The sequence below is a fragment of the Lygodium microphyllum genome, chromosome 18 (genome assembly GCF_053477565.2).
Source record: "Lygodium microphyllum isolate KBCC chromosome 18, Lygodium_microphyllum_v1.1.10, whole genome shotgun sequence".
Classification (NCBI taxonomy): domain Eukaryota; kingdom Viridiplantae; phylum Streptophyta; class Polypodiopsida; order Schizaeales; family Lygodiaceae; genus Lygodium; species Lygodium microphyllum.
The window spans coordinates 118,117,010-118,189,098 of NC_141152.1; the positions used below are offsets into that span (position 1 = coordinate 118,117,010).

Below are 72,089 nucleotides of genomic sequence, written 5' to 3' on the forward strand. Positions count from 1 at the left end.
GTAGAAGATTAGGATACATAAGACTTTTTAAAGAAATGAAGAGAGAAATACAACAGCCAAGCAGAGTTTGGAAAAGAGCAAAATCACCATGAGCACAAAGTAATTCTCTTCACTAAGAGAGACATGGTCCTTGTCAGCTCCAAGCATGTGTTCTTACCAAAGAATATGAGCCCCAAGTTCAATCTTTGATACTACGAATCACACCGCATCACCCAAGTTCTGAATGAGATCACCTACAAGTTGGACATACCAGACAGAATCTGTGTACACAGTACCCTTCATGTATGCCTCCTACACAAGTTCTACCTAGATACCCAATGGAGGCAATATGTTCCATTGCTTCATTCCAATGGCCTCTTCAAAGTAGAGGTAATCCTTCGACACCAAAAGCACAAGGGTTACTCTGACTATCTTGCAAAGTGAAAAGGACGCTCTCTCAAAGAAGCCACTTGGATTTCAAAAGCAAATGCTTGTGAAAGCGACAAAGACCCTCGTTACCTAGCTCGAGGAGAATCCCAACAATACTTCTAATGTACCTTGAGTCGTATCCTAGATTATCATAGAACTTTGAAACCTCCACTCCTCAAATGTAAATGAGTTGACAGGACTGGAGCAAAAACCAATAAAAGAGGAGTCTAAACAAACACAAAAGCTTGATAGAACAAGTTATGGTAAGACCTTGAAGTCGTAGTACAATTAACAAACTAGCTTGATAGAAAAGATTGTGTTAAGACCTCCAAGTCGTAGTGTAGTAGACAAACTAGCTTGATAGAAAAGATTGTGTTAAGAACCCACTAATGAGTTGAAGTCCTAAACCGATAAACATCGACAACTTGATAGAATGAGTTGCAAAAGCCCTAGAATAAGTCGATTAAAACCACCCTTAGATTGGACAACAATCCATTGTGCAAGTGTGTAAAAGCTTTGTAGGTATACCAGGGCATTGCTTTTGAATGTACCTACATAAGGATTAGTGATTGTGTCCTACTTGGTTACCACTCTACGTGTGATTTCCTATACCAAGTGAAAAGAACCCTCACTTGTGCAACATCATGAAGGTGTAGTCTTGGAGTGTGCCTATATCGTATCTTTTTTTGATTGAATAATACAAGGGTACACCTTGCGCTAACAAATCATGTTACCTTTTTGCACCATGACAAGCAAGTGATCAAGTGCAAGTGCATTACTGGGCAAGGGGATTTTGTTGTTGGATTTGAAAATATTATTCCAAGAAATTCCAATAATGAAATCAATTGATGCACAATACGAAAGGAACTCTCCAAAATGGCATAGATGAATAAACTAACGAACTTTGTACATAGATTGCTTAATGTATCATCCCACACAATCCCTAACATTATTTGTTCCAATTTGCGAACCAAATGAAATAATACGCCTAGATTCATGTGTATATGAATAAATGAGAGAGAGAGAGAGAGATGCACACACCACACTTGGTAACCGACTCTCAATGAAGGAAATTGAACGGAGTTACAACCTCAAGTATGACTACTCACTTGAAATTTAGAAATTCTCTCAACAATTGATGTAAATCCAACATTGTTAGATACTTTCTTCTCCCTAACAAAAGGTAGGGTACGTACCGAAGCTACACCTAAAACAGGCCAGTTAATCCGATACAATTTTGCAATTGACCAATTTGTCATGGACTCGCACAACCCCCAAATTCATGTAATATGAAGGCACTAGAAAATAATTAGTTCCTGCACAGCATATACCAAACTGTCCAATCTAAATATAGAAGAGGCAAACAATAGGCTTTAAAAAATAAAACCTACACAATACACCAACCATAAGGCATTCTCAAAGAAAAACAGCCTATTCATATGTTAGGTACAAGAAAGGCATCAGGCTGAGTGACCAAAGTACTAGATGCATAATGAATAATAATTTCCATATCACAACCCAAAAGCACAAACCAACGAGGTGCTAGCATTGAGATTCTGGTGATGTGATAGGGAACTCTTTGGATATTGTTTACATTAAGATTACACACCTTTTCAATGTTGAAAGAGATTTTATATCAAGCACATTGTTAGCTTTTATGGCTGCTCCAAAGGCACATAACATGCATACAAACCTGATTCTTTCTATCCATTCCAAGTCAGTATTTACAATTGTGGTAAAACATTTTCCCCACAATGTTGGGCACAGTGGAGAAAGAAATTGAATACATGAAACACAAATGAGCACAAAAAGTTTCAGATGAGCACCAAAACATTGCGCTGTGAGAGGCTCAATAAAATCAACATAATCAACCTGAGGTTGACATTACAAATGACTGCTCAACTACTGCAATCATGTATGCTCACAGCAAGACAACTACATGTTCCTGCAGTAGTACCTCATCCAAAATTATTTTGCTGTTTTAAAACATGTTGGGGAATTTGGCTGCAATACAACTGTTTCTGACAGAAGCGAGCTGTTCTGAGGCTTGTGATAGGACCATCTGATTTACTTGAACAAAAAATAACATTTATAGGAGTGCCTTCAACCTAAATGATTCACTTCCAGCTGCTCAACATGGTTATGCCCTAAACCTGAAGACGACTAGTACCACACTCAGCAAGCTTCAGAAGCATCCAAGTTTATCTTTTTGATACATGAGTTCCAGCTTATACACCAGCTTACAACAGCAAATGCTCTTACCCTTCTGCAGTTTGCTACATTTGAGTAATCAATGAGAGTTCCAAGGAGACTGAATTTGTTTATGCAGCTAACACTTCCAAAAGAAAAAGCTGAAGCTGAACTGCCTTCATGGAAACCAAACCTTATTCTTGTTTATCCGTCTTCCACCCTCCCACAAAGAATCCACCTTGTACTTAAGAAGCAACTGAGATGATCATAAACATACAGAAATACGCTGCAATTAAGCTTAGTGCACCTAGGCAACCTGCTAAATATATGCAAAGCCCAAGAAGAACACACATATGCTGACCATACACCTATTTTTACATGGACATGAAACTGATTATGTGAGGACTTGCTCAGAATATATATACAGAAGAAGATAAGTAATACCCCTTGTGAACTTTCATACAATACAAGCAGCTTGTGGAACCCAATATATAAGGTATTCCAAGAAGGGTGACTGTATTACTCCTTCCAAAAATTCAAACAGAGGCATCAGAGACTCTGATTCTAACATCATAACTTTACACCTGGTACACAGATGTGCATCAGTTTAAAAATGGTCCAAAGTCAAAGTTACCTCCCTCCAGTTGTAAAGAACTGTGACGGTGAACCATATACCAGTGGCCGTGATGGAATTCAAAGACATTAGTAGTCAACAAAGGTTCTGTAGATGAATTAATGTACTCTTTCACAGTCACCCAAGCCATGTGACCAAAAACCCTCACACGTTCTTCTTGGAGATCAAAATCGAACCTTTGATTCCAGCTAAAAATCGTCTGCCAGTTCTCCATAACATTCTCATAGCTGTCAAATATCATCACCTAGTCATCATGAGACGGCTGCTTTGCAAAATGAAGTGAGCAACCTATGTTGTTTTATAGAGTAACTGGTTTCAAGCCAAAGGGAATTTAAGATTCACATATGGAATGTAAAGCTTGATGGCTTACCCATACAACAGCTCTCCGCTTGGATGGATACATTTAACATAGTCAGACTGTAACCAGATACGGCTCATGCCTTTCAAAGACTGAGCATGAAAGCTTTTGTAAAAGTTTCTGTTGGTTTCCAGCACAGCCTTAGTAGCAGCATAGTGAGCCTTCCACCCACACGGCACAATGACACCACTCTGTTCAGCTGCAAAGTCCTGCACCACACACAGTTCAAACCTTATTGCAGTACAGCTTCAAATATTGCATACAAGAGTACAAAATTTAGCTTGAAGACAGTAACAATTGTAAAAGACTAGAGAAACACATGAACAACAATACACTTCTGAATCTCAACAGCACACTGGAATCAGCAGTAACAAAGCAAGTCAATGTGTGGCTTTGAGGAGAGGAATGTTAGAACGTGATCAGGCCTCTCACAAAGTTCGCATTCAACTTCCAGTGAGTTGGTTTTCAAGTTCTGGCCTCAGCTTCTCGCCTGCTCACCAGCACCTCTCATCTGACCTACATTATCCACATGAGCAACAGCACTGGACTGGTGCCTTCAACTTCCTCCTTATACACCCAGTATCACCCTTCGTCCTTTGAGCTAGATAGCCCCACATGGTGATAGTGGCCACTTTATTGGAGTCCAATTTCTTCTCTCCTATGAGGTGCTTTATGAGGCTGATCCTGATTTTAGTCCATTGTTTTATTTAGACTGTGCTTGCAGATGGATCAATGTATTACCATAATCTACTACATCTTGCTGTTGCAAGGAAAAAACAGACCTATAGTTCTTCAAGAGGCCAATTGCGGGCCATAGGCATCACAAGTGAAAATGACACTTGGTTTTAGCTTTCATGACTTGATCCAATACACTGCAGCAAGTGTTCCAGTCTCAAGGTCTCTGGGAATTTATCCTTGAGTTAGAGCCAATGCATGGTTCTGGTCCATCAATGGAGAGCTCAAAATACCACAGCTGATGTTAAGCTGATGCATGGGATTTATTCACAATTACAATTCTTCCCCCTTGCATCACACCATTGAAGTCATCTCATCCACTACTATGTGTCTCAAGATCGTACTCAAACCACCATGAACCCCAACAGTTCTCCATTTCAAAGGGGATTGCATGAAAGTCAAGTTGGCAAACTAACAGCAATTACTTGTTGAGAATGCCACCACTAGCCTTCCAAAGCCAAAAGACAATTGACTTATGCCTTTTTAAGAAGTTTTCACCAGAGTATTTCGACTTTGTGAAGAAAATGATTTCCTTGCGTAGATGCCTACATACTATGACTCTTAGTTGAAAGCTTTTGTGATTCACAAGGCAGCACAACTTAGTTCACAAAAAATCCTCCAATTTAGAGGAAAACCTAGTCTCCACATCTATAAAGGGAAAATCAGAGGATAATCGAAAGTCTAAAAGTGAAAAGGCTAATCCTCGATAAAGCTATGCCCTTGCTCCAAACAATTCAAAGAAGCAAAGTATTCCCAAAAAGAAATAAATTTGTACTCTGTTGCCAAAAAACGTAGCCATATGGACAACGAGTGTTACATCCTTGGACATCCAAATGGACACTAGTAGCATTGGTCAGAATGGTCATGAAGTGACTTAGTGGTGCGAACACACTAAGGATGCTTCAAGGTTAGGGGAGCAGAGTCCTATTTATAGGACTTGAGGCCCTACTGTGCACATTATTCTGCAATCACCACTCTTGGACTCTTGGCTCGTAGGCCGATACCTCTGTACACCAAGATGGTGTGGCCTGATGGTATGGGACACTTTTCCGTGGGATGTGTGTCAAAGGGCAACAAATGCAAAAGTATATGACTGGATTAAAGAAATAAGTGAACATGGAGAAGGGGGCCCACAGGGGGGGGCTGGATTTGACTGCTGAAGACTGCAAAGAATGAATGCTGAATATTCAAGGAAATATGTACAATGGGCTATGAGGAATATCCAGCCACAGATCTCTTTTTGAATCTACACAAAAGCTAAGAGCAGATCTGCCCTAAAAAGGCAGCAAATGAAACCAGCCTTCCTCCTCGGATAGGATGGTAAATAACCTGATTAAGCACTAATTACAGCAAACATAAAATGCACGTAAACTGAAATTGCACACTTTACCACTTTAGTCTTAGATATTGGTTACCTTATTGGCCCCAAAACTTGCACCCCTTGCAGTACTTTTTTATCTTATATTACAAATGGAAAGAGTACAACTGAGATCCTCTAATCTCCTTAGCTAATCCAAGTGCCTCTTGCTATCAAAACTGACCAGCAAGTCTCCAAACCAATTTGCCCCTATGTTTGCTTGGGGATTGGCCTTCACCCTACTCCTTGAAAGACAAATTCAGCCCCAAATCTACTTGCCCTTTTACAAAAGGAGACTTTAATCTCCTTGATATTTAACAAAGTTATTAGCAATTCAAGAGTATTAGTGGCCCATGTGTCTCTTCTCCTATATGGAAGCAGTTGTGTCAATTCCTACAAGATCGGGCAAGCCTGTGTCCAAGTGCCTATCCAAAAAATTATTCACTGCATTTGTCAAGATAGTTGAACGTTTCAAGCTTAATTGGGCAAGGTTTCTTTTGTCTAAAATGGACCAACACTTCTAGCCTCTCACGAAAGGTCAACTTAGCAAAGTGTCATATGGAGCTTTTCTTCGGAAGATTATTACTCTTGCACCTCCTCTAGGTGGAGCATTGGTATCTAATCGTATCCCTCTTTTGAAGCAACTTCCAGCTCTTGTTTCCTCTCCTCCTCCAAAAACCCTAATTTCTACTGTAACTGCTGCCCTGCTCAAACTATCATGGAAGCTATCACCTACAGTTCCAAACCACCAAAAAGACTATTGTCCCCTCCTATATGCTGTCATCTATACCACAAGGACCTTGGGTTGATGTCACCTACTCCTAGAGGGCTCCAAACTACTGTCACATGTTGTAGAACCAATCCCTGGTGGCTGCAAATCACATTAGTAACCTCTCCTTGCTCTCTAACAACCTCCTCTATCACAATGGCTGGAATAGACTTCCAACAACCCCTAAAATCATTTTTTCCACTTACATGTGAAGTAAGCGATGCGCAATGGCAATGCAATGTCCTGTGATGAAAATGTCAGGTAGAGAGCAAAACGTGAGCAAGAGTAGAGACTAAGAGTCAAAGAGAGAGATGCATGATGTTCTTGGGTACAATCTTTTTGTGTGTGTACCTCTCTAGGTTTTAGATAGATATATATGAAAGTATAAATGTGCTAAGGGTGTGTTCACACCCTACACATATAAAAGGCACGATGGCCCTTTATTCCCAACAACCTCCCACTTAAAGGCAATGTGCCTTAAGAGGAGAAAAGAATCGGCTAAGTCTAGGTATGTATAAAGCTGAAATACATATATACCTATCCAACTCCCATCATCTATCGGCAATGAGCAAACCGCTCTGCTGGAAGACCAAGTCGGCCAATCTAAAACTCGCCGCTAAACAAGCTAGTCTACATAAACAACTACAATAAATGCTGCACAAACTACTCGGTGCCATGTGGCACATCTACCCGGACTGTCCATCCTATCTGCACTGAACGAGCTGCCTTGATTGCTGCATACGCCTGGTGACTGCACAAATCTACTGCCCAAACTACTCCTGTACATGGCGACGCTACATAAACTACCCTAACCATGCCTATGCCCGTTTGTGAACAGCCAAGCTATTCCAAGAACCTCCACAGCCAAACAGCCTCATAGTGGTAGAACAAGCCACTCAGTATTCAGCCTCTATACATGAAAGGCCAATTGTGGGCTGCTTCTTGTTGCTCCAAGAAATCGCACCTATACCTAGAAGAATGCAACAGCTTGTAGTTGATCGCGTGTAATCGACATCACCAGCCCCAATTTGAGTTTGTCTAGCCTCATAATGCCAAAGCCGAACCACTTGCACCTATTAGATAGAATAGGCCAAGATTGGAGATCCCCCTTGAGAACCACGATATCCTCAAGGCAACCTAACAATGAACCTTCTTAGGCTCACTCATGAACCCTGCAAGCAAACCAACTGGAAAGCGCAACTCAATCCTAGCATTCGATTGCCAAATCAACGACCCAATCAAATGTCGATAACTACAAGCATATATCATCAACGAATTAACATGAGTGAAAGCCTTCCAATTTAGATCCATGGGAGTAAAAACATACTAGCACTCCATCATCTCAAGAGTAGTCAAGAGTGTTATTGGATATGTCAATTCATGTGTGATTCAATGCATGCCATCTAGGGCTTGACACATTGTAGTCATTTTAGGCATTTTTTCTAGTGGACATTTCATGTCAATTTGGCATTTATCTTGCCAGTCAACCAACCTTCATTTCAGGAATATTTTATGCCTATATATTGGGGCTCCTCCTCCTCAGTCATTGTCATTCACCTCCTACATGTACTAGTGGAGAGAGGGAGCCGGTGTTGGTGCCTTGATAGCCAGTGACTCATGTTGGATTTGTATTGTCTCATATCTTGGTATGTGAATTCCATTTTCCAAGCATCTCTTTGCTTCTAAGTTCTTTGTATTTGTGCAGTGTTCTTTTCTTTTGCAGTGTTTCTCTTTCTTTTCTCTCGTGTTCAGCAATCTATTACAGCAACTTTCTATGCTTCCATCACTACATCCACTTTTGACATGGTATCAAATTTCAGGATCACTGTTCTTGCTGCTGTTTTATGCAGGTGCAGGTCTACATTTTGACTTTTTGTCTACTGCTTGGACCTGTTCTTGTTGTTGTGACTGCTCTATAACCTAGGCAACCATTTTCTCCTAATTTTCGCCATATTTTCATCAACATCTTGTTGTCTGCCATCTGTGTTTATAGTTTCATGGGTTGTTTCAAGGCTGGGGACTTGTTACTCACCCTTCCACATTCGCATTTTGGGGACAATAGGCTGAGGCGACTAGTTTTCCTGCAGGTTGCATGCATTTATTGTAGTTCTTGACTGTGTTTTGTCATTAGCATCTATGTTTTGCTCTTTTCCTTCTATGCAAGGCTAGGCAATAGTATTTCAAGCTGGTTCTAGCTATGTTTGGTCTGTCTTTTCACTTTGTGATACATTGCTCAGCTTTAGAGAGGGTTCATGTGCATCCGAGTGTCGTGTTTTCATCACTGCACTCTGGTTACTATTGATCTTTTCTCTATGTGCTCTCTTTACTCCTTTGAACTTGTGCAATCCTTGTGAGTTTGTATTTTTGGCAGACTTTTATCCCTATAGATCCCTTGTCTTTCTCCATCTTCTTTGTATCTCCCTTATCATGGTTCCTCCTGTTAGAGATCACAGCCAGGCAGGCAGGTAGGTCAAGCAGGACCAGTCGGACAATGTGCAGTCGCACTGCATAGTCGGACTGCCACGTGGCAGTCCGACCTGTGCAGGCAGTCGGCTGCATTTAATGCAGCCAACAGGGTATTTCTGGCACCCTATTTTTTGGCAGATTCTAGCTATAAATGGCCGACATCCCCAGCAGTCTCCCACACTTCTCTGCTCGCAGATTACAGACCGGTGACATGCGCAGATTCCGTCTCTGTTCGCAGATTTCAAACAGGAGACAATGCAGACTGCAGAGGACTTCGAGGTGAACAGCAGGTTGCATCGTCGAGGTGGAGACACGCAGTCCAGCGCACTGCGCCCGTGTATATATCTGCATATCTTTGTATTCAGCACACTTCATACAGCAGATCTTCATCCACCACTGTCTCTTTCTCTCTCTTCTCTCTCTGCGTTCTCTCTCTCTCTGTCCTACGCTTCCGCACCGCTGCACTCTGACATGGTATTAGAGCAGTGTTAGAGGGCTGACTGAGCGCAGAATCAACCTGAAGAGGAGTTTCTATCGCGACACAAATTTGCGTTTTTTGCGTTTAAGGGCAGACAGGAGGGCTGCGCATTGGAACAAGGCTGAAGCAAGTGTGGGCGCGCAGGAAAGGAGTCCAGGTGGTGGATTTGCTGCTGTTTACTGCTGTTTGACGCGGAGGAAGTTTGAGTTTTCAGCCTACAAGTGCAGGTTTTGCTTTTTCATCGCCTCCGGCGGGTGAAGAAGGTTCAGGACGCGGAAGAGCCTTAGCAAGCTGAGTTTTCACAGTCAGAGGGGGCTGCTTTTGTGTTTGTGAAGGCATTACAGGTGAAGATGTCTACAGAGATTGACTTGGAATTCTAGTCAATTATGGACCGGAAGGTGCCTGTCCTACCGGCTCTTCCTGCAGATCAGAAGCTCGACGGCGACAACTATCGCATTTGGCGCGTCATGATGTTGGCCATCGTTGAGTCCTATGATTTGGCGGAGCTGGTACAGGAGGAGATCGACCGGCCCTCGGAAAGAGATGAGTCCAAACTCTCTTCCGATGCTCGTGCGGAGTTGGCCAAGGCTCAGTCTCATTGGGACAAACTGAATGCCGGGATTCGTTCCTTTCTTTTTCTATCATGTACTACAGCCGTGATCGCTGACATCGAGCACTTGACGGTGGCTCGGGAGATATGGCTGGAGCTTGATCAGATGTACAATCGGATGACCCTTATGAAGCGGGTTTCTTTGGAGGTACAGATGCGGACCTTGTCCGTAAACAAGTCTTCTTCGCTGCGGGAGCACATTAACAAGCTAAGGCAGCTTCAGATGCAGATTCAGAATGCGGGTAAGCCGATTTCCTCCGAAGACATGGCGATCACACTTTTGTCCCAGTTGTCGCCACGATTCGGTACATTTTACTCTGCCCTTATTGCTTCGGGGCGAGAGTCTACACTTCGGTGGGAAGAGTTGGTTCCTATGGTCTTGGACCAAGAGGAACAGTTAAAGAGACAGAATGCTTCCAAGTCAGAGGCGCTGACAGGTCAAGCCTCTCAGAAGAAGGGGAAGGACCAAAAGAAGAAGAAGGGGGATAACAAGTCCAAGAAGGACAAGGAGAAGGACAAGGACAAAGACTCCACATGCCATATTTGTGGAAAGACTGGCCATTGGAAGAAGGATTGCCCTGACAAAGACAAGAAGGACACCAACAAGAAGGACACCAAGGATTCTAGAGCGGTGGCTGCACCCTCATCAGCTGCATTTCTTCATCTAGCTGTCATTGAGGACGCTTCACCGAATGCTTCGGATGCTGCGATGACGGCTCCCCAGGCTCGAGAGTGGATCGTTGATAGTGGTGCCTCGCGGCACATGACTCCTTCATCAGATGGTGTTGCCCAGTTGCGACCCTCGCGTGGGCAGATTCTCATTGGAGATAGCTCTTCAGTATCTATTGCAGGTCGGGGTAAGATGCAGCTTATTCCAGATGGACGAGGTGGTACCCATACCTCAGAGGTCTTGCATGTACCAGGCTTAGGGTACCATCTCCTGTCAGTTCATAAGATTTGCTCCCTTGGCCTTTTGGTGGAGTTTGACAGTACTACGGTGCGGGTCCTTGATCGTGGATCGAGGAAGGTTCTATCATCCGGATATGAGGAGAACGGCATTTATAAACTGAAGTCTTCCACCGCCCTCTCTACTCTTCTTCTTACCTCTCAGTCACAGTCAGAGTTATGGCATGCTCGGTTTGGTCACCTGAACTATGATTATCTTCGAAGGGCATCACGTGGACAGCTTGTTCGAGGGTTACCGGATATAGTGGTGAGCCAGCAGCATGTGTCTCCTGCATTCGGGGGAAGCAGCATAGGGATGCTATTCCCCACACAGCTTCGAGGCGGTCTACTTCACCGATGGAGCTTGTATCTACGGATCTATGTGGCCCTATGAGAAATGAGTCCTTGCATGGGAGCTCGTACTTCATGCTGATCGTGGATGACTACAGCAGGATGACATGGGCCTACTTTTTGGCATTAAAGTCAGAAGCTTTCTCACACTTCAAGGATTGGCTTCTCTTTGAGGAGAACCGATCGGGCCGAAAGTTGAAGACCTTGCGATCCGACAAGGGTGGTGAATTTGTTTCTAATGAGTTTGCTCGGTTTTGTGTAGATAAAGGAATTCACCAGGAGTTTGCCAATACCAATACTCCTCAAGAAAATGGCATTCTTGAACGAAAGAACCGCAGTGTGATCGAGATGGCGCGCACTATGATGGAGCACCGACAGACCCCTCAGGTTCTGTGGGCCGAGGCTGTGGCTACTGCAGTCCACATCCTTAATCGATCCCCTACTTCGGCCGTGGAAGGGATGACCCCGTTTGAGGCCTATTTTGGGACGAAGCCAGATGTTTCTTACTTCAGGGTCTTTGGGTGTGATGCCTATCTTCACATTCCCAAGGCTCACCGTGATAAATTTGAAGCAGCTTCCCGAAGACAGGTATTTGTTGGCTACAGCTCCCAGTCCCAAGGCTACCGATTGTATGATCCCGTCAAGCGGGATGTGTACACTAGCCGCGATGTGCGGTTTGTGGAGGTTCCGGCTATCTCAACGGGTGAGGAGCATCCCGTTCTTGGAGATCCAGGGGAGAGTTGGGCTCCTTCTACAATTCCACTGGAGCCCGTGCCTTTTGATTATGATTCTGTTTCTGACACAGAGTCTACTGTTCCACCGGTCACCTCTGAGGAGTTACCACCGGTGGATATTCCAGAGTCTTCTGCTGATGGAGAGAGACGAGGGGAGGTTCGGCCTCCTCCTCACTGGGCCCGTGACACACTCCATGATTCAGGGATCGAGGGGGTTCCTGAGGAGTGGGGACCGCAGGATGGTCCGCGGCGGTCACGGTGGCACCAGACACATTCTACGGAGCTTGTTTGCTCTAACTATTGTTTGATGACCCGTGTTATGCAGGATCGAGAGCCCACCTCCATGAAGGAGGCTTTACAGTCCGCACCATGGAAGAAAGCTATGGAAGCCGAGTTGGAGGCTATTGAGAGGAATGGCACTTGGTCACTCGTGCCCCGCCCCCCAAATAAGAAGGTGATTGGCGTCAAGTGGGGTCTTCAAGACCAAATACCTTAGCGACGATTCTTTGGATAAGCACAAGGCTCGCCTTGTTGCTAAAGGTTTTGCACAGCGCCCAAGGATTGACTGTCATGATACTTTTGCCCCCACAGCTCGTATGGCAACCATTAGAGTTGTTCTTGCCTTGGCTGGCCATAGGAGATGGCCTGTTTACCAGTTGGATGTGAAGTCGGCCTTCCTCAATGGTGATTTGAAGGAGGAGATCTTTGTTGAGCAGCCTCCTGGTTTTGGATCTTCAGATGGGAAAGTCTACAGGTTGAAGAAGGCCTTGTATGGCCTCAAGTAGGCTCCGCGTGCATGGAACGAGAAGATTGATTCGTTCCTCCAGTCTCAGTTGGAATATCGGCGTTCCAAGGCCGATCCGCAGCTTTATGTTCACACTTCCGAGGATGGTTGTGTGCTTTTTGTCTTATATGTTGATGATTTTATTGTCACGGTTGATGATGCACGACAGGTCCAAGAGACGAAGTCAACTTTACATCGGACGTTCGAGATTACGGACTTGGGTCTACTCCATTTCTTTTTGGGCCATGAGATTTATCAATCTCAGAGGGGGATCTTTATCTCTCAACAGAGATATAGACAGGAGCTATTGGTGTCTTTTGAGATGGAGGCTGTCGGGCCCTTTCTACTGCTATGGATCCGAACTGGAAGGCCACTTCCCATTCAGATTCTCCTATGGCGGATGCTTCCCGCTATCGTCAGTTGATTGGGTCCTTGATTTGGCTTCTCAACACTAGGGTTGATCTTTGTTTTGTTGTTGGGCTCTTGGCAGGGTTCATGAGTGAACCTAAGACGGTTGAACCTAAGACGGTGCATTGGCAAGCTGCTCAGAGGATACTTCGGTATTTGAGGGGGACGTCTGATTTAGGGATTCATTACCCCGCAGGGACAGATGGTTCAGATCTTGTACTTGCAGGTTGGAGCGACTCGGATTGGGCCGGTGATGTGGACCACAGGCGGTCTACTACAGGTTATTGTTTTACCTTGGGTGCAGGTGTTATCTCATGGAGTAGCAAGAAGCAGCCCACGGTAGCCCTTTCGTCTACTGAGGCAGAGTAACGGGCCGCGTCTTCCACTACATGTGAGGTTGTGTGGCTTCGGAGATTATTGGAGGAGCTTGGGTTCCCCCAGACTCGTCCTACTGTGCTGCAATGTGACAATGAGAGTTGCATTGCCTTGGCACGGAACCCTGTTTTTCATGCCCGGACGAAGCACATAGAGATCCAGTACCACTTCATCAGAGAGAAGCTTCTGGATGAGACCATCACTGTGGAGTACTGCAAGACGGAGGACAATCTTGCGGATTTGTTTACGAAGGCACTTCCCCAGGCTCTACTTCGGAGACATTCCAGATCCCTCAGGCTTCTGCCTTGCCCAGGCTCTGAGAGGGGGTGTTAGAGATCACAGCCAGGCAGGCAGGCAGGTCAGGCAGGACCAGTCGGACAGTGTGCAGTCGGACTGCCACGTAGCAGTCCGACCTGTGCAGGCAGTCGGCTGCATTTAATGCAACTGACAGGGTATTTCTGGCGCCCTATTTTTTGGCAGAGTCGCAGATTTCAGACAGGAGACAGTGCAGACTGCAGCGGACTTCGAGGTGAACAGCAGGTTGCATCGTCGAGGTGGAGACACGCAGTCCAGCGCACTGCGCCCGTGTATATATCTGTATATCTTTGTATTCAACACACTTTATACAGCAAATCTTCATCTTCCACTGTCTCTTTCTCTCTCTTCTCTCTCTGCGTTCTCTCTCTCTCAGTCCTACGCTTCCGCACCGCTGCACTCTGACACCTCCAGCATCTCCTACTAATGGTCAACATGCAAATATTCTTTACTCATCTATGAGTGTTATGTTGGAGACTTGTTGTGTTCAAATTCAAGATTCTATAAAGATGCTCTCTCTTGTTGCTTCAGATGTTTCAGTTTCAGAGAGGGTGACATATGCCAGAAGAAGGAGAAGTCTCAATGATATTATTGTGGCAAGAAGGGACACCTCTCGAAAGACTGCAGGACATTAGCAGCTTTACGACATGAGCAAGAGTGGACAGTGACAAAGGGTGACGACTCTCTCAACAAGTCTTTCTCATCTCCCAACCCTAATTTAGGCTCCATCTCTATGGCCCCAACAATGGTTGTAGGGGCCTTCCTTCCCAATTGCTACTACAAGTGATGCGGTCATCTCTCATGACTCTCCAATGCCAAAGAGGGAGTGTGAGAAGGTGGTAAGGCGAGGCTGGTGAACCTCATCTATACAGATATACATGTGCACATGTTCCAAAGAGGGACGTCCCTAACACATCAACCGAAGTCCGCAAGTTTAAATCCTAGAGCTAGGATTGATATCCAGGGTCATGATGAGCTGGTTATTTGACAGATAGCGAGATTCACTCCTAGTCTTGTGCACACATGAGGGGACACTTTGGCAATCTAGCCAACGATGGGGAATCCATGGTCACATATGTTCAAAAGCATTTTTTGACAGGGTGGTCTTCTATGCTACTACGAGATATTGTTGATAGATATTAAGAGCTACAATGATTCTTCTCTGTTTTCACGAGCTGGTACAATCAAATTGGCATCATACTCTCCGAGACATCTTGGTGGTAGGCAAGCTACTCCTTACCCGGATATCCATGGTTCTCTTCTGATGGTTATTGTTGTATGGGCTTTGATGGATACTTATCATTATATCATTATTTTGTACCAACTCACCCATGATCTGAGAGAGGGTATTAGCATATATGTCAATTCATGTGCAAGTCTATGCATGCCACCTAGGGTTGGGCACATTGTAGCCATTTTAGGCATTTTTTCTAGTGGACATTTCATATCAATTTGGCATTTATAATGCCAATCGGCCAACATTAATGCTGGCCGACCAGCCTTTATTTGACACATTTTATGTCTATATATTGGGGCTCCTCCTCCTCAATCATTGTCATTCATCTCCTCCAAGTTTTGGGGGGGAGAGGGAGCCGGTGTTGGTGCCTTAACAGCCAGAGACTCATGTTGAATTTATATTGTCTCGTATCTTGATATATGGATTCTATTTCCCCAACATCTCTTTGCCTCTAAGTTCTTTGTGCAATGATCTTTTCTTTTGCATTGTCTCTCTTTCCTTTGCCTCTTGTGTTCAACAATCTTTTATAGCAGTTTTCCACGCTTCCATCACTACATCCACTTCTGACAAAGAGCTCTTACACATACTATTGTCGATAGAGAAAGATCCTCCTCTCAATCTGTCATATCTCATGACCTAGGAAGAAATGAAGAAGCCCCATATCTATCATCTCAACCTTTACATGAAGTGCTTCCTTAGTCTGCTTGACCATCTGTGGTTACCTATCAGAACAAGATCATCCACATAAAGCACAAATACTACTTGCCCTCCAGCTAACATGTGGACATACCAATTGGGTCAAAGGTAGATCTCTGATACCCCAACTTCTCTAGAAGGAATGAGTCTTATCTTCTCATTCCATGCATGCGAAGCCTATTTGAGACCATAAAGGGCCTTCTTTAACCTATATATATTACCATCCAAGGAAGAAAAACCAGGAGGCTACTTGACATAGAACCCCTCCTTTCACTTTCCATTCAGAAAGGTTGACTTGACATCCAACTACCAGTCTTCTATAGCTGCCTAGAGCAAGTACCAGTTGAGTAGTGGCCATACATGTTGTGGGGAAAAAAGATATCATGGAAGTCAAAACTAGCCATGGTGCAAATCCTCTGGCAGCCAACCATGCCTTGTGCTTGTGGAGAGTGTCATCAATAAGATGCTTGGCTTAAAGATCCACTTGACTTTGATAGCTGATACTTCCCTCCACTCTACTTTTGCCAAAGTCTTTGGAACATCCACCAACAGGGAATCCGGTGGAGAAGCAATCCCCTCATCATTCAGTGGCATCTCAAGATGTATGGGCTCCATAAGCACTAGCTTCGATGCTCAACTATCAACCAAATCGAGGGCATATTAGTAGTAGCAAGGGAATGAGAGAATGAGGAGGGCTGGTTGATCACGAATGATCAATCATAGATAATGGGAGTGGGAGGGCAAGCTGCCTATATATAGACAAACTAGGACCACAACTTGTAATAAAGTGGCTCGGCCCAAAATAGAGCACACAGGATAGCCAAAAGAGCCCAAAAAGAAATGCACTAATGTGCCCTCCATCTAAATTGCCTAAAACACGTAAAATGGCAGACAAATACAATGTCAGAGCTCCTAATGTCCTCGTCTGATTCAAACGGAGGCTCATAGGCAAGAGATGACCACACAAGACACACATCGTTCCTTCTCTCTCTTGCACTCTCTCTTTGTCTCCTACTTCTCTTCCTTTCCACTTTCCTCTTTCCATTGCACACACTCACACACTTGTGTAAAGCTTACTAGCATCGACGATGTCTATGTTGAGTTGGAGTGCTCACAGAATGCGAGACTGAATGCAAGACTGAATGAGCAATGATAGAGATAAGAAATGAGATAATTGAGTAAGAGTGTACTAGTGTGTTGCTCGATACACAAAGAATAAAAATGTATTTATATGTTAGGGTACAAGTGAAGGGTGTATTCACACCCGTAAGTTTATACACACGGAATAAATGGGAGTTTACACCCAAAGGGGCTTTACACCCAACAACCTCCCACTTAAAGGCACCAAGTAGTGCCTTTAAACTATCCAACTCCCATTACTCGAATGCAATGCTCATGCTAAGCCTTTGCAAGGCTTTTAGTTAGAACATCTGTAGGGTTATCTTGGGTTTTGACCTTAGTCAGTGTGACAAGTATCTGGCTATCACAACCAAGCACTGGAGTATGTGAAGAAAGATCAAAATCCTTGACCAAACGGCCAAGCCAAATACCAAGCACTGGAGTATGTGAAGAAAGACCAAAATCCTTGACCAAATGGCCAAGCCAAATAGCTTCCTTAGAAGCCTCTGTGGCTGAAATATATTCAGCCTCTATAGTACTCAGTGCTACAATTTTCTACCATCGTGAACACCAAGAAATAGCTCCACCAGCCAAAGTAAAGACATACCCACTGGTAGACTTTCTAGTGTCAAGATTTCTACCATGTCCAAATCACTAAACCCCTGTAGCTCTAGTGTACCCGTTCCATAGTATATACACTTGTCTTGTGTACCTTTTAAGTATCTAAAGATACATTTCACTACTTCCCAATGTGGTTTGCCAAGGTTAGACATAAATCTACTAACAGCTCCCACTGCATGAGCAATGTCTAGACGAGTTGCAACCATAGCATACATCAAAGAACCACAAGTTGATGCATAAGGTATGCCTTTCATCGCCGTAGCAGCTGCATCATCTTTTGGGCAATCAGCTTTGATAAGCTTTGTATATGGTGGTAAAGGAACACCAAGAGGCTTAGCATCAACCATATTAAATCTATCAAGTACTTTGCTGATGTACTTGTCTTGTGAGAGAAACAACAACTGCTTCCCTCTATCTCTTTTAATGTGCATGCCCAAAATGTGTTCGGCTGCTCCCAAACCTTTCATTGAGAAGGCTGAACTCAACTGCCTTTTAAGAGTATGTAAAGTGCTCTTATGCTTTCCTGCAATCAGCATGTTATCCATAAATAAAACCAGCACAATAAGGCTTCCATCATCAACCTTCTTAGTGTATAAGCAGTGATCTGCATGGCTGCGTTTGAATCCATGGCTGAGCATAAAAATATCAAACTTTTTGTACCACTGTCTAGGGGCATGTTTCAGCCCATATAAGCTGTGTTTCAGCTTACAAACTAAATGCTCTTTCCCTAGAATAGCAAAACCTTCGGGCTGTTTCATGAACAGCTCTTCATCCAAGTCACCATGAAGAAAAGCAGTCTTCACATCCATCTAATCCAACTCTAAATCCAAGGATGCAGTGAGAGCAAACAAAACACGGAGTGTAGTCATTTTCACCACTAGTGAAAAAACCTCCTAAAAGTCTATGCCTTCCTTCTGTGTATAGCCCTTAGTAACCAAACGTGCCTTGTATTTGGGCTTCCCATCAATACATTTCACCTTATAAACCCATTTGTTTGGAATAGCTTTCCTATCCTTGGGCAAAGGTACAAGCTCCAATGTGTTATTCGCATATAGAGACTTCATCTCTTCCTACATAGCAAGCTCCCACTTTCTCTTGTTTTCACATGGCTGTGCCTCCTTAAATGTCAAAGGTTCACCTTCATCAATCAACAAAATGCAATCAAAAGATGGCTGAAACCTCTGTGGCTACCTTCTAACCCATGTAGACCTTTTTACCCAATGATCTGTACTAATAGGCAATGGGGCCTACATCCTCAAGCATGTGCACACCATCACCTCGTAGCTGATTTTCAGCATTTTCTTGCTGCTGTAATTTTCTGTCCATTATCTTCTGGCTGTAGCACAATAGGTTGTTGCTCATTTCCAGCATCAAAAGGGACAAAATCTTCAACTAATGGTTGCTGAATGGCTGGCTGTTCATCCTGAAACTTGACCTTCTTCTTGTCAAGGTCACCATGTGTAGCATTTTTTATCAACTTTGCCTCATTAAATACTACGTCTCGGCTACGTACTATCTTCCTATCCTGAAAAAGCCAAACTCTTAATCCCATCTCTCCCTCATCTCCATATCCTATGAAGATGCCCTTGATGGATTTCATGTCTAGTTTAGTCCTCTGATTTACAGGAATAAGAACAAAAGCATCACAACCAAAGACATGCAAATGGTCATATGAAGCAGGTTTGCCAAAGCAAACCTCTTTAGGAATGCCATTTTCCAATGCACGATTGGAAGAGCGATTGCATACATGAACTGCAGTTTTAAGCACCTTTCCCCAAAACTACTGCATAAGCTATGGACAACATGCATCTAACTCTCACAAAGTGTGTGATTATATCTTTCAGCCACACCATTTGATGCAGGATTGTAAGGGGCTGTTAACTCCCTCTTAATGCCATGCATCTCACAAAACCTTTTAAACTCATTAGAGATACACTCACCCCTACTATATGTTCTTATAGCTTTTAACTTAAGCCCTTTTTGTGTGATAACAGAAGCATGAAACTTTTTAAAAGCATCAAACACTTCCTTCTTGCTCTTTAATACATACACCCATGACTTTCTACTGAAATCATCAATAAAAGTGACAAAGTACCGTGCACCTCCATGTGAATTAAGAGGCATAGTGCACACATCTGAATGTACTAAGTCAAGAGAATTGGCCTTCTTAACAACACTAGAGTAATAAGGAGACTTCACATGTTTTCTATATATATAATCATTACAAAAGTCAAGACCAGATCCTTTTACATCAAATCTCCCTAAAGAGGAGAGAACTTGAAGGCATTTCTGGCTCATGTGACCAAGTCTTTTGTGCCAAAGTTCCATCTATGAATGAACTTCAACCACAACCAAAAACTTACCAGGTAACACTTTACAATGCAAATGATACAAAGTCCCCTTTTTGTTACCTTTAACAATCAGCATAGAGCCCTTGTGGACCTTCCAATATCCACCACCAAAGTAGTAAAATACCCTCTTGCATCAAGCTGCCCAACTGATAATAGACTTTTCTTTATGCCAGGTACATATCTGACATCATGCAAAATCAGCTCTTAGCCATTTTCAAGGGCCAAGTGAATGGTACCTACACCCTCTATTTCACATGCATAATTATTGCCCAAGTAAACCTTGCCTGGGCAACCTAAAGTGCATTCAGAAAATGACTCCAAAGAGGGAGTAACATGAAAAGAGGTACCACTTTCCACTATCCATGATTGAGACAGCCCATCGTGAGCTGAAAGTAAGGCATCAATCACCTTCTTTTTAGTGATGTGTATATCACCTATTGTTGCCATAATATTTGCATCATTACATGAGGCTGCAACAAGTATCTCTCCAGTGTCAGAGAGCTCTTCAATAACTACACTAGATGCAACATTTGCCTTTGCAACTTCTTTTGAGGGAGAGCTATCATTATCTTTCTTGTGATCCTTCTTTTTTTTTCCTTGTTGTTTCTTTCTTTCTTGCTCTTTCTTGTAGTAGCAACAATAGGGCTTTTTATGCCCTTTACGTCCACATTGATAGCAGGTGACATCCTGCTCTTTGCCCTTGCTTTTACTCTTACTTTTGCCTTTATTTCTTGCATTACTCCTCTTTTTTGACATGCCTCTAAGATGATAAGCTGAACCACTACTTTATCCACTGGACTTTCTTCTAATCTCCTCATTGAGAATAGAGCCCCTAACACCATCGAACGTTAATGCAGGGTTGTTGCTCAATGAGACAACCAAAGACTCCCAACTATCAAGCAAAGTCATCAACAAGAAAATGGCCTTCAATTTATCATTGAAGGGCTGCAAACCAGAGTCTTGCAACAATTGGCTCAAAATCCTTATGAAAGCACTCAAATGCTCTGATGCTAGCTTAGATTCATCCAACTCCATGTTTACAAGCTTGTGCATGAGATGCACTTGATTTACTAGAGTTGTATTTTCATACGTGTCCATCAACTTTTTCCATATGGTATAAGCTGTATTAAGACATTTAATGTCCGTAAGTACATCATCAGTGTTGAGAATAGCAGATGATACTTGCATGTACGCCCATAGAGGCTAGATATATGTCTAAAAGAGGCTACCCATAAGTGGCTTTGTATGAGAGAGAGACAATGATGAATGCTCTAGGAAGAGATGTCGAAATTCCCATATGCACAGTGAGAATAGTAGTACTATCCAAAAGCTATATAAGCATGTACTTCACACTCATTTCAATGTAATGGAACTATTAATTTGAGTTACTCGAGACTATCTTTATGAGTCCAAGCTAATCTATCTTGGAACCTGATTCACTTGAGTTACAATCTCTCATTCTAATAGTGTATCGTGTGTTTGATTTGCGTCCACCATAGTTAACTAGCGTGTTTGATTTGCGTCCACCATAGTTAACTAGCTCTAAATCCGTGTTTCTTAACACGGTATCAAAGCCATGGCGGCCGAGCTAGTTGGCTAGTGTGTGTACACATTCTCAATCTTCCTCTGTTTCATTCTCTCATTCTCTCCATCTCTCAAAGTCATCCAATGTTTGTTCTTCATTTCAAGATTAGAAGGTACACCTAATTCATTTGTGTGTGTGTCTGAGTGCGTGTGCATGTGCATCTACAGTTTGAAGGCTAGGTTTTCCCTTGCTTCTCCAACAGACCTTGGAAGCGATGAGAAAGCGAACCTAAAAAGAAGTAGCCATGCCCGAAGACACTCTCGAAGTAGAGCTCATCAAAGCTCATTGTCACAAGGACGTGAAAATTTGATGCTCTGCTTATATTTAATTGACATTTAATTAAAGGATTAATCAAATGTGCAATTAAAAGATGCACATGTGAGGTGCAAGCTACTTTTTTTTACAGTTGAAGGCCCAAGGACCCTGTGAAAAAGATGGGTGTTAAAGGCAAAAATTGTAACAAGTTACACTTGTTAGATTCTAGGTGAATTTTGGTGTCAGTTTGCCCCTTGGACCATTAATTGGCCATTAAGTGTCAGTGGTGACACTAGGGATTAGGCATTAATTAATGGATTAATGCTTGTCCAAGGGTCAAGTAATGCATGGGACCACTTTGGGTTGCAAATGGCCTAGCCAATTAATTTTTGGATGGGCAAGGTTAATTTTTTGGGCATGGATTAAGGGTTGAATTAATTTTCAGAATTAATTAATTTTGAAAAATAATTAAATGGTTGGAAATTGCTGAAAATGGATTAAGAAAGCTGCCACCTGGCAAAACTTTCCCATACAAGTGGGGGAAAGGCTAAATAGGGCTGAAGGGAGAGGAAAATCTCGTTTTTTCAACTGCTGATTTTTTATCAGTTCTTCGCGACAAATCTCAGAATTTTCTCTCACCTCCTTCAGCCTATGCTCAGCAATTCTCAACAATTCTTAGCCATTCGGAGGAGATCTCAGCCATTTTTTGTGGGCTGATCTGTAATTTCTGCAGTAAACCCTAATTTACAGCAAAAATTAGGATTTAGCAGCCACCTTGGGATCCGTGCCAGAGATTGAAGGCTCAAGGGATTGAAATCAACAGCTGATAATTGAAGATTATCAAGGGATTTCAGGAGCCAGCCCATCCCAAATTGATTTGGGGCAGCATTTGGCCAGCCAAGGGTCAAATTGGAGAAGAAGTTTCGGGTGAATCAAGGGGCAAATGACCCAAAAGGCTTGTTGGTCATTTATGACAGGAAGAGCAATTGGTTAGCAGGAGGAGATTGAAGAATCTCAAGTTGTACTCCTTCCAATTGAATGAAAGCTAAAGAAATACCGCAAGGGGCGCTAATTTTGGGGCCAACAAGGTGTCTACTGTGCAAGATTGTTATGGTAAAGTGTGTATTTCGTTTTATGTGCATCTATTTATTGTTGTAATTAACTCTTAAATCAGGTTATCACCACCCATTCCAAGAAGGAAGGCTGGTTTCATGGTTCCATCGTTGGGATACATCAAATCTCTTGATTTGGTGGGCCCAAGGCACCTAATTGTAAGCCAAAGCTTTGTGCTAGTGTTGATCTTTATGCTCAATTGAGAAATTACAGCAAGATGTCTTCATACAGCGGGATGCAATCAAGTAGTAATGATGCCTCTCATGATGCACATTCACATGGGAAAGAAGAAAATGCAATGCCTAATCTTGGACAAGGCACGAATCATGGACAGCATACTGAAAATGTAGTTGACGGCCAAGATGTTGGATCCTCAATGCAAAAAGATGATGATGATCAGCAAGGGGAAATGGAATTTGATGATGCATTCAAGAATCGAATGAGGGCAGCAGCCAATATCTTTGCAGAATTGGCAAAAGATCCTTAGTTAACTCAGTTTTTGAACACTCCTACGAAGGACAACAAGGGCAAGAAGAGAAAATCCTCTTCTAGAACTTCGGGACAATCAGATGCACCAAAGAACAAGCCAAAGCCTTCTCAAGATGCTCCTAAAGATGCTCATGGTCAAAAGCAGTTGGTGCCAGTTAGGCAAGAAATGCAAATGCAAGTTCATGATGTAAATGCTAATCCTATGGTTTTTGGACAGCGAGGTTTGCATGAGAATTTAGGGCAGCCAGCTTACTTTGGTGGTAGCACAATTTTTCATGCTATGGTGGGTGAGCAACCGAATGTGGGAATGTATGGCACACCTCCCCATAACTTTCAGCAACTGATGCATGGCTTGCATAACCCAATGTACTCTTGTATGGCTCATGGAATGCATAATCCGATGTATGGCGGCATCGGTATGATGCCTGGTGTGCAAAATCACGCATATGGGCAAGCATCGGTACCCCGTCGTGCTTTTGGGGCTCGAGGAATAAGTGCTGGTCATGCAAATGCTCCGTTTAATGCTGGCTATCATAGAAATTGCCTCTACACTAGTGGATACACTATGCCTTTCATGTGAGCTTGTTGAGGCCTTTTTATGCTGATGTGCCTAAGGATGTATCTGCTGAAATTCAGTCCAATGTAGAGGAGCTGAATGAGATATTGGTATCCGAGCAGATTTTGGCACATAAAGAGAAAAGGTCAAAGGTAAAGCTTCCATAAGCTATTGGGTGAAGTTTCACAACTGTTCACCAATGGATGCTAAATGGATGGAAGAGGATGACTTGGCAGACCATCCTCAGTTGTTGCAGCTTTACCTTGATGCCTTTCAGTTAGAGCCGACTTTGAATCGGGCTCTTTCAGGTTCAGCAAGGCAGGGGTCCAAAGTACCACTTGATACTCAAGGGGGAGGTAGCACTTCCACTCCTCCAGGAATGGACTGCTCTCGTGTATAGTGGATCCCGGATGTATTCAGCATGCATCCAAGGTACTATGCTGACAGTATGTCTGCCATGAGGTCACTATTCAGTGTACTAGTCACTGTGGTATGTATGCAGATGGGTATGGTTTTCACTGCAGCTCTGAAACTGTACATTTGCATCAAGTTATGATCATGAGAGACTCATTATGGAGTGCTGGTTTTCAGTGTATGATCATTAGTTTCAGTGGTATTCAGCTGGTTCTATGGACAGCAGCATGTGTATTGAATGCCATTGACAATTCAACCATGGTTTTGGCTCGATTTATGCTTTACTATGGTTGTGTAGTCAGCACTGTTGAGAAACAAGAGTTGAGGATGCATCCGATGAGTTTCTGGCAACAGTTCTAAACTATTGTTGGGCTTTGTGCTATGTTTATGCTGGCTGGAAATTTTCAGCAAATGGTGGGCATATGAGATAGTTAGCCAGCAGTGGCCAATGTTGTGTTGACTATGATGCCTGTGAAAATTCCAATGCAATATTGTTTGCTTTGACACATTACAGTGCAATCGAGGACGATTGCAAGGATTTCAAGGGGGTGGTCTGTCACGAGGACGTGAAAATTTGATGCTTTGCTTATATTTAATTGACATTTGATTAAAGGATTAATCAAATGTGCAATTAAAAGATGCACATGTGAGGTGCAAGCTACTTTTTTTACAGTTGAAGGCCCAAGGACCCTGTGAAAAAGATGGGTGTTAAAGGCAAAAGTTGTAACAAGTTACACTTGTTAGATTCTAGGTGAATTTTGGTGTCAGTTTGCCCCTTGGACCATTAATTGGCCATTAAGTGTCGTTAGATTCTAGGTGAATTTTGGTGTCAGTTTGCCCCTTAGACCATTAATTGGCCATTAAGTGTCAGTGGTGACACTAGGGACTAGGCATTAATTAATGGATTAATGCTTGTCCAAGGGTCAATTAATGCATGGGACCACTTTGGGTTGCAAATGGCCTAGCCAATTAATTTTTGGATGGGCAAGGTCAATTTTCTGGGCATGGATTAAGAGTTGAATTAATTTTCAGAATTAAATAATTCTGAAAATTAATTAAATGGTTGGAAATTGCTGAAAATGGATTAAGAAAGCTGCCACTTGGCAAAACTTTCCCATGCAAGTGGGGGAAAGGCTAAATAGGGCTGGAGGGAGAGGGAAATCTCGTTTTTTTCATTTTGGAGCTGTACAAAAGAGATGTTGGACTGTTGCTGCCAGCTTTTGGTGCCATTTTCCAACCATTGGAGACCATTTGGTGATGGAGATTGCATATTCTTGACCTTGGGAAGCTGACAATTGCTGTTGATGCACTTTCTCCTGAAGACCACAGTCTCTGATGCTCCTATTGTTGTTGATGCATCCGTTTGGGGCTGGTACAGCAGGGCAGCAGCTGATTTTTTATCAGTTCTTCGCGACAAATCTCTGAATTTTCTCTCTCTACATCATTCTCTCATCTCCTTCAACCTATACTTAGCCATTCGGAGGAGATCTCAGCCAATTTTGGTGGGCTGATCTGTAATTTCTGCAGTAAACCCTAATTTACAGCAGAAATAAGGGTTTAGCAGCCACCTTGGGATCCGTGCCAGAGATTGAAGGCTCAAGGGACTGAAATCAACAGCTGATAATTGAAGATTATCAAGGGATTTCAGGAGCCAATCCATCCCAAATTGATTTGGGGCAGCATTTGGCCAACCAAGGGTCAAATTGGAGAAGAAGTCCTAGGTGAATCAAGGGGCAAATGACCCAAAAGGCTTGTTCGTCATTTATGACAACAAGAGCAATTGGTTAGCAGGAGGAGATTGAAGAATCTCAAGTTGTACACCTTCCAATTGAATGAAAGCTAAAGAAATACCGCAAGGGGTGCCAATTTTGGGACCAACAAGGTGTCTACTGTGCAAGAATGTTATGATAAAGTGTGTATTTCATTTTATGTGCATTTATTTATTGCTGTAATTAACTCTTAAATCAAGTTATCACCACCCATTCCAAGAAGGAAGGCTGGTTTCACTCATGATCTCAAGGATGTTGAACTGTTTGGTAAATCTGATCCCTATGCTCTTCTAACTTGTGGGAATGTCAAGCATCATAGCCACACAATGCACGATGGAGGGAGCACTCTTGCATGGAATCAAAGCTTTCTGTTTGAGATTCCTGATGGCATTCCTAAGCTCTCAGTCGCTTTGTATGATCAAGAGAGACATGGGAAAGACAAAGCGATGGGAATTGTCATAATACCCTTAGCTAGTGTGTGTGCGCAACGTCAGATTGCTCCATCCAAATACAAAGTGCAGTTGCCAAATGGACATTTTCACGGCGATCTTGAATCGCAATTGAGGTTCTTTCCAAAGGTACACTGTGGAGCTTTAGAGGTTCACCTAGTGCAAGGACATGAGCTTCTCTCAGCAGACATCTTTGATAAATTTGATCCATATGCGGTAGGAAAAATTGCCCCCTGAAGCAGCTCGCCGCTGCAGCCCGATATTCTCTCCATTCCATTTTTTTTGAATTTTTTTCTTAAGTCTAAAGCTTTAGGTTAAAGACCTAACTAAATCTTCCCTTTCACACTCAAGCTAAGTCTTTTAGTGTGTGTTCACACTATTGCTCTCAGAAGTGGTCTAAGCAGCCCTATTCACACTATTCTTTGCCTTGAACTGATTTATGTAATCATCTTAAGAAGATGTGTGGTTTTGAAAGAAGATCCAATGTCAATGTAATGACAAGCCATTAAGCCAAAAATCAATCCTATGTAATGATCGTGAGGATCAATGCAAAGAAGATCAAAGATCAAAGCCTCAATCAAACATAGATCAGTACGCCCTGGATATCCATCGTGGCATCGTGTGTGCTCTCCATGGATGCCTTCGACTATAAGGCTTGGGCTTCTTTTGTGATCTTCTACGATATTTGTAAGTCCAAGCCCTATCCTTGGGCTTATCTCCTACCCTCTTTGTTTCAAGTATGGCCTCACTTATTACTGGTTCTCTCCGTTCAACTTGTGCTTGTATCAACTCTTTCAACAACTCCCTGCTCTCATTACTAGGCTTGCTTGGTATGTCAGAATGCTCCTTGCCCTTCCCTCGACCTATGTAATGGATCACCAAGTCATGTATGTCAAAAAGAATCTACCATGTCAAAGCAATGATTATATCTATCGCATTGAGCAGAAAGACCGTGTCAAGAAAACTGGAGAAAAATGCACATACCACACATCAACAAAAGGGATAAAGAGCACAACAAAGGAAAAGAGCCTGAAGACAAAGAAGACCAAGAAGATCAAGCAAAAGATTGAAGGGTGCCAAAGAAGCATAACGAAGATGAAGAAGATACTTTCTGCTACTAACAACAACAAAAAAAAACCTTCCCTTAGTGGATCTTGTTTCCCATAGTGGATATAAAAACCCTACCGAAAATGTAAAGTTTCAAGCTTAACTTGACTAGGCTACCAAAGAGCTAGTCTCCCGGGCCATGTCATCATGTAGAGGAGGTAAAAGCCAGCAAGGGTAGAGACTCATCATTTAAGGGGGGTGTTGAGAATAGCAAATGATGCTTGCATGTACGCCCGTAGAGGCTGGATGTATACCTAAAAGAGGCTGCCCATAAGTGGCTTTGTATGTGAGAGAGACAATGATGAATGCTCTAGGAAGAGATGTCGAAAATCCCATATGCACAGTAAGAATAGTGGTACTATCCAAAAACTATATAAGCATATACTTGACACTCATTTCAATGTAATGGAACTATCAGTTTGAGTTACTCAAGACTGTCTTATGAGTCCAAGCTAATCTATCTTGGAGCCTAATTCACTTGAGTTACAATCTCTCATTCTGATAATGTATCGTGTATTTAATTTGCGTCCACCATAGTTAACTAGCTCTAGATCCGTGTTTCTTAACAATCAGGTACAGCCATTTTAATGTATGCAATGGCCTTCTTGTCAAGTCTAGCCCAATCCTCATCTGTCATAGCTGCAGGCTTGACTTCCAAAAGAGCATCATCACAATCCTTGAGAAACAAAATGGCTTGCATCCTGTCCTTCCACAAGTCGAAACCAATGCCATCAAATCTCTTGATTTCAAGAAGGGATTTAGTGTCACTGTTGCTTGAAGCATTTGCAGCCATTTTTCAACAATGTACCCAAAGAACAATACTGCAATTTATAACAGCAAACAATGAGCTGAATATTCAGTATATATCAGCCCAAATTTTCAGTCAATGAGAGCAAGGTTTAGTCCAAATACATGTACAGCAATAGAGCTGATGACTTTCAGCAGTATAACTGAAATTTCAGCATATACTCAAAGCATACATCACTATCAGGTGACTCCCACTTCAGCAGTATCACCAAAAGTACATCTGCAATAATCTCAGATCTGCAAATGATCACTAAGACTACTGCGAAATGATTGTTCAGCAATACATCAACCCAATGGGAGCTGCCCAACATATGTACTGCATACATATGTGACCAAGTACGTCTGATACACAAAAGAAACCAAGATTCTCTGCAATTTCTTCAATATTTCACAAGTAGGGAATGAATCTCACTGCTTACAGCACCAAGATTGCATCAGCAATGTTTCCAATGTACATTTCAAACATCATTTTTGCCAGAATTCTCAAATTTCAGCAAAAGCCCCAAAATTTTACTGACAAATCTGCACCGATTGCATCAATACATAAACCCAAGACCATAAAACAGGCAAATTGGCAAAGTTTGCCAAAATCTTGCAAAAGCCCCAAAAATTCTTAGGTCAATTATACGCCAATGTCAACAAATTTGACTCTGCTAAGCAAAATTTCATTGATTTGAGAAAAGCCCCAAAATTTTTGGAACCAATGTGTGCAATTTCTACAAATTTCAAGAAAAATTGTCTTGTTATATATTACCAGTATCAAATTTGGGAAAACCCCCAAATTTTTGGGCATAAGATGTTAGCAATTAAGAGACTAGCGGACAGTCGGACTGTACAGTCGGACTGCCACGTGGCAGTCCGACCTGATTCTTGTCAGTCGGCTGCATTTAATGCAGCCGACCTGCATTTATTGGGCGCCTGGTTTTTGGCTATTTATAGCCGACTTTTCAGCAGTCTTGAGTCACTTCTGTACGCAAGTTCCAGGCTGGAGATATGTGCAGATTCCGTCTCTGTTCGCAGATTTCAGACACGAGATCGTGCAGACTGCAGCGGGCTTCGAGGTGAACAGTAGGTTGCATTGTTGAGGTGGAGACACGCTACAGCACACTTATACAGCAGATCTTCATCTTCCACTGTCTCTTTCTCTCTCTTCTCTCTGCGTTCTCTCTCTCTCTCAGTCTTGGTCCCACGCTTCTGCATCGCTGCACTCTGACATGGTATCAGAGCAGTGTAGAAGGGCTGGCTGAGTCAAGAACCAACCTGAAGAGGAGTTTCCATCGCGACACAAGGCTGCGTTTCCAGCGTTTGAGGGCGAGCGGGAGGGCTGCGCCTCGGAACAAGGCTGAAGCGAGCGTGGGCGCGTGGGAAAGGAGTCTTGTTGGTGGATTTGCTGCTGTTTGCTGCTGTTTGAAGAGGAGGAAGGCTGAGTTTTCAGCTTTCAAGTGCAGGTTTTGCTTTTTCATCGCCTCCGGCGGGTGAAGAAGGTACGGGACGCGGAAGAAAGAGCCCTAGCAGGCTGCGTTTTCACAGTCAGAGGGGGCTGCTTTTGTTCGAGGGTTGCCGGACATAGTGGTGAGCGAGCAGCCATGCGTCTCCTGCATTCGTGGGAAACAGCATAGGGATGCGATTCCCAACAAAGCTTCGCGTCGGTCTACTTCACTGATGGAGCTTGTATCTACGGATCTTTGTGGCCCTATGAGGAACGCGTCCCTAAGAGGGAGCTCGTACTTCATGTTGATCGTAGATGACTACAGCAGGCTGACATGGGCCTACTTCTTGGCGTTGAAGTCAGAGGCTTTCTCCCACTTCAAGGATTAGCTTCTCTTTGAGGAGAACCGATCAGGCCGGCAATTGAAGACCTTGCGATCTGACAAGGGTGGTGAATTTGTTTCTAATGAGTTTGCTCATTTTTGTGCAGATAAAGGTATTCACCAGGAGTTTGCTAATACCAACACTCCTCAAGAAAATGGCATTCTTGAACGGAAGAACCGAAGTGTGATCGAGATGGCGCGCATCATGATGGAGCACCGACAGACACCTCAGTTTCTGTGGGCCGAGGCTGTGGCTACTGCAGTTCACATCCTTAACCGATCCCCCACTTCGGCCATTGATGGGATGACACCTTTTGAGGCTTACTTTGGGACTAAGCCCGATGTTTCTTATTTTAGGGTTTTTGAGTGTGATGCCTATGTTCACATACATTCCCAAGGCTCATCGTGATAAATTTGAAGCAACTTCCCAAAGACAAGTGTTTGTTGGCTACAGCTCTCAATCCCAAGGCTATCGTCTGTATGATCCCGTCAAGCGGGATGTATACACCAGTCAAGATGTGCGGTTCGTGGAGGTTTTGGCCATAGCAGCGGGTGAGGAGCATCCTGTTCTTGGAGATCCTGGGGAGAGTTGGGCTCCCGAGACAGTTCCTTTGGAGCCCGCGCCTTTTGATTCTGATTCTATTTCCGATACAGAGTCTACTATTCCATCGATCGGTGGATATCCCAGAGTCTTCAGCTGATGGAGAGAGACGAGAAGAGTGTTAGAGATCAGTCACCCTGGTCGAACTGCACAGTCCACAATCCACTCGGACTGTACAGTCGGACTCCCACGTGGCAGTCCGACCTGCTTCCGTACAGTCAGCTGCATTTAATGCAACCGACAGGCAGTTATTTGGCGCCCAGATTTTAGCTATTTATAGCCGAGTTTTCAGCAGTCTGCCCACATTCTTCTGCTCGCAAATTACAGGCTGGTGGCTCGCGCAGGTTCCGTCTCTATTCGCAGATTTTAGACAAGAGATCGTGCAGACTGCAGCGGACTTCGAGATGAACAGCAGGTTGCATCGTCGAGGTGGAGACACGCAGTCCAGCGCACTGCGCCCGTGTATATATCTGCATATCTTTGTATACATCACAATTTATACAGCAGATCTTCATCTTCCACTCTCTCTTTCTCTCTCTTCTCTCTCTCTCCGTTCTCTCTCTCTCAGTCCTACGCTTCCGCACCGCTGCACTCTGACATGGTATCAGAGCAGTGTAGAAGGGCTGACTAAGTGCAGAACCAACCTGAAGAGGAGTTTCTATCGCGACACAAGGCTGCGTTTTCAGCGCGTTTGAGGGCAGGCAGAAGGGCTGCGCCTCGGAACAAGGCTGAAGCGAGCGTGGGCGCGCAGGAAAGGAGTCCAGGTGGTGGATTTCTGCTGTTTTCTACTGTTTAACAAGGAGAAAGTTTGAGTTTTCAGCTTTCAAGAGCAGGTTTTGCTTTTTCATCGCCTCCGGCGGGTGAAGAAGTTTCGGGACGCGGAAGAGCCCTAGCAAGCTGCGTTTTCACAGTCAGAGGGGGCTGCTTTTGCGTTTGTGAAGGCATTACAGGTGAAGATGTCTACAGAGATTGACTTGGAGTTCCAGACGATTATGGACTGGAAGGTGCCTGTCTTACTGGCTCTTCCCGCAGATCAAAAGCTCAATGGTGACAATTACCGCATCTGGCGCATGATGATGTTGGCCATCCTTGAGTCAGACGATTTGGCGGAGCTTGTACAGGAGGAGATCGACCGGCCCTCGGTGAGAGATGAGTCCAAACTCTCTTCCGATGCTCGTGCGGAGTTGGACACGGCACAGTCTCACTGGGACAAACGGGATGCCACGATTTGTTACTTTCTTTTTCTGTCTTGTACTACAGTCGTGATAGCTCACATTGAGCACTTGACGGTGGCTCGGGAGATATGGCTGGAGCTTGATCAAATGTATATTCGGATGACCCTTATGAAGCGGGTTTCTTTGGAGGTGCAGATGCGGACCTTGTCCGTGAACAAGTCTTCTTCGTTGCGGGAGCACATCAACAAGCTTAGACAGCTTCAGATGCAGGTTCAGAATGCGGGGAAGCTGATTTCCTCCGAAGACATGGCGATCACACTCTTGTCCCAATTGCCGCCACGATTCGGTGCTTTCTACACCGCCCTTATTGCTTCGGGGCGCGAGTCCACTCTTCGGTGGGAAGAGTTGGTTCCTATGGTCTTGGACCAAGAGGAATAACTGAAGGGACAGAATGCTTCCAAGACGGAGGCACTTACAGGTCAAGCTTCTCAGAAGAAGGGGAAGGACCAAAAGAAGAAGGGGGATAACAAGTCAAAGAAGGACAAGGACAAGGACAAAGAATCCACATGCCATATTTGTGGAAAGACCAGCCATTGGAAGAAGGATTGCCCTGACAAAGACAAGAAGGACACCAACAAGAAGGACACGAAGGATTCTGGAGCAGTGGCTGCACCCTCATCAGCTACGTTTCTTCATCTAGCGGTCATTGAGGACTCTTCACCAAATGCTTCTGATGCTGCGATGACAGCTCCTCAGGCTTGAGAGTGGATCGTAGACAGTGGTGCCTCCCGGCACATGACTCCTTCATCAGATGGTGTTGCCCAGTTGCGACCTTCGTATGGGCAGATTCTCATTGGAGATAGCTCTTCAGTGTCTATTGCAGGATGGGGTGAGATGCAGCTAATTCCAAATGAACGTGGTGGTACCCATACCTCAGAGGTCTTGCATGTACCAGGTTTAGGGTATCATCTCCTGTCAGTTCATAAGATTTGTTCCCTTGGACTTTTGGTGGAGTTTGACAGTGATTCGGTGCGAGTCCTTGATCGTGGGTCAAGGTTCTCTCATCAGGATATCAGAAGAATGGCATCTACAAACTGAAGTCTTCTACCGCCCTCTCTACTCTTCTTCTTACCTCTCAGACACAATAAGAGCTATGGCATGCTCGGTTTGGACACCTCAACTATGATTATCTTCGGAGGGCATCACGTGGACAGCTTGTTCGAGGGTTGCTGGACATAGTGGTGAGCGAGCAGCCATGCGTCTCCTGCATTCGTGGGAAAACGCATAGAGATGCGATTCCCAACAAAGCTTCGCGGCGGTCTACTTCACCAATGGAGCTTGTATCTACGGATCTTTATGGCCCTATGAGGAACGAGTCCCTGAGAGGGAGCTCGTACTTCATGTTGATCGTAGATGACTACAGCAGGATGACATGGGCCTATTTCTTGGCATTGAAGTCAGAAGCTTTCTTCCACTTCAAGGATTGGCTTCTCTTTGAGGAGAACCGCTCAGGCCGAAGATTGAAGACCTTGCGATCCGACAAGGGTGGTGAATTTGTTTCTAATGAGTTTGCTCGTTTTGTGGAACCAAAGTGTGATCGAGATGGCGCGCACCATGATGGAGCACCGACAGACACCTCAGTTTCTGTGGGCCGAGGCTATGGCTACTGCAATCCACATCCTTAACCGATCACCCACTTCGGCTATTGATGGGATGACACCTTTTGAGACTTACTTTGGGACGAAGCCCATGTTTCTTATTTTAGGGTTTTTGGGTGTGATGCCTATGTTCACATTCCCAAGACTCATCGTGATAAATTTGAAGCAGCTTCCCGAAGACAAGTATTTGTTGGCTACAGCTCCTAGTCCCAAGGCTATCGCTTGTATGATCCCGTAAAGCGGGATGTGTACACCACACGAGATGTGCGGTTCGTGGAGGTTCCGGCCATAGCAACGGGTGAGGAGCATCCTGTTCTTGGAGATCTAGGGGAGAGTTGGGCTCTCGAGACAGTTCCTTTGGAACCAGCGCCTTTTGATTCCGATTCTGTTTCCGATACAGAGTCTACTGTTCCACTGGTCACCCCCGAGGAGTTACCACCGGTGGATATCCCAGAGTCTTCAGCTGATGGAGAGAGACGACCGAGGAGAGGTCCGGCCTCCTCCTCGTTGGGCCCGTGACACACTCCGTGATTCAGGGATCGAGGGGGTCCCTGAGGAGTGGGGACCGCAGGATGGTCCGCGGCGGTCACGGCAGCACTAGGCACATTCTTCGGAGCTTGTTTGCTCTAACTATTGTTTGATGACCCGTGTTATGCAGGATCGAGAGCCCACCTCCGTGAAGGAGGCTTCACAGTCCGCACCATGGAAGAAAGCTATGGAAGCCGAGTTGGAGGCTATTGAGAGGAATGGCACTTGGTCACTCGTGCCTCGCCCCCCAAATAAGAAGGTGATTGCCGTCAAATGGGTCTTCAAGACCAAGTACCTTAGTGATGGTTCTTTGGACAAGCACAAGGCTCGCCTTGTTGCTAAAGGTTTTGTACAGCGCCCAGGGATTGATTGTCATGACACTTTTGCCCCCACTGCTCGTATGGCGACTATTCGAGCTGTTCTTGCCTTGGCTGGCCATAGGAGATGGCCTATCTACCAGTTGGATGTGAAGTCGGCCTTCCTCAATGGTGATTTGAAGGAGGAGATATATGTAGAGCAGCCTCCTGGCTTTGGATCTTCAGATGGGAAAGTCTACAGGTTGAAGAAGGCCTTGTATTGCCTCAAGCAGGCTCCGCGTGCATGAAACGAGAAGATTGATTCGTTCCTTTAGTCACAGTTGGGATATCGGCGTTCCAAGGCCGATCCGCAGCTTTATGTACACACTTCTGAGGCTGGTTGTGTGCTTTTTGTATTGTATGTTGATGATTTGATTGTCACAGGTGAGCATGCACAGAAGATCAAAGAGACGAAGGTAGCTTTACATCGGACATTCAAGATGACGGACTTGGATCTACTCCATTTCTTTTTGGGCCATGAGATTTATCAGTCTCACAGGGGGGTCTTCATCTCTCAGCAGAGATATGTACAGGAGCTCCTGGTTTCTTTTGCAATGGAGGATTGTCGGACCCTTTCTACTCCTATGGATCCGAACTGGAAGGCCACTTCCCATTCAGCTTCTCCCATGGCGGATGCTTCCCGCTATCGTCAATTGATTGGATCATTGATTTGGCTCCTCAACACTCGTGTTGATCTGTATTTTGCTGTTGGGCTTTTGGCAGGGTTTATGAGTGAACCTCAGACGGTGCGTTGGCAGGCTGCCCAAAGGATACTTCGGTATTTGAGGGGGACGTCTGATTTAGGGATTCATTATCCAGCAGGCACAGGTGGTTCAGATCTTGTTCTTGCAGGTTGGAGCGACTCGGATTGGGCCGGTGATATGGACCACAGGCGGTCTACAACAAGTTACTGTTTTACCTTGGGTACACGTGTTATCTCCTGGAGTCGCAAGAAGCAGCCACGGTAGCCCTTTCGTCTACTGAGGCAGAGTATCGGGCCGCATCTTCCACCACATGTGAGGTTGTGTGGCTTCGGAGATTGTTGGAGGAGCTTGGCTGCCCCCAGACTCATCCGACTTTGCTGCAATGCGACAATGAGAGTTGCATTGCCTTGGCACGGAATCCTGTTTTTCATGCCCACTCAGGCTTTTGCCCCGCCCAGGCTCTGAGAGGGGGTGTTAGAGATCAGTCGCCCTGGTCGGACTGCACAGTCCACAGTCCAGTCAGACTGCCACGTGGCAGTCCGACCTACTTCCGTACAGTCAGCTGCATTTAATGCAGCCGACACGCAATTATTTGGTGCCCAGATTTTGGCTATTTATAGCCGAGTTTTCAGCAGTCTGCCCACATTCTTCTGCTCGCAGATTACAGGCTGGTGGCTCGCGCAGGTTCGGTCTCCGTTCGCAGATTTCAGACAGGAGATCGTGCAGACTGCAGCGTACTTCGAGGTGAACAGCAGGTTGCATCATCGAGGTGGAGACACGCAGTCCAGCGCACTGCGCCCGTGTATATATCTGCATATCTTTGTATACAGCACACTTTATACAGCAGATCTTCATCTTCCACTGTCTCTTTCTCTCTCTTCTCTCTCTCTGCGTTCTCTCTCTCTCAGTCCTACGCTTCCGCACTGCTGCACTCTAACAGAGAGGTCCGGCCTCCTCGTTGGGCCCGTGACACACTCCGTGATTCAGGGATCGAGGGGGTCCTTGAGGAGTGGGGACCGCAGGATGCTCCGCGGCGGTCACGGAGGCACCAGGCACATTCTACGAAGCTTGTTTACTCTAACTATTATTTGATGACCCATGTTATGCAGGATCGAGAGCCCACCTCCGTGAAGGAGGCTTTACAGTCCGCACCATGGAAGAAAGCTATGGAAGCCGAGTTGGAGGCTATTGAGAGGAATGGCACTTGGTCACTCATGCCTCGCCCCCCGAATAAGAAGGTGATTGGCGTCAAATGGGTCTTCAAGACCAAGTACCTTAGCGATGGTTCTTTGAACAAGCACAAGGCTCGCCTTGTTGCTAAAGGTTTTGCACAGTGCCCAGGGATTGATTGTCATGACACTTTTGCCCCCACTGCTCGTATGGCGACTATTCGAGCTGTTCTTGCCTTGGCTAGCCATAGGAGATGGCCTATCTACCAGTTGGATGTGAAGTCGCCTTCCTCAATGGTGATTTGAAGGAGATCTATGTCAAGCAGCCTCCTGGCTTTGGATCTTCAGATGGGAAAGTCTACAGGTTGAAGAAGGCCTTGTATGGCCTCAAGCAGGCTCCGCGTGCATGGAACGAGAAGATTGATTCGTTCCTTCAGTCACAGTTGGGATATCGGCGTTCCAAGGCCGATCCACATCTTTATGTCCACACTTCCGAGGCTGGTTGTGTGCTTTTTGTGTTGTATGTTGATGATTTGATTGTCACAGGTGATCATGCACAGAAGGTCAAAGAGACGAAGGCAGCTTTACATCAAACGTTCGAGATGACGGATTTGGGTCTACTCCATTTCTTCTTGGGCCATGAGATTTATCAGTCTCAGAGGGGGATTTTCATCTCTCAGCAGAGATATGTACAGGAGCTCTTGGCTTCTTTTGCAATGGAGGATTGTCGGACCATTTCTACTCCTATGGATCCGAACTGGAAGGCCACTTCACATTCAACTTCTCCCATGGCAGATGCTTCCCACTATCGTCAGTTGATTGGATCATTGATTTGGCTTCTCAACACTCGTGTTGATCTTTGTTTTGCTGTTGGTCTCTTGGCGGGGTTTATGAGTGAACCTCAGACAGTGCATTGGCACGCTGCCCAGAGGATACTTTGGTATTTGAGGGGGACATCTGATTTAGGGATTCATTATCCAGCAGGCACAGGTGGTTCAGATCTTGTACTTGCAGGTTGGAGCGACTCGGATTGGGCTGGTGATGTGGACCACAGGCGGTCTACAACAAGTTATTGTTTTACCTTGGGTGCTGGTGTTATCTCTTGGACTGGTAAGAAGCAGCCCACGGTAGCCCTTTCGTCTACTACTGAGGCGGAGTATCGGGCCGCGTCTTCCACCACATGTGAGGCTGTGTGGCTTCGGAGATTATTGGAGGAGCTTGGCTGCCCCAAGACTCGTCCTACTTTGCTACAATGCAACAATGAGAGTTGCATTGCCTTGGCACGGAATCCTGTTTTCCATGCCCGGACGAAGCACATAGAAATCCAGTACCACTTCATTAGAGAGAAGCTTCTGGATGAGACCATCACAGTGGAGTACTGCAAGACGGAGGATAATCTTGCAGATTTGTTTACGAAGGCTCTTCCCCAGGCTTTACTTCGGAGACATGCCAGATCCCTCAGGCTTCTGCCCCGCCCACGCTTTGAGAGGGGGTGTTAGCGATTCAGAGACTGGCGGACAGTCGGACTGTACAGACATGGCAGTCCGACCTGATTCCTGTCAGTCGGCTGCATTTAATGCAGCCGACCTGCATTTATTGGGCGCCTGGTTTTTGGCTATTTATAGCCGACTTTTCAGCAGTCTTCAGTCACTTCTATACGCAGGTTCCAGGCTGGAGATACGTGCAGATTCTGTCTCTGTTCGCAGATTTCAGACAGGAGATCGTGCACACTGCAGCGGGCTTCGAGGTGAACAGCAGGTTGCATCGTCGAGGTAGAGACACGCAGTCCAGCGCACTGCGCCCGTGTATATATCTGTATATCTTTGTATACAGCACACTTATACAGCAGATCTTCATCTTCCACTGTCTCTTTCTCTCTCCTCTCTGCGTTCTCTCTCTCTCTCTCAATCTTGGTCCCACGCTTCCACATCGCTGCACTCTGACATAAGAATGCACTGGTCTGAAGACCGTGCTTGCACACGTAAACCAGGGATTAAAATAGGCCACTTCACAACCAAAAAATAAAAATTTATCTGCTGGTCATCGCCCATTTGCTCACATTGAGCTGACATGTGACATCGATGACTGTGGCTGGCCCCATTTTGGTTTCGTTTGACATACCACGTCAAAACTAGTCGCCTGCTCGCTAGCGCCCACTGGTACTCTAGTTGCCCGCTGATGCTTGTTGGTACGCCCTTCACTTTTCCTCGACCTGTGCTGCACAATCGCTTTTACCCAACCTGTGCTGCACAGATTGCTTTTTCCTCATATCGACCTGTGTTGGTCACTCTTTCTTGAGCTCAACCTATTGCACACTATCCTAATCTGCTACACATGTCCTGTCCCGCGACCTGTGACACTCTTGAGAAGCACAAACACTATAACCAAGAGCTCTGATACCAGTTTGTTGAGATGGAGTGCTGACAGAATGCGAGACTAAATAAGCAGTGATAGAGATGAAAGATGAAAGAGTCGAGTAAGAGTGTGCTAGTGTGTTGCTCGGTACACAAAGAATAAAAATGTATTTATATGTCAGGGTACAAGTGAAGGGTGTATTCACACCCGTAAGTTTATACACACGGGATAAATGGGAGTTTACACCCAAAGGGGCTTTTACACCAAACAGTCTAGGCCTACAAAGCATTGGCTACTCCATCAAACTCCAAAGGGCATTTATAGACCACAATCCCAACTAGATGAGCCTCTAAAAGTACAGACTGCATGTGCCGAAGATGATCCTATACCTGTGTAACACGAGGTAAGTAAGGCCACATAATATCCTTCGGCTCAAACCTCATCTACTAGAGCTAGCCATAGAAAGTCACTGCACGTATAGTCAATGGATTCTCATACAACATTAAAGTCAAATGTGTAGAAACACTGACTCGGTGGAAATAGCAAGTTATGAAGTCAAGGTAGACGAAGGCTCTGACATAGATCCTCTCTTCGCTCCTAGGTGAAGGTGAGGGTATATCCTTCAGCACTTCTCCTCAGGGTGTGAGGTCTTCCCACAATGAAGACACGTGAAATATCCTCTACCTTTCCCCATAAGAGTTGTATAAGAGTCAGAAGATGACTCCAACTTCTTCCTCTTCCATTTCTTCTACGTGGCTTGTCCTATACCTATAGATATAACCACATAAGCACGGCCTTCACAAGAATTTGTCTCATTGTGACACGCATCCAGCTCAAGCACCCATATAACTAGCTCCTCCCAAGTGAGAATCTCCCGGCTACAAGAAGTAAGAAGACTATTGTAGAAACATCACATGTCAATGCAGAAGATGTGAGAGAAGTGTCATAGCAAATGTCTTGACCTGAAAGAGAGAGACCAATCTCCTCCAAACCTCTGCAATAGTGCGGAGATATCTAACATGCACGAGCACAAAATCTATACAACTCAAAAGGAGAGAAGATCGAGCGCATTCAACCGATCCCATTAACCTGCTAAATCCGTGGTCACACCATCATGAGGATCCACAATAGGTTGAGGTACAAGGACTATAGCAAAATCCCAAAGGTCACAATCGTCAAGAAGACACTCCATGCAACATGACCTTAGAGGATAGTTTGTTTCATCTAGCTTGTCGGATGTGGAGAAACAGGGTAGGACTGCTCAAGAGATGCCATCAATATCAATCACAGACTAGAAGCCCTAGAAGAATACAATGAGAAAGAGTACTAAGATGGTGGTCAGTCGTCTGAAAGATCCCAAACCACACAATCCTCAGAGCAAACACGTCGGCTATAGATGTCCTTTAAGAAATACCTACAAGAAAACAAAGAAGATGTTGCCACATGAATAAAGGTGACCAATAAGAGGTGTCCTCAAGATAATTGGGGTCCATTGAGCAACGGTATAAAAGAAGACTCTAACTAGGGCAAGGTAGATGGGGAGTATCCAATGCCAAGGGGAGCACACAATGCCGGGGGTAGAGAGAGGAAGCAGTAAACGCAAAGGAAAACAGGGCTTCAACCTGGAAACACAACCAATCCAGGGGCTGGTAAAGTACCAAGAGTGCCCGAAAATCGAGCCCTTGCAATAAACACAAATCTGCCCTAATGTGGACCTACAATGAAGGCCGCCCAACACCAAGAAGAAGTCATCCCGGTCAGCAAAGACTAGCCAATATGAGAACGCGATAGAGAAAGAAACTTGTCCACTTGTAAACAAGCCACCCACCAACACAAAATAGATGTTGCCCAACCTGTAAATGTGCCTCCCCCAGGAGGACTAGTGACCTATCTACACAAAACACGGAGATACACGGGCCGCCTACACAAACACACACGTAATGCGGGGCCTAGTTCTATAGCACGTGTGCCAAGGGCCGCCTACAAAAAACACAAGCCTATTTTGGCATCGCCCAGCTTGTTTAACGCCACCCGAATGCAATAATGGTGCCGCCCAAGCCTGGCAGAGGTCGCTTAGAAGCAAAACACAAATCTATCCTAGTAAATGCAGCCTTAAAAAAAGAGTTGGAAACAGGCTGCCCTGCCCTGTTTGACTCCAAGTGCAAGGCATGCAGCACGTGGAAATGACACTTGCCAAATTGTCACAGACAACATGCTCCTCTTCGAGATCTCTGACTTCCACGGATGGCTCCGATACCATGTGAGAGTGCGCAACGGAAAGAGAAAAGTGGAAATGAAGAGGAGACAAAGAGAACACAAGAGAGAGAAGGAAAAATGTCACTACAATGGCTGGAGGTACAAGCTTGCAACAATCAACCCCAACACACAGCTCTACGCATCAATGTGGACGCCAAACGGTAGTAGGTGGATGAGAGAATCAGGACGGCTGGCTAATCACGAAGAATCGATGATGGATAATGAAAGTGGGAGGGCATGTCAATAAATGATTGAGCAACCAGAGAGTAGGATTTGCAAGAAGAAACATAGTGTGTGTATGACAAACACTAAGAGGAGAAGAGAAAAGAAACTCAAATGAATGAATGAAATAAAGAAGTGAACTTGATACAGGGGTGCCATAGCACGAAGGATGCCCTAAAGCAAGAAGACTGCTGAAGAAGCCTCTAAGTCTGCAAACGCAGGGATGATGAGGTGTCACCAGGAGCAAGGAGACTGCCGTCCAAGGATGAGAAGCCTCTAAGTCTCCAAACACAACCCTAATAACTAACACTAGCTACTGAGGAGTGACAACGGAGAAGACGAAAGAGCCAGAAACTGAAAATGCAAATGTAGTAGCCTCTAATGATGGAAGCGCTAGCTCTGACGTGACACTAGATGGTGAAGCAAGGTCCAAGCTGCAAAACATAGATGGCTAAAGGGTATGAGCTACTAAATGCAAGAGAGGACAGCCTAGTTGCTGATGCCTAGTGGAGATGAAGGTCACCAACTGTGGTGGAGACACCAAATGCAGCAAACGCAAATGGATACAACCTCCTAACTGGCAAACGTGGAGTACAAGGGCTGAAAATCTGACATCTGGATGATGGTGGTATATGCTAGCTGAAGGAAGAGGGTAGGAGATGGCAAACACAAGAAGTCCACCCTCAAGATGCTGTCACCATGATTAAGGGATGGTCGCTAGCTGGAAAGGAGAAGCCACTACCACCATAAAGGCAGCCCAAGGAAGCTAAAGACTAGCACCTCGCAATAGTGATGGAGATGGTGTAAGGAGAGGAGAGAGAGATGACAGTTTCACGAAATGAGTGAAAGAAGTGGGTGTGGTAGTAATGAACAATGAATGGGAGGTGTTGTATAAATAGGCACTAACAGTCTCAAGTCTCACCCACTGAAGTCTCTCCTATGACACTCTCGGAAGGCCCTAGAAAGCCTTTTTGGGGCTGGAAATTGAAACCAAAAATGGAAATGAAAAAGGAAAATTGTACGGAATGATGTGGTTTCTCAACAAGGTAGGCTGCCTACATATAGGCGAAAAATAGGAAAAATCCTAAATGTGGTCAAACACCAAAAGTGCACAAAAAGAAATGCACTAATGTGCCCTCTACCTACAGTGTCTAAAACACACAAAGTGATAGACAAAGACAATGTTAGAGCTCCTAATGTCCTCATTTGACTCAGACTGAGGCTCGCAAGCAGGAGATGACCACACAAGACACACGACTGCTAACAGAATCCTGTATGGTCTGCTAGTATCAGCAAGGTAACGGGTCCCTAAGAGAAGGCCTTTGAGCATAGTAACATGGGATAGGGAACAAAAATGACGCAAGATCGAGGATGGGGACAGCTAAAACCAAGGAATGGTGGCAAGGGGTGTTAGTGGATATGTCAATTCATGTATGAGTTTGTGCATTCCACAGAGGTTTGGGGACATTCTAGATACTTTAGGCGTTTTATATTTGTCATTTTTATAGTGATTGAGGCATTTATTGCTGGTTGACTAGCATTTATTGTTTGCCAACCTAACATCATTTATGGCTTAGATTTGGCCTATATATTCTGGCCACTCCCCCCTCCACATTGGATCATTCACCTTCTATAGGTTCTGGTGGAGAGGGAGCAGGTGTTGGTGCCTTCACAGCCAGTGACTCACGTTGGATTTGTGCTGTCTCATATCTTGGTATATGAAATCCATTTCATGAGCATCTCTTTGCTTCTAAGTTCTTTGTGTAGTGTTCTTCCACTTCTGACATGGTATTAGATTGCAAGAACTGATTTACTGCCTAGGAGACCATCCTCTACTCATTTTCAGCCTGTTTTCTACTATCTTTCTCAGTGCTTTGCTGTCTGCCATCTGCATTTACAGTTTATTGGGCTATTTCAGGGCTGGGGACCTGTTACTGACCCTTCCACATCTGCGTATTGGGGACAGCAGGCTGAGATGACCTGTTTTCCTGCAGGTCGACTGCGTTTATTGCAGTTCCTAACTGCGTTTTGTCATCAGCATCTGTGTTTTGCTATGTTGCTTCTATGCAATATTTCAGGCGCTGGTTCTAGCTGTGTTTGGTCCGTGTTTTCACTTTGTGATACACTACCCAGCTTTAGAGAGGGTTCATGTGCATCTAGCTCTTTTCTCTATGTGCTTTCTTTACTGCTTTGAACTCGTACAATCCTCATGAGTCTATATTTTTGGTATGCTTTTCTCCTTGAAGATCCCTTGTTTCTTCCTCTTCTTTGTATCCCCCTCCTCATGGCTCCTCCAGCATCTCCTACTAGTCAGCATTCAGATATTCTTTGTATCCCCCTCCTCATGGCTCCTCCGACATCTCCTACTAGTCAACATACAAATATTCTTTACTCACCTACAAGTGTCATGTTGGAGACTTCTTGTGTTTAGCTTCAGGTTTCTATGAGGATACTCTCTCTTGGTGCTTCAGATGTTCCAGTTTGAGAGAGAGGTGCCATATAGCCGAAGAAAAAGAAGCCATGGTGCTATTATTGTGGCAAGAGGGGACCCCCCCAAAAGGACTGCAGGACATTAGTAGCTTTACGGCAAAAGCAAGAGCGAACGGTGACAAAAGGTGACTCTCTCTCGTTGAGCCTTCCTTATCTCCAAGTCCAAGTTTAGACCCCAGCTCTCTCGCCCCGACAGTGGCTGAAGGGGCCTCCCTTCCCGGTTGCTAGTACACGTGTTGCGGTCATCCCTCAGGACTCTCCAGTACCAAAGAGGAAGTGTGAAGAGGATGGTAAGGTAGAGCTGGTAAGCCACATCTATACAGGTGCATAGGTGCACAAGTTCTAGAGAGGAATATCCCTAACTCATCGATCGAAGTCTGGCAAGTCCAAATCTTAGAGCTAGGATTGACATCTATATTCATGATGAACCGATTATTTGACAAAGAGCCAAATTGGCTCCTAGTCTTGTGCTCACATGAGGGGACACTTTCGCAATCTGGCTAGAGGCTAGTAATCCATGGTCACACATGTTCAAAAGCATTTTTTGACAGGATGGTCTTGTATGTTACTGCGAGACATTGGTGATAGATACTCAGAGCTGGTATGATTCTTCTCTATTTTCAAAGGCTAGCACAATCGACATTGATATCAGATTCTCTCCGAGCCATCTTGGTGGAGGGCTGGCCACTCTCTACCTGTCAGAAGTGGTGCAGCAATGGAAGCATAAACATGTGCTGAAATAAACTATTGAACACAAAACAAAAGAGAAAAGAAAAGAAAGAGAGAACACAATATAGATGAGAACTCAAATGTATACTCAATAAATGGAATCCATATATCAGACAAGAGACTGTCGCATACAACACTGAGTCATTGGCTGCATGGACACTAGCATCGACTCCTCTCTCCACGGGACCTCCAGGTGGTGAACTAGCTGACTAAGAAGGAGGAGCCCAGACTAGATAGGCATGAATAATGCCATAAAATATGTCAAGTCAGCCAGCATTAATGTTGGCCGACTGGCAACAGTAAATGCTATAAAGCATAAAATGCTACACAATAACAATGCCTAAAATATCTACATAATGTGCCCAACCCACAATACATGCTCAAACTCACACATGAGCTGACATACTCTGCTAACACTACCTAGATATCCATGGTTCTCTTCTAGTGGTTATTGTTGTATGTACTTTGATGGGTTCATATCATTGTATCATTATATTCTACCAAATCACCCATGATCTGAGAGAGGGTGTTGGCGGATGTGTCAATTCATGTGTAAGTCTATGCATGTCAAAGAGGGCTGGGCACATTCTAGATATTTTAGACGTTTTATATTTGTTATTTTTATGGTGTTTGAGGAGTTCATTACTAACCTAACATCCTTTATGGCTTAGATTTGGCCTATATATTCTGGCCACTCCCTCCTCCACATTGGATCATTCACCTACTACAGGTTTGGGTGGAGGGAGGAAGCAAGTGCCGGTGCCTTCACAACCACTGACTTACATTGGATTTGTACTCTCATATCTTGGTATATGAATTCCATTTACCGAGCATCTCTTTGCTCTTGAGTTCTTTGTGCAATGTTCTTTTCTTTTCCAATGTTTCTCTTTTCTTTGTTTCTTGTGTTCAGCAATCTATTACAGCAGTTTTCCACACTTCCATCATTACATCCACTTCTAACAAGGGGGAAGAATGGCATATTTTAAAAAACACCTTTTTCACATATAAAGTAGTTTTCAGCTCATATTGGACTTTACTACAATGAAATACATGGTGAAGTATAATTTTAAGATTTAAGGGATGAGATGAGCAATTTCTATTGTATTTATTAACATATTGCATAATGAACATGAGATGAGCAAATGACAAATAATGAACTATATGGATAAACTTTGAACATCAATATGTTACAAAAGAGCATTTGTCCACTGTGATGATCCAAACTAAAAACAAATATTAAAGGAAAAGTCTCAAAAAGACTAAATAGTAAAAATAGCTATCGGCAATAAATCATGACATCAAATAGGCAGCTGGCTAGTAGACTGTAACCAACCATAAAGCAACACACAAAAGGAAACTTCAGCAAGGATTAAGCCCAAATGTAGAGGGCATAAACCATAACCTATCTCGAAGGAATGAGACTATCTTCAATGCATGAGCACGGGAGGCTTGTTTGAGGCCATAATGGGTCCCTTACCATCTAAAGAAGAAAAGCCATGAGGTTGCTCTACATAGATCCCCTCCTTTGAGTCACCCTTCAAGAACCGCACTTTACATCCAACTAGTAATTTGGCCATCTCCTATGGCTAGCAATAGCAAGTATTGTCCAAATGGTGGCCATACAAGGTGTGGGTTACAAAAGTATCATGGAAGTCAACACCTAGCCGCTACACAAAACCTTTGGCAACCAAGTGTGACTTGTGCTTGTCGAGTGTCCTATCACTAAGATACTTTGTCTTAAGGACCTACATCACTCCAATCACGTTGTAATGAGTGGGCCAAGGCACGAGATGCCAAGTGTCATTTTGCTCAAAAGACTCCAACTCCTACTTCGTGGCCTTCCACAAATGATTAGATTGTAGCGCCTCCTTTATCTTTCTTGGCTCCCTATCTCGCATAGCACAGATCATCAAACCATAGTTAGTACAAACAAGCTCCCTGAAATGTACCTAGTTTCTCGAAGTTCGCCATGGGCCATCCTACAACCGGCTACCACTCCTTCGTAAGCCCCTCAATCCCTACATCACAAAGCATCTCATGAGCCCAACAAGGAGGAGGGCAATGCTTCCCTCACCACTCCACCTCTACCGAAGTGTCTAGAACATCCACCGGCAAGAAATCCAATGAAGAAGCAATCTCCTCCTTTGTAGATGGAACCTCAAGAGATAAAAGCTCCATTCAGACTCGCTCACGTGCCCAACTATCACCTAGATCTCCAAGAATAGGATGCTCCTCACTCCTCTCTGTAGCTAGAAACCCCACGATTTGCACATCTTGGGTCGAATAGACATCCAATAAGATGGAATCATAAATCCTGTACCCTTGTGACTAAGAACTGTAGCTAACAAACACTTATTTCTTGGAAGCCAGCTCAAACTTACCCCTATGCTTCTTTGGGATGTGAATATAAGCATCACACCCAAACACCTTGAAATAGGAAACATCCGGCTTTAGTCCAAATTAAGCCTCAAAGGAATCAAACTAGCAATAGCAGATGTGAGTGACCAATTTAGGATATGAACTATGGTGGCTACTTCTTTGGCCCAAAGAAGGGTGTCTGCCAATGTTCCATCATAGTTTAAGTCAATATACCATTCTCATGAGGAGTATTGGTATTAGCAAATTCATGGTGAATCCCTCGAACCGCACAAAACTAAGCTAATTCAATGGAGGCAAACTCTCCACACTTGTCGAATCTCACTATCTTAAGCTTCTTGCAGGAACAATTTTCCTCGAAGATGAGCCAAATCTTTGAAGCGTAAGAAAGCTTATAATTTTAATACACAAAAATATGCCCATGTCACCCTATTGTAACCATCAACAAAAGTAAAGACTCCCCTTGACAAACTTTGTCCGCATGATCAGTCCACACAAATTTATAGAAAGAAGCTCCAAGGGCTCCTTTGCCCATCTCGAAGCCATACTAGGAACCATAGATGCAATATACACATGGCAACACATGATGCACACTGGATCAGGTATTGGTTTAAAGATTCTACTTTTCAAAAAGTTCCTTCAGCACTCCTTCGGCCTCAAATGCAACAAGACATTCACTAATGCAGCATGCCAACCCTCAAAACTAGAAACCAATGAGGAGATGAAGACTTCCAGCTCAACCATAATAGTTAGGTTTTGTTGCTATTGACAAGATCGCCACACCACATGAGAGGAGTACTCACATAGTAATTTGCCATTGGTCTAGCATGGTTTATTCATGCTCCGATCAAATGGACACAAGTAATCTTTTAATGCTTTGTAAGTTATGATAAATTACTCTCTCACATGAATCTTTCACTCACTATCTCTCATGAATCTTTCTTGATAGTCTCGAGGACATGATTAAAACACACAAGGCTCAAGCCCAATTCCCACTGACAGTTTCAAGAAAATGTGAAGTGCAGTAAGCAATCCAAAGATTTCCTACAATTTTTCCCAAATTGTCTCAGACTGGCTTTGCTCAAAGGATTCCATCTTCATGGATGGTATGTGTTAGTCATAGAGGAAAAAGCTCTATTAGATGCTTGCTATAGATTTGGTAACCATTTTCAATAAACCTGTCTTGGAAAGTATAGCACATATTTCCAACCTTAAGTTCTCAAGCATTCTCTCACTATGTGGAGTTCATCACTCCAAGGCATTGCTCACAACACACAAAGATCCATATCATGAATTTGATAATCATGATAGATTCACACATATCACCCCATACACTAAATTTTCTTGAAAGACACAGCTATATCTGCAAAAGAACCAGATATATTCACAACTCTATTTAAAACTGGAGGCCATGAGGAATAAGTTCCCCATGTCTACGACCAAAACCTCGTAGAACTTTTCACCTGGAAGACTGGATGATTGGAACAGAGTTTGTGTGCCACAATATATTCCTGTAATATCAAGCTATATGAAGCCAGCATGCAAGCTTCAGCATCGCACGCATCTAATGAAGTAGAGTTGCAAAAAATTTGAAAGTATGACTCATTTTAACCATGTCTTAACAAAGACTGAATCCAACAACCTTCATTTTTAAAAACACCACCCCAGCCACAACAAAACTCAAAAAAGCAACACCATTCAAGTTGCACCTCATGCTCAATAACTCATTGTCTCAAAACAACCTCTGCAAGAATTACTGAAGTTATAATGCATGTTTGACCTGGAAACAGACAGAAATGGAGCACTTTCAGAGAGAGAGAGATTAATTGTGAATTCCTACCCAACATAAAGCTTAAAGACTGCACCTTGTGAAATAAGGCCTTCCAGGCACTGTCATCATTAGCAGCCCGCCGCATGCAAGAATTTGTCATTGATACATTGCACAGACTCTTGTAATCTAAGTAACTCAACATATGCTGTGTGATTTCTGGGACAAGCTGTTCCATAATAGAAGCACCTGACTGGAGATCAGGCTGTGGGTGATTCTCTAGCTTGTCAGCATGCCCATTAGGTATGCGTAAAATCTCAGGCTTCCCTGCATTGCAACTGCAGGTGCAACTACAAGCCTTGGAGGCAGACCAGTTGGTATTGCGGACCCGCACACCTGGCTTTCTCCATCTCCTCTTTAAGAATCCTTGACAAAATGAAACCACCAAACATAGCACTTTTATAGCACCGCTAATCCAAAGCCCCAGAATACAACACAAGGTTGTGAAAATCGCCAAAGTCAGGTACCAATACTTGTACTTCAGAGTTTCAACATTAGCTAGCTCACACTTGCTGAAATCAGACTGCACAGAAGATGCTGAGTCAAGGCCTGCTGCGAATGCAGAAATTCCACAAATTGACAAAGCTAACAGCAAGATTGCCGATTGTGCTACAACAGCCATCATGTCTGTCGTATTCAGGAATCAATATCTGTCCGTTTAGTCAAATCTTCCGGTTGTACTGTCTTTTTAGCGATTAAATGGCAAAATCTGCGTTGCTGTACTCAGATACCGTGCATGCTTGCGGACAGAACAATCCTGACTCAGGCGCTGGCCGGTCGTGTATTAGTGTGTTCTCTCTCTCTGATTCGTCATGTTTACCCTGTTCCGAGTCATCGCCATCGTTCATCATGGCTGCACCGATTCACATGCCTGCTCGGACGCAATGATTCGATCTAGCTTTCGCGCCAAACCCTAAATCTTTGATGCCGTTCTTGCTGTGCAACCTGTAAAATGATTCACACACACACACACTCTCTCTCTCTCTCTCTCTCTCTCTCTCTCCGTAAAAAGGTGATTCTCTCTCTCTCTCTCTCTCTCTCAGTTCGCTAGTTGAGGAGTCGTACTTCCTGTCAGAAACAATCAGTCAAGGCTGCCTCATCGAATCACCGGGGAGTTCTAAGGCCTGCCTCCAGGTTGCTAAATTTGAGGTTAACGACCCTACGCAAGTTTGCTCACGTTCAAGCTATATGTTTTTGGCTTAGGCCTTCATCATCACTCCTGTCTCCCGATGTAAATACTATCATTATTTATTATAAACATGCATTTTAATATAAACGTTTGTTGCTACATTTAAATGCCTTGTGATAGCTCGGGCTCTTTACATAGCCTCATGATAGATTGGGCTTTTTCTAATTGATGCCACTAGTCGCTTGGGGGTTGATGAAGTCATGAACCAATTCCTAGTCACACATGGCTAGTGAGCCACCATTCGACTAATATTTTATGCTATTAGAACACCACATGCATCTTATTATGTGCTTGAACTTTGAATTATTATGTGCTCGAACTTCAAATTGCTATCAAAGAAAAAGCACACACATGTGTGGACCCAAGTAGCCCTAGTGGCCTATCATATATCGCCCTTGCATGGTGTCCAAGAGAGCCTTTGGGCACAACGCCACCTGACACACATGACTTGGGTAGTGGCTAAACATCATGCCTACTCATGTAGCTAGGCCCCTTAAAAGTCGAACAAGCACATTCGTGAATTAGATTGCATTATCTCTAGCATTTCTCAAATTTTCAAATGTTGTTCTAAGCAATATAGCTTAGAAGGGGGCCCTTACTTGTCATTAAGTTGGTTTCCTAACTATGTGCTCTAAAAAGGGCTAGTTTAAGGAGTGAATGTTCTACCTAGAAGACACTATGTAGATTTATATCATCTAGATAGGAACTTTTCTCCATTTTATTAATATCTCCCAAAGGCAATGCTTAGTGGATGGTGATGATTAGGGATCATGTCGCTTTGCAATATTAGCCCGATGAGAAAATTACATCCCTTTGTTTCCCTCAATAATGATGAAAGGCCTTTGCCAAATGACAATGTCTTTCTCACCACCAACACCAACAACACATGAGCTGAAGTTGCCAAACCCATTGTCCCATCCAATTAGGGTACTTGCAGTAATCAAATAAGCTCCACAAGACTAGATCCACCTCATGGATTTAAATCTTCTTACAAGAGGCCAACCATGTTGGAACTAACCACTAATATGGCCACTAATACGAGTGAGGATGTCATCATATACATTAATTAGATGGCTTGGCAACACCTTCACCTTGCTTGCCTATAGCTATGATAGATTCAATCTAGGTCTCCTAAATGAAAATACAATTGATACTATGAGATCTTTGCCTTGCTCATGGGAGGAATTTGAGTTCGTATTCATCAAGTACCCCTCTTGCTGAGGAGCACATCACTACTCAAATATCATGGAAATGAGCTACCACAATGCACCTCATAACCTCCTTCAAATGTGGTTGAATAGAAACAATGCTAGAAGATCTTGTCAACCTAGATGATCCTGCAAAATCTAAGAGTGCCTTCTCACAAAAATGGTTCACCTTACATGCACAGCGGGAAAGGTTCGATTTATCATATTATGGCCAATGGTGAATAATGTCGAGCCATCAAGTCTACCAAATATAACCCCCACACCTATGACCTTGCAATACTTGTCTTGACCCAAAATCGACAATTCGAGGATAACATTATGCTCCTTATTTGGACCAAATCCTTAGTGCGGAAGAGCTTCATGTTGCCAATAGAAGGGATTCGTGGGATTTTCTAATAGACATCTTGACCTACATAACACATGTTGGCATAAGCCCCACATGATATGTGGAATTCAAGTATAACCATCACTTTTACGATTGATTGTTGTCTCACTCACCTGCTATTATACACCATGTATATACATAAGTGCACAAGCATGTTATAAGCCTACATTTGCACACCTTGAAATTAACATATCCACAAATCACCTCTCACAATCCTAGGAAGCATTGCATTCAATTATGTAGGGGAGAGGGACTCTTTAAACTAATAATAAAATCAAACTCTGAACAAGAATAAAAAATCAAACAATTCATAAAGTAGGGAACTAGAACTTAATAGGAATAAAAAGCAAAAGTTTTATGCATAAGCTGAATTTGTTGCATAGACAAACTCAGTATCTCACCATCCTGTGCTATGTTATGTTCATTGAAATGGTAAGATAAGGAGAAAAAGTCACGTAGGAGAGAATTATCAATTCCCAACTACTGTTTACAGAAGAAGACTAGGCCAAATACAATTTGAGAATGGGAATTGGGAGGCATCACCACTTGCAATACTATTTGATTCACAACCTTGTAGAGGCCAAGGACCTGGAAGCAAAAGAGTTAGTGGATAGATGCAAATTGAAGACATATATGGAAAAGTTTGAAGGAGAGGTGGAGTATGACAAGTGTATTGAGTTTCTGACAACCTATGACCTTGACACACATAACAAAGTAATCATAGTGGAGGATGCCAATGGCCAATGGCAAGTTGAAGTACCACTACGATCAAATGTGGTGCACAAGGCCTTGGACTTACCTAAAAATATGGAAAGGATATCAAGAAGAAAATACATGCTTACACCAGGTTGGGTATGAGTAACTAGAGGGTGTTCATAGCAATGATGGCATGTGCATGGAAGACATCTCAAATCCCACTATGAAAAGCCAAGCAAAGCTGATACACACTATTCTCTAGCAGCAGTTATAACTATACAATGATTAGAATCCATGTGGAAATGTTAGGAGTGTGTAGTAGCAAGAACAATGGACAAAAGTAACCTCAATGCTTACATAAAGGAAACCATCAATACCACAACCAAAACACTAAGTAAGGAGCACAATAAAGAATATGGAGCCACACCTATGGTGAGCAAGGGAGCATAAAGGAGAAAATTTCAACCAAGGATATGTTGGTAAGGTTTGAAGGCATCCTAATATAATCACAAAGGAGGCCATCAAAGGCTTGTAGGTGAAAAATCTATTAGCATTTCCAAAGCCTTCTCATGTATTAGTACAAGAAGTGTCTTTCACACTCCAAAGCCTTCTCATGTATTAGTACAAGAAGTGTCTTTCACACTCCAAGGAACGTCAAAGCATGAGTCTACAAAGTATCTAAGGGGGGAGGACATAAGAAAATTATGACATGAAGCTACAAGGACACTTGTAGAAATGTAGTGAAAGCTCAATGCACGGCAAGAATCTTGCAAGAGAACATCAAGCCAAACCTCTAAGAGACTAGTCATGGAAGAGGAGATTAATCAACTAAAACATATAGTAATAGGAACCCATCAATGCCAAGCACTAGAAAGACCACCAAACTGAGAGAAACAAAATATTCTAGGATCCACAATGAGCTAGAATCACAACACAACAACAATAGTAGGATACATAGCTAAAGCTACTATGATCAACCACCTTTAACAAGAAAGAGAGCAAAATGATTAGTATTAAACTGGCAACTAAATAGGGAAAGACTACGTCAAAATAAAAAAAGGTCGTAGAAATAGCTAAAAATGAATCAGAAAGAAAAGAGGAGGAACAAAAGTGAAGATAACATAAGGAGGAGCTCAGAAGGAAATAAGTAGAAGATTTAGCCTTTGCTACTAGAAAATTAGTAGAGTAGCCACCAATAAGGGCTGAAGAAGTAGCACTCATACCCCTAATCTAGGAATTTTTACAAAAGCAATCACTACCCAAGGTGCTAATTTGAGTGCCTCATAGTCTCCACCAATGTTGGACAAAAGTAAAGCAAAGCCCCATTAGCTCCAATCATGACCTTCACACTATCCATTCCAACATCCAAAGCTAAGGGTGGCTACATGGGCAAATCAGAAGATAGGGTGTATGAGCTAGAAGTGCAACTTGTAGAGGAGGTCACTGCTCCAAGTGCTATAAGGCTGATGATTATAGATGCAGAAATCGAACAAAGAATCCCTAAGGTACCTAGGATTAAAGAATCCTCAACATTTATATCTCTACTATTTCAAAGCTTTGCACAATAATTCAAAGGCTCGCTAAAAGAATGAGAGGATCAAAGAGATTAATTTGATGAGGAAAGAAAGATCACCTTAGCTGCCTCGTAGCACTTCAAGTTAGGAAAGGCACATGAAAAAAGATACGAAGAGCTTTAGGAACAATGTGAAGTATAGAGAGAGAGAGAGAGAGAGAGAGAGAGAGAGAGAGAGAGAGAGAGAGAGAGAGAGAGAGAGAGAGAGAGAGAGAGAGAGAGAGAGAGAGAATTGGGTGTAATTGGAGAGCAATTTTTGACAAGGAGAAAGTCTACAGCCTCACCCCCTTTTTTTGGGGGGGGGTTTAAGTGAAAGGCCTTAATCATAGGGATTCAATAAGAAGAGTCACAATGAAGAGAGATAAGAAAACTCAAAAAGAAAGAATGTATTTTGCAATAGAGACACAAGAAATATAAAAAACTAGAGTCTTTGATTGAGATTGTATATAGCATACATGAATCCAATTGAGATAGCTTGGCCTAAGACAATAGCCCAAAGATACCTTGTACACATCAATCCAATTGATGTTCAGATTATCCAGAATCAAGACATAGATCCCTTTGCCAAGGACAAAACCCATATATGCATAAATTTCATTCAAGACAAAGCAACCTACATAAATCCAAAAGCTCTATGCCAAAGCTTGCTTTCAAAAGCACTTATTTCAATCTAAAATAAACTCATGCATCGAGACCTTCAATAGTAAATTAAAAAACTTATAATTTGTCTATACTATGTCTCATTGGAATAGCTGTAAGTAACAAAAGGCACCCAAATTGAGAGAGCTCTAACTGCCAAAGCTATAGATTGCAACATTGAGCTTGTATGCCATACTAGTGATCTACTATAGATGATTCTAGAAAATACCTCCAAGAACTCTCTTGTTTCAAGCTTTGCTCTCTCTTGGTGTTACGATGCTATGAGCTACTTCTCTTTGTGAACAAAAAACATGAGATGTCTCCCTTCTCCGTTACATTTTTTATCATCAAATTCCCAGCAAAAAGGGTGCCCTTGTTCTACCTAAAGTTGCATTAAATTCCTTGCCCATATTCATGTCCAATTTCATCCCAAAAAGCTCCCTCCTAAATTCCCCAAAAGGACACATTAAGGCTAGGCAAAACTCTTTCAGTGTAAAGTGTCCTATAGACATCTAAACTTGAGCATGAACCACATGAACTTGTCAAGTAACATAAAGAAGACTAAAGTTCCACTAAGCATAAAAGCCACTTGTTAAATCTCCATTTCCAATTACCGAACTAACTCAATTCCTCAAACAACCCAACAAGTATCAATAGGCATATAAGTGACATCATAGTAAAGGTGAACTCTTTCATGGTTTCATCCATTGGACATGATACCACACAACATCCACTCCCCCAAGCTTGCACATCCTTTGACATGTGCCACACTACCCAGTCTCAAGGTCAATGCTTTTCACCCACCATGATTAGTCACTCCTTGCTCTCAAAAACTTGTCAACCAAGATAGCCATGTATAAATCTACTCATAACTTTCCAACCGTAACTCAAATCACCAAGATTTTTGAAGGAAAACTGTAGCTCGATTCCAAATTATAATGTCTCTAAAGATACCATAGTCAAATTCTATAAGTTGCTTCCCCAAAAATGCTATGCACAGCCTACTATCCTATTTTCCTACGTGTAGTTTACTACAAATATCAACCTTTTAAAGCATGTATTTGTCACAGACTTACTCACTTGGCTACTAAACTTGGTAAGGATCTTCCTTAGGTGTGAAAGTACACCCTAGATGTATTATGTATCATTAGAGGCTCCTTGATCAACACCAAATTTTTTAACATTAAAGGTATCCAAAATTGTGAATTGAAACATGTATAGAGAGTACTTACAACACTCTTACCATAGCCACTCTAATCCTACTCCTCCTCCAGCATACACCAAACTTCTTAGTCTTTAGCTAGTTTAGAGCCTTCATCTTCATCATCTTCCTAGTTTCCTCTTGGTCATTTTCTATATTTTTATCAATTTACTCAATGTCATGTCCATCCTCTTCATATGTGCTCGAATCTCTTCTATTAAACAGTTTGATAGAATCTTCACATCCATACCATCCAACTCATAAAGAGCATAGATAGAATTGTCATATATCTACTTAACAATGTAGGGACCAAATCATCTCTTAGAAACCTTCCTATGGTACTTTGTTGATTACCCAAGCTACTATCATACACAAATACCCAATCTCCATCCTTTGTAGCTTTTGGTCTAAGTCTGTGCTTTTTGTCAAACCTTTTTTTGTTTCAAAGTCTAGTTGGTCTCAATCTTTCTACTACAATCTCTATGCCTTCTAGCCTTCTTTCCAATGGATCCCTAGAGCTAGCATTTATTCTCTAGTCACCCCGTCCTTTCATAGGAAGACATTCCATGTAGTAGCCACTTCTTCTATTAGCATGATTGAGTTTTACTCATACATCAATTCAACTGGCATATATCCTATCATTGTAGTGCATGTACTATGATTAGCCCATAATGCATATGATCCATAGCTACAAAACACTCCTCTAGTAGAAAATTGCATATAGCATTTGTAGTTTTGGACCCCAAGACTATTCCTTCAACTTGATTAGTAAGGTCCTCATGAGGAAGCACAATATACCTCACTTGCCACTGTCTTCTAGGCATGGTCACAAGATCAATAACCCATTTATCATGCATTGATAAAGGATAGGTAGGCTGTAAACTCTGTGTCTCACTAATGAATACATCTAGCAAAAAGCAATGCAAGATTCAACAAACTATGAAACATCTTTATACATAGCCTTCCACCAAAATTTCTCCTTAATCTTTTCAAAAGTAGCTTAGTTTGACCAGTCGAAAGACTTTCGTGAAATTCTTGCATAACTTGCACCGAGTAGCCCTCTCACAAATCACTTGCAATGGAGAACCTTTCTTTCTCTTTGGGTGCTTCTAAATAAAACCATCCTTTAGAAAATAGCCATACACTTTTCTCATGATTCTCTTGAACTCTTCATTCAACCGTCCATATTTATTATTAATGTACTTAAGTACTACCCAATTCTCAGCCATTTTCCTTGTATAGATATTCTAGAAACATTTTTAATATTGAAATATAACATTTGCATTGTCTTTCTTCTATTGTCCATGCTTTTTCTATTGTTGTACACACTCTACTTGCTATTGCAATCACTATTATAGTTGTTGTACATGTCAACCTTTCTATTCCACCTATTGTATTAATTGTTGTTCTTGCATTTAAGAGTGTTGTGCCTACATTTACATTATCTACCAATCCATTTTCAAAAGTTGTACATGTATTTTTTTTTTGTCAATTCACCCTCATCATCATCATCCATCATTTCATCCTCATCTTCAAACCATGCCTTGGATAATATATCAATCATCGAATTGTTTTTCCTTGCAACATACTGAAACTTAGGATATAGAGACTTGATACAAGCAATCCATCTCAACATGGAAATATCTAGAGTAGCATACCTTGCAATCATCCCAAGTAAATGTAAACAATCCATCCCAACTATCATAGGTGCACCAATAATTTCCTCTTAACTTGCAGATATCTCCTCTATCATCTCGCATTTAAAACCTTCACTCCAAACCTGACTGCATACTTGTTTCCCTCACCATCATCTTGACCAATTGCCCAGTCAATGCTAATAGGGTTGGTATCCATCCATTGTAATGACAAAGGGTCTCCCATTTTAGTATTTAGCCTTTCTTAAAATAGGCATAGTCTTTAGCAACTTCTTTAATTTTCTCATGGCCATTGTATGTTTTCTTTCTTGCTAGAATTTTGGCCCCTCATGTAACAATTCATAAAAGACATCAACAACATGCACAAATTATGGTATCCAAATGAGATAGAATACACATCCCTTTTTGGTATCCTTACCTTTGAAATGGAAAAACAAGTTTATTGCATCTTGTCAATCACATCAACCTTTGCTACAGATGGCCTTCTGTCACCATAAGGCCCATAAATATCAATAATCCAAAGTCAGAATTTTGACTAGAAAGAGTCAGATGAATGTCTTCTACTCTAGCCAAAATATTCTCATAATTAGCAATGTGACTAGCAACAAATTTCTTGCAACCTTGATCATTTAGCTCTTCATCATTCTCTTCCTTTTCACACCCTTTAAAAGTTACATCATCCAAGAATGGCATAGTCAAACGGGGAGTATAATCTCAACACCTCGTTCATAGCATTCATCATATATTCCATTGAATTTGTTGCTCCTTGAGGAAGAGTGAGTACACATACACACTAAATGTAGGGTGTCTTCATAACGGCCATGTCCCTACTCTCTATTGCCAATTGAAATTGATCATAGCCTAACTATAAATCCCCATAGGAATAGAATGCTTTGCCATAAAATGCTTCTATAAATTCATCAACTACATGACTTGCACCAACTTTCCTAATAAAATAACCTTATTAACTAGTTGCATTTCCTAAAATAAATCTCAAAGTTTTGTTTTTCTTGTTAAGTGAACCATTTGTTCGAATAAGTGATGATAAAGATCCCAAAATATTCATTTTAATATTCTCATTCAACAAATCCATGAGCTTAGGCAAGTAAGCTTTTGGCACAAATGTTTATCACACATCCCATGGTGTACCATAGGATCCACAACACTTGGATCCATGTAGAATATTTCAGATGCTTGAAATGCAAAAGCTTTACCATGCCTAGATATCATCTCCTCAAACCATTTCTGCTTTGTAGGAGAGAAATTCATTACAAACAATCTTTAGCTCTTTAAGCGATTCTGCAATAAATTTGTGACCAATTCCCTTTAGATCCCTTAAGCTTGATTCTCTAGACACCAAGTCATAGATTTCTTCATTGTCTAGTGGCAATAGCATTGCAACCAATTTAACTTTATTGTCCATAGTTTTGTACTTTGTCTCTATCATAGCTTCAGCCCTTTTATGTAGATATCATCCTTCCTGCTTCACAAACTCCTCTATCACTTGAAACATATCCAATGAGCAAACCCGCATCATGCTAATTTTTAGCCATATTTGTAGATTTCAATATTTTTTAACTTTCAAACAATATGTCCATAAAAATCGATCCATCATATGTACCAAAGGTGCTCTCATTTGCTACTAATGATCCATACTTTTTCATGTCTTTTCAACCTTGCATATATATAGTCTATTAGCCTTGTTCATATACTTAATTCTTCGAAGACATACGAAACTTGGTGCTATAAATTCAATGAATCCTATTGAAAAAGTATATGGTCCCACAATAGGAGGCAAGAGCTTTCTCCATATAGCACCATTGTTGTCCTGCCTTATAGTAGCACTCACTAAAGCTAAGTTCCCTAAACTCTTTCACGTTTGGTGGCACATCATAATCACTTAGCATGTCTCTATTTCTGGCATGATTCACACATACATTCAAGAATTATACAACTATTTTCCCATCTCTACTTTTGACTCGTGCATAAGGTGACCCATCGTCCAACACTTTTGTTTCCATGTGGATAGCAATGATATAGCATCCCCAAATAATTATATAAGTAGAAGATCATGTACAAAGAAATATCTATTATTGTGCACATCACTAATGGTAACCCTCACATTCGGGCAAGCTACATATAGATCCCCTCGAGAGTTGTTTGCTACCCGCATCCTCCATCCATGATCAACATCAATTGGCCATTTGCCATTTTCATACAAACTTTTGACCATTACATTGATCTTTAACCCATGGTCAATAAGAACAATACATGGAATCTCAAGCTCTGCCCAATCTTCACAATTGTCTCTATCATCACTCAAGCCCAACAATTTTGGGAGTAATGAATTCTAGGAATCAAGCGTGAAGTCTCACCATCATTATAATGTATTTGCCTCACTCCCCTTTATGTATTGTTGCAAATTGTTGATCTTTCAGCTAATATATCAACATTTGCACCTTCAATCTCACCACATGTATAGCATTAATGATATCTAAAATAGCACATGTATTATCCTCATGATCCATATGTATGCCTACAAACTAGGCTCTTCTTCTTTCTACACCATGGCATTTGTTGGTTCCCCAAGAAAGAGTCATTTTATTTTAATGATATTGATAATTTCTTCATGAAGTTTTCTTTTCACAATTCCAAGTGCTTCTATAAGAGTAAACTCAACCCTGCTATTTAAGATGTGCTTTTCAAGTACTTTCTTCAAATCAGTTGTAGTCTTAATATCCAACTACAATTTATCCCCTAGCATCCCTTTTTTTTCCATCCCACTTTTTCTCTTGAGATCATCTTCCATCACATGCTTTGGAGTAGGCCTAGTAGAAGCCCTAAGCTAATCTAGATTTCCATGAGTCACTTATCCTTATCGCTTTTCCTTTTATTTTTCGCAATCACATCCATGTTTTGAGTATTGACAAGATAGGCATAAGATAAAAATGAACAGCGTGTCCCAACCTATCATCTCATCGATGCTCTTACTTGCACCAATTAATTTGGCCCTAGATATCTTACCTTTTTTAGCTGTCTACATTGCATGAGTCCAAATCTCTACTTTATTAGTAGCCATACCACATCTAGGAGATTTTTCAACCTACAACCTAGAAGTGGTAGCTTCCATTGCTACCTATACATTCGTAATAGCCACATTCTCAAACAATTTTTGCATTCTACCTTTCCCAAAATTCGAAGCGAGTGAAATACTTGTTTCTTGCAAATGATTTTTTTTCTCTTTCCAAAAAATCAGATTTCTTTCTAAAGCATCTCAATATGTATCAGAGTCTCTCACCTCATGTACATGACTATTATACCAAATGCAACAATGAACAAATCCCTCTTGACCTAAAGCCCTAGGGGCTACAACCTACCCCTTTGTATCAAGATTTGCAACCTTAAGTTGGAAGTCATGCATCCCTTTAACAAACTCGTCCATAACATAATCTTTAGATATGCCAAAACATTTTGACTATCAAACAATTTCAGCTAGCTTTCAACAGCCTACAAAATTTTAGTGATATTCACCAAATATTGGGGATTTAAGTGAAAAGGCTCAATCACATGGTTTTAGATAGAGGAGTCATAGAGAAGAGAGAGAAGAAATATTTGAAAGAAAAAACATATTCTGCAATAGAGACACAATAAATATTGGGAACCTAGCTATATGAGAGTCTTTGATTTAGATCTTATATACACATGAATCTAATTTAGATAAGTTTGAGATGATAGCTCAATACAATTTCACTGAGACCATAGCTTAGCCTGAGATGATAGCTTAGAAATACCCTATATGCATCAATCCAATTTCTGTGCACCTTATCCAAAATCAAGACATAGACCCCTTTGCCACCAAGAACAAAATCCAAGATTTCATGTGAAAGAAGCTCACATAAATCCAAAAGATATGTGCTCTGAGCTTTTAGAAGACACTTATTTCAACCCAAAATAACCTCTTACATTAAGACCTTCAACAATAAATTAAAAAATATGCAAATCTATCCATACCATGTCTCATTAAAATAGCTATCGATAAGCGAAGACACCTAAATTGAGAGAGCTTTGACTACCAAAACTACGGACTATAGTATTCATCATGTATACCCCACATTATAGTAGTCGTTTTCTATAGATCCATAAAATACCTCCAAGAACTCTCTCTCTTCAAGCTTTGCTCTCTCTTGGCATTACCATGCTATGTTGTTTCTCTTTATGGCAAAAACATATCTTCTTTTTCCTTCACATTTTTAATCACTCAGTGAATGGCAACCTTTGTTCTCCCTTAAGTTGGATTTGATTCCTTATCCTTATTCATGTCAACTTTCAGCCCAAAAAGTCTCCCCAAAAGCATATATTAAGGCTAGGAAAAACTCTTCCTGTTTAAAGTGTCCTACACTCACATAATCTAAACTTAAGTAGGAACTCATGAACTTGTCAAGTAACATAACAAAGACTAAAGTTCCATTGGGTATGTAAATCACTTGTTATATCTTACTTTCCAGTCACCAAACTAACTAAACTCTCATGTATGCAACCCAACAAGTGTCAGTAAGCATATACGTTAACTCCCCATAAATGTGGAATCTTTCACTATTTCATCTATTGAGCATGATACCACATGATAATATATGCTTAACATGCCATTTTCAAAGAATAGAGAACCCAATCCCATTAGCTAGGAAAGTGAGACCCAAGCATTCAAGTGGGAGTCCTTGAATGTACCTATGCAATTCATATTTTATCTTCCATATGGAGACTTAGGACCATACTTCCCATTAATGTGGTGTAGAAAGTGATTGAAGTGGGAATAACATTGGGAAAGAGATGACTTGACAATAAGACTCAAGATCCTAGGTCATGCTAACAAGGGTAGGTACGATATTGTGATGATAAAGCTTTGAAACACCTAAGAAAGTACAAGGATTTGAAGGCCAACTAGGATGGACAGATAATACCTTACTAGTTAAGGAAAAATTGAGGTCTAAAAATGGCCTTATAAGGATGTTTAACCAAAATATACCCTCAAAAAAATGGGGACACAATAAACTTCTACAAAGGAACTCCAAACATGTCAAACGATTGAGCTTTCTGCTGATATAAGGCATGTTAGGGTTTGGAAGTGGGACAATGAAGGTATTCCAAAGATTTCTTTTTGCTGAAGGAATGAATGCACTTCCAAACCCAAGGAAATATAATGGTAATATTTCCTAGATAAAAAAGAGTCATTGGCATAACTTTATTGTCTCACTTCCAAACCCTAACATGCCTTATATCAGCAAAAAGCTCTTGAAATCTGGGTTTTAAAAATGCAATCTCCAACAAGTTTGGAGTTCATTTGCAAAAAATTTATCATATCTCCATTTTTTGAGGGAACGTTCTAGTCAAACTCCCTTACAAGGCTATTTTTAAACCTCAAATTTCCCTTAATTCAAATATTAACAATGAGGCCTAGATAACAATCTATGCCACCATGCCCTTAGAAAGAGGAGATCCCACCTACGTGCCCTACCCATGAAGACATGGTATAGAATGTGATCCTAAGAACCATAATGGGTATGAATTTCCCCTCATCTTCACATCAATGCTCATAGGGAATAAAAGAGCCTCAAATTCTAGGAGAGAGACTTGGCCCCCTCTTTCAAGTGCTTTGTGTTGAGACATTTCGAATTATCTAAGCCCAATCTTAATCTCATCACCTGCAAAACTACCTATGGTTGTTCCTCAGCTTACTTAACTAAAAGAGAGTATTATACAAAGAAGGCCTGTATGCATTATTCTTTGACATAAATATAGGCAGAATATAGGTATTGATAGGTATACCATGGTGCAATTCATCCTTCGAGCTACCATGTTGCCAACTTAATACTTGAATTTTACTAATGAATGCTAGTTCACAAGTTGTAGCCACCCATTGCTACCCACAACATCATTAGCAACAAGACTATTCCTCAAGAGCTACTTGTTGTGAGCAGGTCCCATATCAAGGGATGAAATTTACTCCTCTTGATAGCCCAAGAGAGGGATAAATTACAAATTTGTAAAAAAGAAGAGAAGGAAATCAAATAAAAGAGAGAGAAAGCTCCCATAAAACATACATGATAGCTAGGGGTCCTCAAAATAGATGCATTTGATGGCCCCAATTAGCACACTCCATTCCAATCCCCTAACCCAATCCTTGATTCCATGGTCTCAAGGCACATCAAGGGCAGGACATCCGAGTATGCTAGGCAAACTTGTCACATGTAAAAGAGTATTACTCACTTAGTATCACAATTGGATATAGTCTTTAATGGCCTCCCATGCTACTTAGAAAACACCCTCTATAAATTTATCGGCCACTTGTTTGGTAGAAAATCAATGGGGATGAAATGGGCCAATATAGTTAATAGGTTAAGAACTACATAAATGATATTCCATCCATGCTTTGTAGTAGGAAATCATGTGATAAAATCCATGCTTATATTAGTCCACTTCCCTTGTGGAATGGGTAATGGCTGAAGCAAACCACTAGGTAGAAGCATGGGATCTCTATTTTGTTGGCATGACAAACATTGCATGACATAATCTTTAACATTCCACCAAATGCCCTTCCAATAAAAACTCTTATGGATAGTGTCAAATGTCTTGAATAGCCCACGTATTCCCACCAATGATGAGGAGTGTATTTCTTGGTAGAGATTGAGAAAAGTGAACATGCTCACGTTCTTGACAAAGCATCCACCACAATGTTGTCATTACTTGCCATGTAGGAGATTTCAAAATTATAGCTTTAAAGTGTAGATAAACATAGTATTTGCTTAAGAGATAAAGTAGGCTATGAAATGAAATATTTTAGCACACAATGATCCCTCTTAACCTTAAAATGGCTGCCATAGATGTAGTGATACCACTTTTTGTTAGCACAAAGAATCGTGAGTATCTCTTGCTGATATACATGAAGTTAGTGCTCCTTGTCATCCAATTTTCTACTTTCATAGGCAATGACTCCATGATCTTGATATAGAACAACCCCAATACCTCTGCCACTAGCATCTACACATGTAGTGAATTCCTTAGAAAAATCAGGACGTATCAAAATGAGGAGTGATTTCACCTCATTGAAGCTTTTGTCCATTATAGAGTCCCAAAAGAAAAACTCTTTTTCAACTAGTCAGACATCAATGATGCCACAACATTTACATAATTTTTAATCAACTACCAATAGAAAGGTGATAATCCAGGAATCCTCTTAAAGATGTAGTATTAGTAGGGGTAGGCCAATTCTTGACACATTGCGCCTTCTTTGGGTGCACTCCCTAATCTCACTCACGTTGACTATGTGACCCAATATTCCACCTCATTCTCCATAAAATAACACTTTGATTCCACAAAGAGTTTGTCCCTTCTCAATGCATCAAATACCTCCTATACATGCCTTAAATGCTCTTGTTTGAACTTGCTATCTATGAGAACATCATCAAAGAAAACAAGGACTATTTTCAATAAGAAGAGTTGCACATGAGTGCTTGAAAAGTGGTTGGAGCATCCAAGAGTCCAAAAGGAATCACCAAAAAATTATACAATTCTCTTTTAGTCATGAATGCAATCGTATATTCATCCCCCTCTTTTATATGGATTTGATGATACCTCAAATGAAGTTCTATCTTAATGAAAACCATTGAATCCTTATGTTCATACAAGAGATCATTGATATGGGAAATGGAGTACATGTTTTTTATGGTGGACTTAATTAATTCCTTGCAATCAATGCATATAAGAAATGTTCCATCCTTTTTTTTCACTAGTGATACTAGAGAGGCAAAAGGTGACTAGCTTGGTTAAATAAACTCCATTCATAGTAGCAACTCCTTGACTTGTGCTCCACCTCCTCATGCTCAAACTTAGATCAAACTTAGATAGTCTCTAAGGTGGCTTGTTGATGGGCTTAGTATTAGGATCCAAGTCAATAGGATGATCAACCTCTCTCTTGTGGGTTGGTGGAGAATCAAGGTAAGAGGTCATTGAAGTTATGAGAGCTCAGGAAGAGAGATAGAAGTCAAAATCTCCCATGGTAGCTTGAGTGGAAGCTTAAAAAGGGTAAAGAATATCCTATATCTGAAAGCAGAAGAGAAGATTGTCTTTACTAAGTTCACTAAGCCATTATTTGTTCCTCAAACTTCAAAATTTTTGTCAAAAAATGGTCAATACCTACTAAAATGGGAAAGGCTCCACCATTTTGATCCAGAACTTGTCCAATTCCCTTTAAGAATAGTCTTAGTTTGTTGAAGAAAACCTATTTAGTCAAGGTTAGGGTAAAACCAAGTCCAGTGACCAAGAATCTAATTGTAATAACCTAACCAGATGAGTGTAACTAGTCTATGCCATGGAAACACTTCCATTAAAGGATCTAAGTCAGGCTCTAATACCAATGTAAAGGAGGCTTACTCTTAATTGAGTTAATCTAACAGACTATCTCCTAGAAAGCAAGAGTTTGAACAAGGAAATGTTAAAGCATAGCAATGACTTGGAAAAATATTTTCATTAATCCATAGCACAATGAAGCCGTAGCTGCTACAAGAAAGTACAAAGGGAAGCAAATGCTAAGCTGAGTTCTTGATGTTTGATTAGTGGCAAATCAAACAAGGAAATTTTTTTATCAATGAGTATGTTTTGAAGGTGAGGAGTATTGCAAATACTTTAGCACTGATTGATGCAATGTCTGATGATGATGATTTGGTTTTATCTACTTTGGGTGGCCTTAATAATGAGAAGGCTTGGAAATCATTTGTTACTTCTATATATGTATGGAAGCCATTTCCAGATTTTGATGAGTTGGTCTCTCTCATGATTACCGAAAGATCAATATGTAGGGTGACTCATCTAAAATAAATTGTGAACAGGTCCAAGCATTGTACTCAAGTTCAGGAAGAGGACATGGTAGATCCTCTTAGAGAGGCCATGGCATGGGATGTGCTAGTAATAACTAGTAAAACAAGTTAAATTAGTAATTTGGTGAAATGCATATTTTAGGAGGGCATGGAAACTTTAGAGGTAGGGGGAGCTCTAGAGGAAGAGGTGGATGGTAGAACTAAGGTTCTGGAAATTTTGCTATTGTTTGTTATTATTGTGACAAAATAAGTCATATTGCAATCCATTGTTATGCTAAGAAGAATGATATCTACAATGGTAAATTGTAGCAAGGAAACAATGTATCATCTTTACGACAAAATGAAGATAAAAATGAGCATCTATTTATTATGCAATATATGATGAATGTTATTACGTGAAAGGGACACATGATGATATATGGTATGTCGATTGATGTGCATCTAATCATATGATTAGTCATATTGAATGGTTTGGAGAGATGTAGGACTTACAAATCCAGGTTATATGCAGACGGCGGGTGATGATTCATGCCACCTAAATTCACACATTGGAAAGGTTTTCTTATCCTTGCATGATGGCTAGACAAAGAGTCTATTAGATGTATTACATGTGCCATCAATCACAAAGAATTTAGTGTCTATCGGCCAAATGATAGAGCAAGGGTTGCAAGTTTGTCGATTCAATGCAAATTGTTGTTTTGTAAAAGACTTTAATGATAAGTGCAAGAGGTTGGTCTGCAAAAGAAAGTAGAGTTGGCCACATGTTCACTTTAGATGTCGGAATTCCTACAATTGATGTTGCTATGTCTGCTAAAGGAAAATGAGTGGTTGCATATATTGAAATATGGCATAAATGTATTGGATATGTAAATGTGTAAAGGCTAAAATTAATGCAATCCAAAGGATTGGTTACAGGGTTGCATGCTTTTAGAGTTGCATAATTTCATAAAGTGTGTGAAGAATGCCAGCTTGGTAAGTAGACACAAGACAACATTTTTCACATGAAAAAGATGTGAGAAAAAATATACTTGATGATGTGCATACAAATGTTTAGGGACCAACACAAAATGTATCTTATGGTGGTAACAAATACTTTGTCACATTTATTAATGATTGTTCAAGGAAGCTATGTGTATATTTCATGAAGGAAAAGAGTGATGTATTTGAGTACTTCAAATCTTTCAAGATGGCTCTTGAAATAAAAACAGGCTTGAAAGTTAAGTGCTTGAGATCAAACGGAGGGGGAGAGTACCTCTCTAACAAGTTTAGTGGCTTCTTGAGGTCTCGTGGGATAAAGAGACAATTTACTTTGCAAGTATACCCCACAACAAAATGGGGTTATAGAAAGAAAAAATAGGCATATTGCAGAAGTTGCATGGGCATTGATGGCTAAAAAGAATATACCAAAACATTTTTTATTTGAAGATGTTTATATTGTTGTCTATATTATGAATAGAACTCCCATAGCTGTAGTTCATGGGATGACCCCCAAAGAATGCTTTACATGCAAGAAGTCCGATGTGTCATACTTGAAAGTGTTTGGCTATATTGCATATTTTATGTTCTAGATGAGCTGTGGAAGAAGCTTGATTCAAAGGCTAAAAAATGTATCTTTATTAGATACCCTTTTAGAGTAGAAAGGGTATTATTGTTATAAACCTATCATAGGTGAGTTTAGAGTGAGCAGTGTCATTATTTTTTATGAGATGAGCAGTTGGTATGTATCTTCTGGTGATGTATTAGACGATGATAATGATCATGATAGCTATGTGTAGAAAGAAAAGCAAGAATCACAGAGTCTTAGTGGACATGAAACATTATCTGGTACTACACCTACAATTAGCCCTTTGTGGACATGAAACATTATCTGGTACTACACCTACAATTATCCCTTAGTCTAGGAGATTAAGGAGTAGCCCCATATCTTTAGGTGGTTCTAAAAGTGTTGTAGGTAAAGACAAAGGAAAGAAGAAACTATTGGATGGTATTCCTTCAGTCAGGACGCTAGGTATACAGAGGGTGCATAGTAATGTAAAGGCTCCATTGAGTGATCCAGTGGTACGCAGGGGTTATGTACCTCACCATTATGCTTATATGGTGAAGGTAGTTGAGAATGTTAAGCCGACTTATTTTGAGGATGTTGTTGGTCATGCTCATTGGGATGTAGCAATGGATGAGGAGATGGTTGCATTAGAAGCTAATAACACTTGGGATTTGGTACCCTTGCCTATGGGCAAGAAAGCTATTGCTTGTAAGTGGGTTTACAAAATCAAGCATAATGCTAATGGTTCTATTAGTAGGTATAAGGCTAGGCTAGTTGCAAAAGGCTATGCTCAAACATATGGCATCGATTATGAAAAGACATTCAATCCAGTTGCTAGGATGACAACTATTAGATGCGTGATTGCTTTGGTAGCCACCAAAGGTTGGAGTTTGCAACAAATTGATTGCAAGAATGCCTTCTTGCATGATGAATTGCAAGAAGAGGTATATATAAAGTAGCCATTAGGTTATGAGGATTTAGAGCATCCCACATATGTATATAGGTTAAAGAAGGCACTCATAGGCTGAAGCAGCACCCAAAGCATGGTCTAAAAAGATCAGAGAGTATCTTGTCAATATTGGGTTTTATATTTCTGATGCTAATTACTCCCTTTATGTGAGAAGGAGAGGTTTAGGTTTGGCCATTATAGTCATCTATGTGGATGACTTGATTATTATAGGTGACAATGATAATGGGATTGCTAAAGTTAGGGATTCTTTAAAGAAAAAGTTTGAGATGAAGGATTTGGGTGAGCTGAGATACTTTCTTGGTATTAAGGTGATCAGATTTGATGATGGTATATGGCTAACCCAGAGGCAATATGATTTGGATATGTTAGTATGGTATGGCAACATGTAAGCCTCTTTCAGTATCATTGGAGCAAAATCTGAAGTTGAGTTTTGACATTGGGGATGAGATAGAAGACCCTATCATATTCATGAGGATAGAAAGGAGTATGATTTACATGACTATCATAAGGCCAAACTTAGGCTATGATGTTGGACTTGCCAGCTAATTTATAGAGATACCTAGAAAGCCTCATTTTGATGCAGTTAGATGCATATTGAGGTATGTGAAGTCCACTTTTTATGAGGCAAGTAAGGACTTACAAGTGTTTGGATACACAAATGTAGATTGGGCTGGTAGTATGTTAGACAGAAGATCTACCAATGGATTCATGTTTTCCCTTGGTAGTGCAGTAGTTACATGGAGCAGCAAAAGGCAACCTACAGTTGCTTTATCGAGTACAGAAGCTGAGTACTACAGAGGTGTTGCTATAGCAATACGTGAGGTGGTATGGCTACAAAATTTATTGGATGATTTGGATGTGCAGGAAAATGGTCCAGTTGACATTTACTATGACAATGTGAGCAGCATACAACTAGCTAGGAACCCAGTGTTCTATGCTAGGACAAAACACATTAAGGTGCACTACCACTTTATAAGAGAGAAGGTACTTGCATGAGAGATTGACCTGGTATATGTTAGCACATAGGATTAGATAACTGATATTTTTACCAAGGCATTGGTTGCAAAGAAGCTTCGAAAGTTTCAAAGCTTACTTGGAGTTGTAGAGATACAATTGAGCTTGAGGGGGGGAGTATTGAGATGGTGGCAAGCTCAACATGTGTAGACATTGATGATGGACCGCCTGGCTAGATGGGTTTGCACATCTACACTTAGCACATCGGTGGTCATTATGATCCTCACATGGCTACTGACTTATCACTTATTATATTTAGTTTGTTACACCTACCTACAGCTGGCACAATTATAGTGTCAGTCAATTAGTATAGTTAGTTATGCATTGTTTGACTTAGCAGGCCACTTTCCTTTATGTTGTATCTTATCTACACTTTGTGTATACTATATTATGTGTGGAAGAAGAAGAAAAAATGAGCAAGAAAATATTTTTTCCTCTATCTCTCTTCTTGTGTTCTTGAGTGAGCTTCCTCTTGTGTGTACAATGTGTGCTTGGTGAGCAGCTCAAGCAAGTCCCCCACCATGCTATTCTTAACATTACTCAATGATTGTATACTTGTCCACTACAAGTGACACATGCACATCATTGCCATCTTTATTCCTTATTCTTTACTATGATAGAATAACAAAGGGAAGGCAAGTCACACATTGTGATTGTGTTAAAGTTTTCACACGCGCTAATCTTGGTCTCTCTTGTTCAAATCCCCATAGCTCTTGCTCTTGCTTGCACTTTGCTCATCTCTCTCTCGGTCTTACTCATTGTTTCAATCCATTCCTATTCTAGCTTGAATACATAGAGTGTGTGTTTGGAGCTTTCACTCAAATTTGGGTACCCATTTCTTGTTTTTGGCTCTTGGCCAGTATTTCTTGCTTCGTACACACATATTTAGTTTATATTGCTTGATCTTCGAAAGTGAATGAAGGATTAGTGTATGCATCCTTGTAGAGCTGTGGGTCTTCTTTTCCAACATTGGAAAATATTAAAACTTGAATAGGCATTGAGCCTAGGTCTCGAAATAATATTACAAATAATTACATGGCAATAAAAAAGAATACATATGCACCATGAGTAGGATTAATTTCTAAAAATTTCTCAGTGCCTTGAGCCTTTTCTACATTTGTGCTTTTGTTGTCTTTTTATATTTATCCTTTTTAGTTTACAGCTTTCTATCCCTTTATTACTTGTTTGGTTAATATCATCCTTCTCCTAGCCTGGTGCCAATTCCATAGCGCTCTTCACCAGAGAGGTAGCATGTTTTAGCTTGCACTATAGACGAGGAATATAAGGATAGTGGTGTGGCTATTGTGAGGAGAATAGGGGTTGTTATTGGAGCTCGATGTAGTTTTTGGAGTTGCCTTGTCAAATGTCAAAGGCAAGTGGTGATTGGGATCTTATATTGCTAGATTAGTTGGATTTAAATGGAGTGGTCAAAGTTAGTGAACTAGGGAAGATTGTGGCTTGGGTGGAAGCTAGAAGCCACCACATTTGCTTGTATCTACAAGGGAAAATCTCTCATGCATTCTCTCCCTTGGGGAGAACTAGTTTATTTTGCATACATAGGACATTTGGATGGATTGGGAGATGGGTCAAAATCACATAAATTAGTAGAAATGAATGGGACCACAATACTAAGCAATTCTTGGTTGACTTACTGGTTGTCCTTCTGATATTGTTGTAGTGGTACTGAGAGATTTGGAAGGGAATGAAGAGAATTATGCCAATGTCTCAAGGAGATATTTCTAATCATAAGTGACTCCCTAGGTATATCCTATCCTTGATGTGCCCTAAGTTTTCATGAGGGGAATAAGAAGTGAGGCTAGGAAATTAGGAATGGAGCCGGTTGATAGAGGCCATAGAATGTACCTAACTTGAGGACCTCTAGGTGTGGTGCTATGTATAGGTATGCATATTTTTCTTTTTCTTTTCTTTTCTTTTGATTTTCAATGTAGAACAAGAGGGTTTTCAACCTTCATGAATGTGATATGATTATACGGGTAAGAAGGCTCATAAAAAAGAATAATCTTGGCTAATGTTGAAGAGGTATTGATTTGCTAGTCCTTGGAACTTGAGGTAGGGTATCTTAAAGAGTAAAGCATAGTCATTGAAAACCTTTGCTGTTGTGAAGCCTATCTTCAAATTAGAATTGCTATTCATTGTGGAAAGAACTAGTAGTAGTTGGCAATAGGCATGCTTGTCCAAGTCGTACTTGCATGTAGGAGAACGCCTTTTGTTGATCATGGTCTTCGAGGTCCGAGTCTTGATTAGGTTTTCCACTCAATCCATTGCTTGTTGATTTTGTAATGAGTGGTTTGAAGAGAAGTGGTGGTATTTTATGGCTTGGGAAAGCTTAATCTACCAACACAATAATATGTTTTATCCTACATTCGCGTGGTGAAGATTTGA

At 42.0% G+C, this 72,089-nt stretch overlaps 2 protein-coding genes across 2 annotated transcripts; one reads left to right on the plus strand and one right to left on the minus strand.

Moving 5' to 3' along the window:
• Nucleotides 1-3,060: 3,060 nt before the first annotated feature.
• On the minus strand, nt 3,061-49,923 carry LOC148021297 (F-box protein SKIP8-like). The gene is made up of 3 exons (XM_087699165.1): nt 48,781-49,923; nt 3,603-3,799; nt 3,061-3,459 (listed from the first exon to the last, which is right to left on the minus strand). The coding sequence occupies exons 1-3, from the start codon at nt 49,366-49,368 to the stop codon at nt 3,201-3,203; spliced, it is 1,044 nt and encodes a 347-aa protein (XP_087555291.1). The 5' UTR covers nt 49,369-49,923; the 3' UTR covers nt 3,061-3,200.
• Nucleotides 21,771-26,808, plus strand: LOC148021298 (16 kDa phloem protein 2-like). Its single transcript, XM_087699373.1, has 2 exons — nt 21,771-21,824; nt 26,374-26,808. The coding sequence occupies exons 1-2, from the start codon at nt 21,771-21,773 to the stop codon at nt 26,806-26,808; spliced, it is 489 nt and encodes a 162-aa protein (XP_087555499.1).
• Nucleotides 49,924-72,089: the final 22,166 nt, after the last annotated feature.

What these genes read in the sequence shown, in the direction of transcription:
- LOC148021298 (XM_087699373.1), top strand. Translation starts at nt 21,771, where the DNA reads ATGCCCGAAGACACTCTCGAAGTAGAGCTCATCAAAGCTCATTGTCAC. An exon ending in AAGCTCATTGTCACAAGGAC is followed by an intron (nt 21,825 to 26,373) that starts GTGAAAATTTGA and finishes CATGATCTCAAG; the next exon opens with GATGTTGAACTGTTTGGTAA.
- LOC148021297 (XM_087699165.1), bottom strand. Translation starts at nt 49,368, where the DNA reads ATGATGGCTGTTGTAGCACAATCGGCAATCTTGCTGTTAGCTTTGTCA. An exon ending in GGAAGGCCTTATTTCACAAG is followed by an intron (nt 3,800 to 48,780) that starts GTGCAGTCTTTA and finishes TGTGTGGTGCAG; the next exon opens with GACTTTGCAGCTGAACAGAG. An exon ending in AGCGGAGAGCTGTTGTATGG is followed by an intron (nt 3,460 to 3,602) that starts GTAAGCCATCAA and finishes GATATTTGACAG; the next exon opens with CTATGAGAATGTTATGGAGA.